At 41.9% G+C, this 72,089-nt stretch overlaps 1 long non-coding RNA gene across 1 annotated transcript; it reads right to left on the bottom strand.

Annotated features, from left to right (window-relative positions):
• Positions 1–38,177: 38,177 nt before the first annotated feature.
• On the bottom strand, positions 38,178–58,680 carry LOC144589558 (uncharacterized). The gene is made up of 2 exons (XR_013545728.1): positions 51,214–58,680; positions 38,178–45,609 (listed from the first exon to the last, which is right to left on the bottom strand). It is a non-coding gene; the product is annotated as an uncharacterized LOC144589558 (long non-coding RNA).
• Between the last annotated feature and the right edge of the window lie 13,409 nt (positions 58,681–72,089).

Genomic DNA, 72,089 nt, shown 5'->3' with positions numbered 1-72,089 from the left:
GACATCACCAAGTCAACAAGTTATTGCCATTTCCACCAGGGACTCATTGTTTGTAAGGCAAATGGGTCTTAAAATGCCAATTCAAAACCAAACCACTCTTTGCATTACAACCATTTATTATTGCTAGGAACAGCCATTCTCCCCACCCTCCATGGAGGATCACAGTTAAGTTCACAGGAAACAGAGATAGTGCTAATCAAAAAGTACCTGCAATTCAATCTTGCAAGCTGTGGCTCTACGGTAACAAGGATTGGTGTGTGTGTGTGTGTGTGTGTGTGTGTGTGTGTGTGTGTGTGTGTGTGTGTGTGTGTGTTTGTGTCGTACGTGTGTGTGCGTGCATGTGTCTCTGTGTGTCTTTCTTCCTTTCCATCTCCCCCTCTCATTCTATCTCCCTCAGAACATTCCAGGCCTGGTGTGCTCCTGTTACCCTTGGAATGTGTGAGAGGGAGGCATTATACCAATATCCCTTCTGACTAAAAGCTAAGATAAAACACCCCAGAATGAAAGGGCGGGCATTAATAAAGCATTTGTCAAACAGGGTTCTGATTGTTTTCTAGTGCATGCCATCCTCTACTACACGTTAGTATTTTGGGGAAACCAAGAAACTGAAATGTGATTATTAAGATAGGGACAATTTTACCAGTAACCTTCCACACAGGAACACTACTAGTAGTTTCCCCTATGGATATTTACACAACCCCTTTCAGTTTTCTCTGTATCACCTCCAGTAAGTGATTAGGAATGTAGCAGCAGAAAGGGGGGGGAGGTGGCAGTATACAACATTAAATTAAAATGTCAGTTGAGTTGCCACAAAAGGCAAACAAGGGGTGTAGATTTTGATATTATCAATTCAAATTTGGAAACAAAATACTGATGTTAAGTAGAAACCTCCTGGTCAACATTTCACCTAGGGTCACAAGGCTTGGTGGGCTGAGTCAGTGAAAGGTACACCTATCACTGGGCACTTGAAGATGTGCTGTACAGATGACAGCATGATTCAGAAATAGTTCACCCTGCTCTAGAATGGTCCGGATGTAAAGGCTATAATGGATTTGAAGGAATGTCTCACTATATTAGCCCCCCTTGTAGATGGGGGATTTAGTTTAAATAGTTAATAAAGTTGTGGACCAAGTTTTAACCCAACAACTTGTGTCTCACCTCTTTATTTCCAGGCTGGGTGGGCAAGTTCTCAGCCTAGTATCACCCAAAACGCCTTCTTCCATGAGTAAGAACAGCAAAGTCCCCCTCCCCCATTCACCCACAATATTTGGACATATGGTACAGAAGAACCCACAATCACTTCTCCTTTTCCTAGCAGTAAAAATGAAACAGTAAGACACTAGATAACAATTTTCTACCCTTTCCTGACCTCTCTGTGCTGCGTGGGGTAGTTTGCTTCTTTTTGTTTAATGGCAAGATCAGCTGATAGTGGAAGAAAACACTGCCAACATTTTGGTATAAATTGGATACCGATGTATCATGTATCATGTATCATGTATCATGTATCATGTATCATTTATTATTATTATTATTATTATTATTATTATTATTATTATTATTATTATTATTATTATTATTATTATTATTATTATTATTATTATTATTATTATTATTATTATTATTATTATCTTCGTTGTTGTTGTTGTTTGTTTGTTTATTTATTTATTTATTTATTTATTTATTTATTTATTTATTTATTTATTTATTTATTTATTTGATTTATACCCCACCTATCTGGACCAATGGACCACTCTAGGTGGCTTATGCACTGGATACCAGTGTATTGGTATCTATATTACAGTGGATCAAGATCTGCACTTGGCTGCTCTTGGTGGTTGATATTCTGACAGATAGACCGCTATAATAACATTTCTTGGCTCCATTACAAAGTCATAGCTCATTGCCCAGACTATTGGTTAGTAATCATCTCTAGTTATGATTAGCCAAACAAATCATGTAAGAAAGAACACGCATCTAATTACAGTGCAAGCACAATTTTAACTTAGGGGTCATCATTTTAGACATGATAATCTTTGGATCTGCAAGGATAAATACTTGGTTATAAAGATGAAAGTTTCAGCTGATGAACATTTACAAAACCCACATGGTATTTTTGAAAGTGGTTATTTTAACACAGAGACACATACACAGAGAGAGACACACTTCCCTTTTTATCAAGGACCTTCACACCTTGTTTTTATGCTCTTCTCCCTCATCTTCTTAATTCCAGTATTCAGCCATATCAGCAGTACATAGAAACAATAGCATTTGCTTTGGCTTGACCAGCTACATATCATGAATAATGTATACCTAATAATGTTTTTTTTTAAAGGACAGTCTGCATTCAAAAGATGGCATGGAAATAGGTTGTCACATTACTTGATGCTTGTAAAGAGTTTTACAGAAATGTTTGAAACTATAAAGTTACAAATGGCTTGTTTATTTCCCGACGGCTGTAGAGAGGAAAAAATATGACTCTCAAGCACATATGATCCAGGATACTTTTGTCACAGAAGAGGAAATAAAGCTCAGTCCATGACCAAGAACTATATTTCCCCTGAATGTCTTGGCAGTATTCAAGTTTTTCTTTTCAATTTTCCATTTAGTCAAAGTTGTCTTTTGACTTCCTGTGAATTTCCCACAATGGTTAGACATAGACTTTCCTTTGTATTTGTGTTGATATGGTGCACGTGCTTTTCTGTGCAGTAGGTATAATGACAAAGTAAGTAGCCTGATTACTATATGATGGCAGTAACAGCTCATAGGTTGTTGTGCAGGAGAACATGATCTAGATTCGCACAAACTTCTGCGTCTTAGAAGCACTCTAAGAGTTATGTAAGCACAGTCCAGTAATAAAATTACAATTCATGTGAATAATAATAATATAATAATATGCTAATATCAGTGATAAGTGTAGTATTATTCTCTTTTAAAAAATGTAGGGCCCTCTCCTCTCTTTCTCATTAGTCCCATTCTATAATGTAATACATACTTTACTGAAGCACAAATATAGAAAATCGCCTGTCTTATAACTTCATTTCTCCTAAACTCCAGAGAACGAAGGCATCAAAATCAGCAGCAGAAATTTTCTAATTAGGAAAACACAAAGCCCTAGCCTCCTAGCATGTAGGGGGAGGGGGGATCTGAATGAGGGTTTATCTGTCTCTCCTGTGTGATCCCGATAGGGCTAATTTCATTGTGACACGGTTTTATGTGGTTATGTAAATGGCACTGCCCTCCCTTTGTCAGCAAGAGAGTAATTTTCCCCAGAGCTTTCTCCTTGTAAAACACCAGCTGGTGGGTTTTCTTTCTTTCTTTTTTCTTTCTTGCATTGTTAACTCTTATTACTGTGAGGAAAGGGGAGGGGAACCCCAATCAGAAATAAAAGGAGTGTAGATTTTATCTGATATTTTATCATAATTCTTCTCCTAGGAGACTAGGAGAGAAAGGGAGCTTAGAAGCCTCTGGCTACTTCAATTTATGTCCTATTAGTATACATTGTCAAGATAAGATTTTGTTAAAGCGATTTATACTGTATAGTAAGTGCTAGTCTCTATGTAATATGGCTGACTTTTCCTAAAACGAATTAGTTTCCATAAAACTTTCACTTAAAGTAACACACTCTCTCTGTGTGTGCATGTATATTATATATCTATTTATCTATATAGATAAATATTATAGATATATAGATACCTATGTATAAATACATATTCATCTGAGGGACATGGTGGCGCTGTGGGTTAAATCGCAAAAAGCCTCTGAGCTGCAAGGTTGAAAGATCAGCAGTTCAAATCCATGTGACGGAGTGAGCTCCTGTTGCTTGTCCCAGCTCCTACCAACCTAGCAGTTTGAAAGCATGTAAAAATGTGAGTAGATAAATAGGTATCACCTCGGTGGGAAGGTAATGGCATTCCGTGTCTAGTTGTGCTGGCCACGTGACCATGGAAACTGTCTACGCATGAACACTGACTCTACGGCTTGGAAACGGGGATGAGCACTGCCCCTTAGAGTCAGACATGACTGGACAAATTGTCAAGGGCAACCTTTACCTACCTACCTACCTACCTACCTACCTACCTACCTACCTACCTACCTACCTACCTACCTACCTACCTACCTACCTACCTACCTACCTACCTATCTATCTATCTATCTATCTATCTATCTATCTATCTATCTATCTATCTATCTATCTATCTATCTATCTATCTACACAAACATATAAAGAGAGAGAGAGAGAGACAGGGGGAGTATGGACAGAACATAAAATAATGAACCTGAAAACCTGGTGCAGAATTTTCCTTTCGGAAATGAATTAAGTTCCCAAACTTTCTTTGGCTTCTTTAGTAACTGAATGGAATATTTTGCTACCTGAGGCAGTGTAGCAAATACCCTCTTCTCATGCTCAAAATCAAGGTGGAAAATATTGTAAGCCTGTCAAGTTATTTTAGCAGATAAGGCAGAAAATATCAAAAAGGAGTTCTTACCCCCTTTTTTGATAGTAAAGATACAATGATAACAATAATTATTTAAACAACTAATGATTTGCTGCCTGAGGCAGCTCCCCTAGTGTGGCTAATAGCACAGTCTGCCGTGCTCCCTGATCATATACAGTACTTAGTTCTACCTTTCTCACTGCAATTTTAACCCCATATAAGGCCATTAGAGTTATACATAAATATTTCACTACATGTGGGTCTGGTGCGCCACCCCCTGTGTCGTTGAAGGGGGAAGTAAATACATTCATCATATTTATCTTTGTTTTTTCTCCCTCCTCCCTGAAGTGTCATCTTCAACACTTATATGTCAAGCAGGTATGACATGGTGTCTTCATGCTATTCAATTTGGGTGGTGTGAATGGGGGAGAATCTTATTTCTTTCTGAAGAATTTCTCAGAATTTTTTATTTGAGATAGACACATGACTTTGGCAGAGAGTGAGCCTGACAGATTTTTCTGCCCACAATTCAACAGATGTTGGTGAGTTTAAAATCTATCGTCCTTCCAAACCTAATGCTAGCCAGTACAAATACTACTATCTCATTTAATTGAATGTGCACCAGGCAGATTTCCCATTCCGAGATACATCCAAATGTTTCTCTCTTTGCATACACAGATCTGCCCACCATGTCAAAAAGAACTCCATGGGCTGACTGGAACAGTCCCTTGTATGAGCAAACAATGGCTTGGGTTGAATGTATTCAGAATTGAGATGTAAAATGGCAAGAGAGCCAAAGGACTAGACAGTAACCAAGATGTTTGCAATTTGTCTTTCCATTATATTTGAATTTCAGCTTTGCCTTCTTTTTAGCTTACAGTGGGGATCGTCAATCCCTCTGAGAAAGGGAAGGATAATTTTTTCCATTTGCTGACATTTGTCTGAGCAACGAGAGGATTAGATGTGACACTGACAGCATACTCAGCTTGAAAAGATTTGTCTCTTTAATTCAGTTGTATTCTTTATTATGTTCCCACATCTCTTCTCCTTAAAAACATTTCAATTTAAGGCATACAATAATGATGGAGATTTCAGAAATGCACTGAACTTAGATAAAAGCAAAGGACAAGTTTTTGGCTTTTTTGGCTTAGTGCTATTTTGCACAAGAAACTTAGCTGGTGGATGCCATTTGAGCTGAGATTTCAAAGAGGGTTAACCTTTCAATTAAAGACTCGTGGTTACAGTGTGAGGTCTGATAGGCTCAATTCACCCTGAAAAATATACACCCTTGTAAAGGTGTCCAAAACACAGCTAGATCATGCTTCGGTCGAGGGAGGAATGTATCTGACCAATTTAAAAGCTGTGCATAGTATTTTTAAAAGTCACAAAAAGGGGTGGGTTTTACTCCATAAAAAGAAGAAACTGATAAAACCAGATATGGATAGGCATGGGCATGAAAAGTCATGGTGGTCTTTGTGGATGTGCATGCCCATCAATTGCAATCAGAACAGAGGGAGAAATTCCATTTTTTAACTGAAGCTCCCCAGATTCTACAGCTCCAATGGCCAATGATCATGCTGGCTGTAGGATCCAGAGAGCTATATTCTAAAATAAGTAACTATCTGTGTCTCTAAATGGCATAACCAAATATAAAGAATAACTGAATTGCAGCCAATATTTTGGGATTATTTCCTATAAAGAAAACTATCAGACCATGAAATTAGTGTGTGCTGGCTGGACAGTGTCACCAAAGCGACCAACATGAATTTGACCCAACTCCGGGAGGCAGTGGAAGACAGGAGGGCCTGGCGTGCTCTGGTCCGTGGGGTCAAGAAGAGTCAGACATGACTTAACGACTAAACAACAACAACAACAATACAATTGATTTGATGGCACATGATTATTATCATTAATAGAGAAATTGCTGGTTGGATAGCTCGGTGGTTTAGGTATATGGCTGCAGAGCAAGAGGTTAGTGCCTCCTATGAATAGAGCCAGCCCGTGTGACTGTGGGCAAGCTGCACAGTCCCAAGGTGCCCCATAAAGAGGGGACTAATAAACTGTTTCTATTCTTTACCTCAAAAACCCTGAAAAGGGTTGTCATAAACCAGAATTGACTTGATGGCACAAGATGATGATGATGATGATGATGATGATGATGATGATGATGATGATGATGATGATGATGATGATGATGATGATGATGATGATGATGATGATGATGTTGGAAAGTACATTGCGGAGTTTTAAAGGGATGTTTTGTTCTATTTTCCTAATATACTACTACATGTTTCTAGTCCAAAATTAAGCCCAGTCAGGATCATTCTCAATTTCAGAAGTTGGTGGGCCTTGGTATGATCAAATGGCTATTCACGACTTTGTTCAACTCATGTAACCCATTCTTTCAGTCAATCTCTATGTTTACTATGGTCAAATGAACTATTCAGATGCAAGTCAAATAATTTACAGGCAATAAAAAGGACACAATATATTATTTTAAAAAGCAGAGAAAAATGATCAGACATCTTCCAATGAGTAGGCCTTTCTTCATATTACAGTGAATAAAACATTAACAACTTGAGCAGTAACATAAGGATTCTAGTCTTACCAACAATACATAACGAACCACTTATCAGAATAGTCTTCAAATTTTTGCAAGAGGAGACAAATTAAACTTACAATGCAGAAGAACATGAAACAAAAGTTCAGGAGCCCCAGTCATGCACAGACAATGTCTCTCTTGACAGGGAATTCCTATAAATCTAATGCTGAAGGTAGAAGGTAGTCCCTTTAATTCTTTTGTAACAGGGTGTTTTCTCCATGGTTACATTAAAACAAGGTGGAAGAGAGAAGAATGATTGATTACACTCAACTGTGGTAATTAGAGGAAAATTGTCACTATCTACCGTGTTTCCCCAAAAATAAGACAGGGTCTTATATTAATTTTTGCTCCAAAATAAGCAGTTGTGCTTATTTTCAGGGGATGTTTTATTTTTTTCATGTACAACAATCTACGTTTATTCAAATACAGTCATGTCATCTTCTGGTTGCTGCACAATGCTGCACAATGGTGGAGGGTGGGCTTTCACTTAACTAGGGCTTTTTTTGGGGGTAGGGCTTATATTACGAGCATCCTGAAAAATCATACTAGGGCTTATTTTCAGGTTAGGTCTTATTTTCAGGGAAACAGGGTATGTGTTCTCCAACCAGAAATCAGAAACCAGCCTCTCAGTTAGGAAGAAACAAGAATTCTGTCGACGACACAGCTCCCTCTAGTTAAAACTGAACATGCATTCACCAGGGTCGTCCTGAGGCAAGGATCCATTTAGGATAGTTTTGCGGAACAGATAGTAAACTTAGCTAGGCATAATTAATCTGGAAATCCTTAGAACATCTGGAGTGAGGAAGAATGTCAAGCAGGGAATCGTTCAAGTTATATCCCATTATATGCAGTAGTGCAAAGTCATTTTTTCCTATCCTTGCACTGAAATTTCCTGCTCGGAAAAATTCTGCTGAGTGATAGCGAGCCTCCAAAGCTAGCAAGTACTCATTAAAAGTCTCCCACTGGGCCAGTAGTTTTGCCTTGCACATTGATAAATAGCAATAAAAGGGTTGTGTTTTTACAAGTGCAGACACAGCTAAAGTGGAAACATCTAGGTAGTGACATCACCTCAAAGTGATAGGAAACAGAGAGCAAACAACGTAGACCAGCTCTACAGTGGCGTCTGTGATGATAGCTGGGATAATTCCTTCTTTCAAAAATGCTAGATGCATGGGTAAACCTCCGACCACGAATAACCTAGAAAAAATAAACAAACAAAATAACTTTTCAAACTTCAGTAGGACGGTGGCATCGATAAGGGATCAGTTCCAAGCCCCCTGTGGATGGTGAAAACTGTGGATAATAGAAAACCCTATATATAGGGTTTTCAATCATGATCTCTGCCATCCTCTAGTGGTCGGTTATGGTACTTACATCATGGAAATATGTATTTATGGGTGTTTTTTTATTTAATATTTTTTAATATTTTCAGACTGGATAAGTGAAGCCATGAATACTAATTCCACAGATATAGAGGTCCTACTGTATTTCATAACTGTATTGAACACAAAAGGACCCTACTTGTCATGAACACCACCTTTGAGCCAGCTTCAGTGAGATTGCAGTCCTATGATAAACTTGCACTGCGTGGTCAGAGATTAAAGAGAGATGAAAGAGTATACATAATATAAGGTATAGTAAAATTCTGGAATTTGTTGACATTAAGGTATGGGAACAGCCATCAACCTGGGTGGTTTTCAGTGGTATTAAACAATTATATGGAAGATAATGTATCAAGGATAAAGCAAAATAATGAAATTCAGCAGTAAGTCACAACTGGAGTAGGCCCATTGAAACAGTGGGGTTTGGTGTAATTGCCATTGATTCAATGGGCCTACTCTAATTACAGGATGCCCAGTATGATATAGTGGATAGAGTAACAGACTAGGACTCTGGAGGCCTGGATTCAAATGTCCACTTAGCCATGGAAGCTGACTAGGGTGGAACTGGTAAAACCACTCCTTAAATCTCTCACATACCTTGAAATCCCTGTTAGGGTTGCTGTAAGTCAGTTCTAACTTGATGGTACATAAGAACAACAAACTCTAGTTACAATTTAAAGTGACAATCATAGTAAAGCAACAAAGTAAGGCAACTGCTCTGAGCATCTATGGGGAAAAGTTTGGCCACTGACAAAAAGGCCCTCTCACTGGTTGCCAGCCACCTTAATTTATGTCATTAGTAGTCCAATAATCTCACTAGACAGGCAGGACAATATGGGACAGTCCTATGGATGGCCAAGGTCTGAAGGCATACAGTGGTGCCTCGCTTAACGATTTTAATTGGTTCCAAAAAATTCATTGCTATGGGAAAACATCGCTAAGCGAAACACAGTTTCCCATAGAAATGCATTGAAAACCGGATAATCCGTTCCAATGGGAACGGATTGCCATCCTTAAGCGAAAATTGCCATAGGAAACATCGTTAAGCGAAACGCGGTTCCCCAATTGAAATGCATTGAAATCTATTCAATGCACCTCAATGGGGAACAAAATTACAACAAATTGAAAAAGAGTTGGAACAAAGTCAAATTAGTTTAAGAACTTAAGATTTCAAGCATTCTAAACATTTTTAAACATTTTAAACATATAAAAACAGCCAACATGAGGCTGTCAAAACCATCGTTAAGCGAAACAGGGGGACCCAAACTGTCATCGCTATGCAAAGCATGGTCCCAAACATCGCTATGTGAAAATCGCCCATAGGGAACATCATTAAACGGAGCGCAGGATCGCTCTGAAAAAGCCATCGCTAAGCGAATTTGTTGTTAAACGAAGCGCTCGTTAAGCGAGGCACCACTGTATATAAAAATAAAGGATTTATGTATTTAACAAATAGGAGATAAAAGCATCTCTGCTTTTTTGATGCCATATTGTCCATGCGAAAGAATCTTCCACTGAATGCATTTTCCAAAATTAAATCCATTCCACAACATTCTTCCCAAATTACTTGAAATGCCCCTGGCAATCTGTAGTGGTATCATCTTGTTCTGGTAGTGAGTAAAATTTCCTTTCTTCACCAATCTCTGTTAAAAGGAGGAGGTTTGACTTATTTGAAAGCAAGATTCTTTTTCTCATTACCACATCTTTGCATCTGTACACACATACATTTTTAACACAGCCAATTGCATGATGTTTACCAATTGCATCATTATCAAGATGAATTTAGACAAAATTTAGGGATAAGGATTACACTTGTATAAACCTAACACTCTTACACTTATTTAAGAAAACAATAGAAATACAGGCATTCTATTTAAAATGGGGGTGATTTTTTTTTTTTAGTAAAATAAGGACAGATGACCTTTTCATAAGCTTTATTGAGAGTTTCGTGGTGCAGTGGTTAAACTGCTGTACTGCAGCCAAAACTGTGCTCACCACCTGGGGTTCAATCCCCAGTAGCCGGCTCAAGGTTGACTCAGCCTTCTATCCTTCCGAGGCCAGTAAAATGAGTACCCAGCTTGCTGGGGGGGGGGAATATGTAGCCTACATAAGGTAAAGGTAATTGACAATTTTTGTCCAGTCGTGTTCGACTCTAGGGGGCGGTGCTCATTCCCGTTTCCAAGCCATAGAGCCAGCGTTTGTCCGAAGACAGTCTTCCGTGGTCACATGGCCAGTGCGACTTAGACACGGAAGGCTGTTACCTTCCCACCGAGGTGGTCCCTATTTACCTACTTGCATTTGCATGCTTTCGAACCGCTAGGTTGGCGGGAGCTGAGACAAGCGACAGGCGCTCACTCCGTTGCGTGGATTCGATCTTACGACTGCTTGGTCTTCTGACCCTGCAGCACAGGCTTCTGCGGTTTAGCCCGCAGCGCCACCACGTCCCATCACCTACATAGTTAACTTGTAAATCACCCAGAGAGTGCTTGAAACACTATGGGACGGTATATAAGCAGCACACTTTGCTTTTATTGAAAGCTTCTCCAGATGATGTTAATAGACCGTTATCTGCCTATATCTTTGTCTCCTTGAATGTTCTCTTGTACACACAAAAATGCATTAGTCTGCTGAATCGGAACTGATTTATAGCATGCTGGGAAGCCATTACTGCATGTAAAGAGCAAACATTTATTCCTACAATTCACTGTCATTTGTAGAATCGTTGCCTCTTAGTAAAAAAAAAAATAATTAAAATATGGTGTGCCAAATCACACTTCCTTTTAAACCATGGATTGAAGACAGTGATGGGCAGAAGATAGAGCAAACTGAATTGTTGAACAATATCAATAAAATGCCCTCCCTACTTTTAAGTTAGGTTGTTTAAATCTCTAGTCTGTATGATACAAATTTGTAATAATATATGGAGGGATGATCGCAGATGATCGCATGGGGACCAGTAGGTACTTGGCTCAGACTCTAATCTTGTGCCAGAAGTCTTCTAGTGTGATGGGTTCCACAGCCCCACCCCTGCCCCTTCTATCTGCAACCTTCTTCAATGGAACAGTGTTTCAGATGGTACAGCTAATTTTATGATGGTGCATAGTTAAGCATATGTATATACCAATTCTCATTTTAAAAAAAAAAATCTTGCAGTGACTTACAAGGAAAGATACAGTCAAAGCAATTGCTAAAAGTAAAGCATTGCCCCCCCCCAGTTAATTCCTGACTCCTCTTTCCTTCTCTTTCCTAGTGTTTTATCCAATTGTTGAAAGTTTTCCTTTTTGTAAATTGGTTTTTATTATTGTTGTTTCCTTTGTTGTGAGCTGCCTAGAGTGGTCAATCGACTAGATAGGCGGGATATAAATAAAATAAATAAATAAATAAAATAAATAGTTCAGTGAGTTAAGTTTCTGACTGTGGAGTCAGTGGTTGAGGCGTTTGATCCTCCACTGTGATTCCTGAGACAAGAACCAGCCTCTATAGCCTTGGGCAACTTGCACAGTCCCAGGAAGCCCCCAGAGGAAGGGAATGGCAAATGACTTCTAAATACTTTAACCTAAAAAACCCTGTAAAAGGTCATCATCATCAGTTAGAATTGATTTGATGGCATGCAGTCATTAGAAATGCATTGGCATTAATTCCAGCCACAAAATTCTGCCACTTAATGAGTTGCTGTTTGTAGTCCTTGTCACACACCAATGTGTGATGCAGAACACAGGTGTTGGCTTGTTAACTAGCTGCAACTCACCACTTTGGGCAATGGAAAAAATACAGCAATCCACTGAGAACAATAGAGGCACCAGATAATGGGGGACAGCAATGGCAGCCTGTCAGATTTTCTCCTGAGCATGCAAGCTGTTCATTTCTATTGTCACACAGAGTAACATGTGCCAAAGAAGCTGGCCTGGGATCCCTGTCCACTCTGGGGTGATGTAGAATGCTATCCCACTGCTGGATTCCCAAGAGGATTCATATGATTCTTCTACAGCGAGGAGGGGCCGACTTCTTACCCTTCATCTTGAGGTGGCAAAATATCTTTGGCTGCCCTAGATAAGTACTTCAGTGCAAAGTGTTCCCATATGATCCACGTCGTTGTCGTTTAGTTGTTTAGTTGTGTCTGACTCTTCGTGACCCCATGGACCAGAGCACGCCAGGCCCTCCTCTCTTCTACTGCCTCCCGGAGTTGGGTCAAATTCATGTTGGTTGCTTCGATGACACTATCCAACCATCTCATCCTCTGTCACCCCCTTCTCCTCTTGCCCTCACACTTTCCTAACATCAAGGTCTTTTCCAAGGAGTCTTCTCATGAGATGGCCAAACTATTAGAGCCTTCGGCGATCAGCCTTCTTTATGGTCTAGCTCTCACTTCCATACATCACTACAGGGAAAACCATAGCTTTGACTATGCGGACTTTTGTTGGCAAGGTGATATCTCTGCTTTTTAAGATGCTGTCAAGGTTTGTCATCACTTTCCTCCCAAGAAGCAGGTGTCGTTTAATTTTGTGGCTGCTGTCTCCATCTGCAGTGATCATGGAGCCCAAGAAAGTAAAATCTGTCACTACGTCCATATCTCTCCCCCCCCCATTTCCCAGGAGGTGATGGGACCAGTGGCCATGATCTTAGTTTTTTTGATGTTGCACTTCAGACCATTTTTTGCACTCTCTTCTTTCACCCTCATTACAAGCTTCCTTGATTCCTCCTCACTTTCTGCCATCAGAGTGGTATCATCTGCATATCGGAGGTTGTTGATATTTCTTCCGGTGATCTTAATTCCGGTTTGGGATTCCTCCAGTTCAGCTTTTCACATGATGTATTCTGCATATAAGTTGAATAAGCTGGGGGACAATATACAGCCTTGTCGTACTCCTTTCCCAGTTTTGAACCAATCAGTTGTTCCATATCCAGTTCTAACTGTTGCTTCCTGTCCCACGTATAGGTTTCTCAGGAGATAGATTAGGTGGTCAGGCACCCCCATTTCTTAAAGAACTTGCCATAGTTTGCTGTGGTCCACACAGTCAAAGGCTGTGATCCACTTTCTTTCTTTCTTTCTTTCTTTCTTTCTTTCTTTCTTTCTTTCTTTCTATTTATTTATTTATTTATTTATTTATTTATTTATTTATTTATTTATTTATAGTACCACCCATCTAGAACGTGTCTACTCTGGGCGGCTTATAGTAAGAACATCACTGAACATAGGGTATTTGTGTCCTGAAGATTTGCAGAATTTTCCTTTTTTTCATGTTCTCAACTTTTTCTTCCACTTCATGTACAGAATTTATGCTAGAAATTAATGGAGACAATAGAGCTGGTAGAGCCATGTCACAAAGAAAGCTTGGAAAGGCCATTATTAAGAGGCCTTTTGGCAAAAGTTGCTAGCCTTGATCTCTTTGGCATTTCAATCCTAGCCTAGTCAGCCAAGAGTATTATTTAGAGTGATTATCCCCTTATACATTTCTTCTTAAACGGCATCAGACAGAAATGTGATGATAACAGAAGGTCTCACCATAGGACAAAAATAGCAGTGGGGGGAGTGGGAAGAAGGAATCAGCATGGCCTTCTTTGTTGTAAAACAGGAATTAGTGTAAGAAATTGTGTAATCCGAAGAAGTCAGTGCAAGGAAGAAAATCCGTAGCTTCTTAATTCTTCTACATACATAAATGTAGCAGCAGTTCTTCTCCCCCCCCCCAATTCCCCTTCAATAGCCACTTGTATTCATTGCAGCAGTAAAGCTAACAGCTCCCTAAAGCCTTCTTTTAAGGAGTTCATTAGGAAGCTGTTAGTGAAGTTTCATGAATCTTTATTGCCACTGCAGTCTAACTGAGGCAAACCATATGCAGAAGCTGAATGCTGGTGAACAAATCTTAAATGTAATACATGGAAACATCTGCACACATCTTCCCTTCACCTCCATCACAGTTCTCCTGCTTTTATATGACACAGATCCTTTACTTTGTCTACTAATAAGCATGGAGTAGTCAGAGAATACAATAATGGAACAGAGGAACAAACCTTCTGATGGAGTATAGGGCAGGTTCTTATGCCTTTCCTGGAAGGGGGCAACACATTGCCAGTTGGCCACAGGGAACCCCCCAGCTCTTTCTGGGACCCTGGAGGAACCTCCACGGAATGCTAGCAATGTTGTAGCTCAAACCCACCATGTTGTACTAAAACCAAGCAGAAGGGGAAAATTATCTTTTTTTTAAAAGGAAGAATTGCAGTCCCAGAAATCTCATTTCCCTTTAAAACAAGAAACATACTCCCCATATATATTTTAGTGCAAATATGTGATTTCTAGAAGTTGGACTCTCCACCCCATGTTCATTTGCTTCCTTGCTATCTTTCCCACCTCTTGCCACCTAATCAGAGATGCCGTTTGCACCCGCAACCTCTGGTCCACCACCATGTATGAATAAGCAGTCCCTACCAAAATCTTGACATGGAGCTTAGGATTTTCAAAAGTTCCAGTTTGATTTTGAATGAGCCATGATTTATTGTGACATCTAAATTCAGCAAAGACCATGGCTATTTGAAAGATATTACAGATGGAAATGAACCAGAAAAATGGCAGGCCATGGTGCTTTGTGGTTCATGGCTACCCAGAAACCACAAACTCTCGGCAGTTTTTTTAAAAAAAGAACCATGGACCAGTTTGTTTTTACAGGGTGCCAGGGGGGAGAGGAAACTAACCTCCCTCCATCTCTGCCTGCCCCCTCCCTACTACCTCCATTGCCTCCCTATCTTGTGCTGCTACCTTCTCCTTTTCCTCCTCCACCCAATGTTCCCCCTAATTTTTCGGAGTGCTGGTGAAAATTAAATTTGGTATAAACAATGAAATTGTAAGAATGTTAATGATGCATTTATGGATAAGAATGCCAAGAAACGGTAAACATTTTAGTGGCTTCACTGTTGTGTTTTTTTTTTTATAAGTGAGCAATGTCTCTTTCTTTAAACACTGCTACATTTTCTTCCTCGATAGTCAATTGTTTATAGCTTGTAAGCATATTTAAACATACAGTGGTGACTCACTTAACAACATTAATTCGTTCCAACAAAATCACTGTAGAGCGAAAACGTTGTAAAGCGAAAATAAAAAACCCATTGAAATGCATTAAAACCCGGTTAATGCATTCCAATGGGCTAAAAAGTCACAGTCCAGCGAAGATCCTTCATACGGTGGCCATTTTCAGTGCCTGTATAGAGAGGAATCCGTCCCTAAGCACAGCGGGGAGCCATTTTGAGCACCTGGTGGCCATTTTGAAAACCCGATGATCAGCTGTTTTGATCGTCGTAATGCAAAGAATTGATTTCCGAAGCAGGGAACCAATCTTCGCAAAGCAAAAAAACCCCATTTAAAACATCGTTTTGCGATCGCAAAAAGATCGTCGTAAAGCGGATTTGTCGTAATGTGGGGCAATCGTTAAGCGGGGCATGACTGTACGTGCTCCAAATATAGACCTAATTGGGAGTGTGATGGCTTCAATGTCTGTTAAGTTGAGCATCCACTGTGGGTTTTCCTCTTTGCAGGAGTTATCCAGCATGCTGAAAATATTGGATAGCTTTCAGCACTTTGGATAGCTCCTGCAACATTCCACCTAAAACTTGGAATAGCTCCAGGGCTCCTTGATTTTGGAGCCACCAACCCCCACTGTGTCTGCTGTGACATAAGCCACATTAAATTGAATGCTGCTTATTTCCACATAAATGTTCACTGTGTGGGCTAAAGGACAGCTCACTCTGTAGCAGCATCTCGCTGTGGAACCAAAGGTCAGAAGTCTAATTCACACTGTGTCTCCTGAGAGAAAAACCAGCCTGTGTGGCCTTGGGCAAGTATGTGGTCTTGGAGCAGTACCAAAAGAAAGGACAGATAAACCACTTCTGAGTATTTTAAACCTAGAAAAACCTGAGAAGGGTCGCTGTAAGTCGGAATCACCTTGATGGCAGACAATTATTTTATTATTATTTTACATAAGATTACAACCTAAGATAGTGGCACTTTGTTAGCACTGAAATCAAAGGGACTTGAGGCTAATGTGCTAATTTTTTGGGACACATTTCTTAAGATTAGGATTTTAAACACATGTACAGTTTATGTAAGTAAGCCTATTTCACTGCTGAGCTGATGTTTCAGAAAAACTCTCAGCTAATTGACCATATATCTTAGGCTGTAAAACAGGCACACATATAACTCTTCTTAAATGATGCCTTCCTATGTCTTCAGGTAAGACACAAATCTAAAGCTATGCTTTGCTTCTCATAAGGTTATTTTTTTTTAGCCACATATATATTCATCTGCTAGTAGCAGGCAAAATGACCCTAAGAAATTAGAGGTACTGTATCTGGCTGTGAAGCCAGAGGTTTGGAATTTGATTTTTCCACTGTGCCTCCCTGACATCGGCTGGACTCAATGATCCATAAGGTCCCTTAATGCTCTGGAATTCTAAGATTCCTCTCACTGATATGCTTTTTGGCCTCTCTCAAGATTTAGGAGAAATAAAAGGTTCATCAAGTTTCTTTCTTGGTGTTGGTGAAATGTCAGTAGCCTATCAAAGTAGGCTTTTGTTTCAGGTGGACTAGGATGGTGTTCAGTCAGTCTTCCTGTTTTATTTTTACAAGAGGATCTGAGATATAATTATTAACCCATTAATTTCAATGTTTCATGGATATTTGAACCCAGGTTTTCTCCCATATCCAATCAATCATGTCATGCTATTGTTTTTGATTTCACTGAAATTTTGGTTGGCCATGAGGCCATGGGAAATTAACATACAATGTAATTCAGGGGTGAACAACCATGTTCCTCCAGATATTGCTGGACTTCAACCTGCACCGTTCCTTAGTGCGCTGGTTAGGGCTGACAGGAGCTGCAGACTAAGAGCTGAGGAAGCTCACAGTTGGTCTCCTCAGTCTACTAGATGTAGCTAATGCTAAGGTATGGCACCTTACTGTTACATACAGCACTGATGTTACCTGTCTGTCATGGGTTTGGAGGGAAAGTTCCATCCTATGGGGAGTGGAAGGCGGGACATCAGGAGGAGGGGCTGTACTGTATATATATGTGGAGTGTGTGAGGAGAAGCTGGAGGAAAAGCTGAGAGAAGAAGCTTGAGTGGGAATCTGTGTGTCAGACAGGGTACTACTGTGTGTCAGTCAGTACCAACCTGATAGGTTCAGGTGTCTGTATGGTTAGCCAGAACTGATAGGTTCAGGGTCTGTGCTTCAAGTTAAGTGTTCTGTGTGAACCAAACTGTGTGTATGTATGATTGAGACTAAGCCACGTTACTGTATCTTATTCACCTGATCATTTTATTTTCCCTGTGTGTTGTTTAAATAAACCTTATTCCTTTATTTGTTAAAAATCCATCCCTGGTCTGTGTGACTTCTTATAGGGAATGGTTGGTGGCAGCTTAGTGAAACTGTGGCATATCCCAGTAGGTCTGGGTTTGTCACATTGATTGGTGTCCAGCGTGTGGGATACGACTGGTCCAGTTGTCCAGTGGTACAGCAAAGCCTTGGCAAGTGTGCCCAGAGCAAGGGGGGTCTAGTCAGGGACAATCTGAGAGCACGTAGGTAATCTTCTAGGTGTACCTCACGGGGAGGTGCGCTAGTAGAAGAACGTGTAACCTCAGATTGGGGACTAGATTAGGGAGCTCTGAGGCAGCCTGTTTTGGCGGGAAAAAAGCTGAGGCAAAACTGTGAAGTAGCAGTGATTTAGCCTGCCTGCTGCGAGGCCTAGCAGAGGGGGGTAGACTCTGGCTCGCAACTGTTGCAAGTTAGTGCTGAAGAACAGCAGTAATCTATAGAAAGCTGGTTCTGAGGCAAAAGAAAAAAAAAAGTGGTTGCTTTATTTTGAGGCTTGACTTTTGAAAGCAGCCTGTTCTGGGGGGGGGGGATCATGCCCTTGACTCGAAGCCAAATGGCAGAAATGGGTGAAGTGAAAGACCCCCAGGTAGACCAAGGTTCTGAGGATGAATTTGGCTCAGTGCAGGGTGACAGCACGGGAGAACAGAACCCAGAACTCAGAAAATTGCTCCTAGCCCAACAGCATGAACTGAGGGTGAGGGAAATGGAGGAAAGATTAGAGAGAGAAAGAATGGAGGAAAGGGAGAAACAAAGACGATTGGAAATGGAAAAGGAAGAGAAACAGGAAAGGGAAAGGGAGAGGCAAAGACAATTTGAAATAGAGAGATTGGAAAGAGAAGAAAGATTAGAGAGAGAGAAAATTGCTCTGGAAAAAGAAAGGATGGCGTATGAGTTGAGAAAATTGGAACTGATGAATCAGAACAATAATAACAATAGGGATTCTGAGGGAGGCCAATTGTCTAAAGCTGACCTGAAGAAATTCCCTGTGTACCACAAGGGAGATTGTCCTGAGGTGTTCTTTTCCCTAGTGGAAAGAGCGTTTGTGGACTTCTCAGTAAGGGAAACTGAGAAGATGACCATTATGCGATCTTTAATCAGTGGCAGCCTGGCAGAAGTCTATGCAGAGATGCCACAGGAACTGATGAAAGATTTTGCAGAGTTTAAAAAACTGGTGTTTGCCAGACATGGGATAAATGCGGAACAGCTGAGGCAAAGATTCAGGTCAATCACCAAGAAACCAGAGCAGACTTTTACCCAAGTGGGGGCCCAATTGGTGAGGCTGCTAGAGAAATGGCTATCTCAGGAGGGGACAGAGACCTTTCAGCAGCTCAAAGACTTGATAGCGCTGGAACAGTTCTATTCAGTCCTGCATGGGGAACTGAAATTCCAGGTGAGGGAAAGGAAACCGAAATCTGTGGCCGAAGCAGCAGAGATCGCAGATTTTATTTATCAAATAAGAAAACCCTTAGGTGCTGAGTGGAAATCTGTAGATAAACCCAGAGAAACCTACAGCAAGTACTCTCAGGGACCAGGGAAAAGCCAACAAGGGGGAGGGACCCATGGTGAAGGGAAGCCCTCAGACATGAAACCAAGACCTCAGATTTTGGAGGGAAAACCAAAACAAGATGAGAAAGACTCAAAATATAGCAGAAAATGTTATTTCTGTCAGGGAAAGGGCCATCTAATCTCAGAGTGTGAGAAATTAAAGCAGCTAAAAGGAATTGTGCCTCAGGATTCGAGTGGAACCAAGCCAAAAGCTGTGTTCTGTGTCCAGAAAGAGCAAAGCCCCTTGTCACTGAGGGAGCCTGTTGCCATGGCTACTCAATCTGGAACAGTTACATCTGCTGATCAGGCTGAGGAAAATGGTCCTCTTGTAGAGGTCAAGCGCTGCTTGCTCGTGAGAACAGATTCACAGTTGTTTGAAACAGCAGGGGTGGACGTAGGAATACTTGACCATCAGTATCGAGGGCTGAGGGACACTTGTTCCCAGGTGACCCTGTGTCATCCAGATATTATTCCTAGGGAATATATAATCCCAAATGAGAGCATGAAGGTGGCAGGGATTGAGGGGCAGGTGATCTCACTGCCAGTAGCGGAGGTACCTGTGAACTTTCAAGGCTGGAGGGGAGTTTGGCGGCTAGCGATTTCATCGACTCTGCCAGCAGCCGTGCTCGTGGGAAATGACCTGGCTGAACATGTGAAACGGGTGCTAGTGATTACACGTTCACAAGCCACCACGGGGACAGTTCAGGGGGGTAATGATGAGCCCAAGACGGAAGCAGAGGGGAGTTCAGAAGCTGTGGTGGAAACCTTAACCACAGACAGCCGATTTGGCCAAGAGCAAAAGGCAGACGCCACTCTCCAAAAGTGTTTTGAACAGGTGACTGACGCCCAGCTAGCACCTGAAACCCCAGTGAGATTTCTAGAGAAAAAGGGGATTTTGTATAGAGAGACCCTGAGGAATATCTCAAAAGGGGGAGATGGGATCCGAAGTCAGCTAGTGGTACCTGAAAAGTATCGCCCCATGATCTTACAAAGGGGGCACTCTGACATGTTTGCTGCGCACTTAGGGGTGAACAAAACACAGCAGAGAATCACACAGAATTTTTACTGGCCTGACATAGGGAAGCAGATCAAAGAGTTCTGTAAACAATGTGATGTGTGTCAAAGGCAGGGGAATAGCCGCGACAGGACCAAAGCAAAGTTGTGCCCTTTGCCTGTGATTGACACTCCGTTCAAATGCATAGGGGTGGATATTGTGGGACCTTTGCCCAAGGCCACAAAGAGGGGGAACAGGTTCATTCTCACCATTGTGGACCATGCCACGAGGTACCCTGAAGCCATACCCTTGACTAACATTGAAACTAACACAGTGGCAGATGCCTTGGTGGGGTATATGTCCAGGATGGGATTTGCCTCAGAAATAATCACAGATTTGGGCGCATCGTTCACATCGAAGCTCATGAAACGCTTATGGCAAATCTGTGGAATTAAGCACAAGGAAACCACTGCCTATCACCCTGAAAGTAATGGGTTAACGGAGGAGTTCAATGGAACGCTGATGCGCATGATTAGGGCTTACTTGGCAGAGAATCCAAACAATTGGGACCAGAAGCTGCAATCCCTTTTGTTTGCTTATCGATCAGTGCCACAAGCCAGTACCGGGTTTAGTCCGTTTGAACTTTTATTTGGGAGAAGGGTGAAAGGGCCCCTTGATTTGATCAAACAAAATTGGGAGCAGATCACCCAGGATGACCCACAGGACGTTGTGACATACATAGACTCTTTAAGGAATGACCTAAAGAGAAACCTAGAGCTAGCAGCAGAGACCCTGCAAGCTCAGAAGGTCAGAAAGAAAACTTGGGATGACCAGGAAGGCAGGGAGAGGCACTTTGACCCAGGAGAGGAAGTGCTTTGGCCCAGGCCCTGCAAAGAGAACAAACTGCAGCTGGGTAGCCCAGAAATAAAATATTTGGGTCACATGGTAGGGGGAGGAGTGATCAAACCCCTAGAGGCCAAGATAGAAGCAGTTCGTGATTGGCCTAGACCCAACACCAAGAAAAAAGTCAAATCATTTCTTGGGTTGGTGGGCTACTACAGAAAGTTCATCCCGAGGTTTAGCGAGATTGCGGCTCCGCTGACCGATCTGACGAGGAAGAAGGCTGATGACTGCATCCCGTGGACCAGCGACTGTGAGGAGGCGTTCCAGAGGTTGAAGCAGGCGCTCATCAACTATCCAGTGCTGCGTGCTCCAGACTTCGACCGGGAGTTCATCATCTACACCGATGCGTCTAACAGCGGGGTAGGAGCAGTTCTTTGCCAGGAGGATGAGAATGGTGACCAGCATCCAGTGTCCTACCTGAGTAGGAAACTCCAGAAAGGTGAGAGACATCTGGCAACCGTGGAAAAGGAGTGCCTGGCCATAGTCTACGCCCGGGGTCCCCAACCCCCGGTCCGCGGCCCAGTACCGGTCCCCGAGCAGACATCATCTGGGCCGCGGAGACACAGGAGCAGCCATTACAAAAAAGAGGGAGGGGGAGTATTCCTCAGACATCCTCTGTGGAGGCTTGTGGAGGCTTCTGTAGGTGGGGGGAGGGGCTTGAGCAGAGGGAGGAGGGATTCCCAGCCCAGCCTCTTCCCTGTCCAGAGTTTCGTTTCTCTGCAGGACTGTGGGCGGCAGGGCATGGGCCAAGGAGGCTGACAGAAGCAGCAAGCTTCCTGCCGAGGTGCTGTGAGGGCTACTTGCTTTGGTTTCTGGTGGGAAAGAGTGGCGCGATGCAGCCCTCCCCTGGCTGAGTCTCCGAGGCTGCCTCCCGGGGGGGGGAGAGGGAGGGGTGGGCTGTCTGTTCTCTTCCGTTTGCAAAGTGAAGGCACCGAGAGGAGAAGCTCCTCTGCAGTGGAGCAAGCCTGCAGAAAAGCTTGTGTGCTGTTTGGTCCCGGAGTGTAAAGGGCGGGGCAGGAGGTAACCTGAGGAGGAGGAGGAGGAGGAGGAGGAGGAGGAGGAAGGCAGGCAGTGGCTGGTCGTGGCCAGGCACCTCTCTTTCCTTCTGCCAGCCCGCGTGGTGCGTCCAAGCGCGTCAAACGTCTCCCCGACCCGTGGGCGCAGCGCCGAGACAGGGCCGGCGGAAGTGAGTGCAGTGTGCGCTCATTTGGGTGGCCGGTGTGTGCAGCGGACGCAGCGGGAAGCATGTGGGCCACCGGGCTTGCACCCTGACAGACCGCGGTGAGGGCGGAGAAGCGATCAGTGGGTTTCGGGGCGGCCAGAGCACCACTGTCCCCTTCTTCCTCCTCCTCCCTTTCTCCTTCCATGCTGTCTTTGGGCGTTTCTGTGGGCTGAAACTGGAGCAGGTACTCCGTGCAAGGCGGACAGAGAGAGAGAGAGAGACAGCCCGCCTTCACCTGCAAGATATCGGTTGGCACCGGGGAGGGGTCGCGTCTGAAGGACCGTAGGCGGAGGCTGTCCGCAGTTTCCTCCGCTGCACACTGCAGTCTCTCTTTGTTTGCAAGGGCTGAGACAAGGAAAGGCATTCTGTGCCAGGGCCCTTCTCTCTCTCGGGTAGCTGTGTGGAAAAATCACCCCTCATGTATATGTTGCTTCCAACAAAAACCGCTGCCTCTGTACCTGGCAGGGTGGATAAAAATCAGTGATTTTTATTTAATCAAATTGATTTAGATCACGAAGGTGCTCAGTCTTGTCTCTTCTTGCACTGGCTTCCACCACCTGGCAGACTGAATAAAAATCAATGATTTTTTAAAAATCAAATTGATTTAAATCATGAAAATGCACCATCTTGTCTCTTTTCTTATACAGCTTCACCTGGTTTCTCTTGTTTTCACCTTAAAATCCTCACAATTGAAAGAGGACCTTCGCGAGGGTGTTTTAGTCCTGCTTTTTAAAACAAACCTAAACCTAAAGTGAAATAATTGGCAATTTTGTAAAGAATAACTTCCCCCACGTCAGTTTTCTTGAATGTAAAAGGACACCTAGCCCCAAAGATAATTGTGTTGACACAGTGAGGGGTGTGTGTGTGCAAAGTCCACTGCTGAATGGGGGGGGGGGTTAACGCCCAGCCAAAGCTTGCCACTTTATGAGTTACCTTGCACACTTTTGTAGTTTTTTTTTTTTTTTTGGTTGGTCCTAAATAAAGGTATTTCCAGCTGTGGATTTCCTCAATATTCACCATCCTTTCTCACCTGTAGGTGCTGGAACTTTATTTTACAAAGGCTCTATGCATAAAAAGTAATAGAATCTGTCAAAGTTGCAAAGGGCAGCATCCTGCAGCATAATTTTGGATGATCCAGTAAATGTTTGGGTTCATTTCATCCATATGTAATAATTTTAGTAACCTAGATTTCTAGACAGATTTTTAAAAAACCAATTCAGCATATGCCTTATTAACAGTAAACCACATTGCAAAGTTCTGCCTGCTGAGTTCACTGGATTGCAACTTTGAGAGCAGCAGGAAACTATATAACACCTAAATATGCACCAAGTAAATGAGAAATTGCCAGAAGATTCTGCTGGCTTTTGGGGATTTACTTTAACTACTGGTTTTATTATTTTTTGCTGCTTTTCTGCCTCTACATGTTTTTATCACCTAGCCTGATCTCTGCCTCTAGGAGTGGTCTACCTACCTACTTCATTTATATTGGATTAGATCTCCCTATCATCCCTAAACTCTCAGAGTTAATTGATGCCTCCTCTCAGTGGTACAAGATACATGACTGAGGAGTCAAGGCTAGTCATTCTATTCCCGTTGCATCTTGGAGAAAAGCTGGCCTGTGTGGTCGTTGGACCAGCTACACAGTTTTAGAATGCTTTCAAGATGAAGGAAATAATAAACTGCTTCTATTTGACACCAAGAAAACCCTGGAAAGAGTCACTATAGGGTGGTATCAACTTGCCAGCATGTAATTAGTAATTATATACCATCACCAATCACAGCAAGTTTTCAGATGTATTGCAGAGGGATGCCATCTTTCATCTATGAACATACAAGGCTGTCAGTAGGAATTTTTCCATATGAGGGCAAACCTTTTTAGAGGTATTTTAGATTAATACACACAGTATGGATCACTACAACCCAGTGTATCTGTATGTGGACCATTATGAACCACTGTGTCAGTATGTATGTGTACACATATACACACACATACAGACCAATTCAGATTTGAGGGTATATCAGTTACATACAGTGGATATAAAAAGTTTACACACCCCAGTTAAAATGTCAAGTGTCTGTGATGTAAAAAAATGAGACAAAGATAAATCGTTTCAGAACTTTTTCCATCTTTAATGAGACCTATGAACTGGACAACTCAGTTGAACAACAAACTGAAATCTTTTAGGTGCAGGGAAGTAAAAATAAAAAACTGAAATAATATGGTTGCATATGTGTGCACACCCTTAAACTAATACTTTGTCGAAGCACCTTTTGATTTTATTACAGGACTAAGCCTTTTTGGATTTGAGTCTATCAGTATGGCACATCTTGATTTGGCAATATTTGCCCACTCTTCTTTGCCAAAATGCTCCAAATCTGTTCGATTGCAAGGGTGCCTCCTGTGCACAGCCCTCTCCAGATCACCCCACAGATAATCAATCGGATTCAGGTCTGGGCTCTGGCTGGGCCATTCCAAAACATTAATCTTCTTCTGGTGAAGGCATTCCTTTGTTGATTTGGATGTCTGCTTTAGGTGGTTGTCATGCTGAAAGATGAAGTTCCTCCTCATGTTAAGATTTCTAACAGAAGCCTGAAGGTTTTGTGCCAATATTGACTGGTATTTGGAACTGTTCATAATTCCCTCTAGCTTGACTAAGGTCCCTGTCCCAGCCGAAGAAAAATAGCCCCAAAGCATGATGCTGCCAGCATCATTCTTCACTGTGGGTATGGTGTTCTTTTGGTGATGTGCAGTGTTGTTTTTGCACCAAACATATCTTTTGGAATTATGGTTGAAAAGTTCAACCTTGGTTTCATCAGACCATCACACTTTTCCCCACATGCTTTTGGGAAACTTCAGATGTGTTATATCAAAATTTAGCCGGGCTTGGATGTTTTTCTCCATAAGAAAAGGCTTCCATCTTGCCACTCTACCCCATAGCCCAGACATATGAAGAATACGGTTGATTGTTGTCACATGTACCACACAGCCAGTACTTGCCAGATATTCCTGCAGCTCCTTTAATGTTGCTGTAGGCCGCCTCCCTGACCAATATTCTTCTAGTCTTTTCATCACTTTTGCAGGGATGTCCAGTTCTTGGTAATGTCACTGTTGTGCCATATTTTCTCCTCTTGATGATGTCTGTCTTCACTGTGTTCCATGGTATATCTAATGCCTTGGAAATTCTTTTGTACCCTTCTCCTGACTGATATCTTTTTAACAATGAGATCCCTCTGATGCTTTGAAAGCTCTCTGCAGACCATGGCTTCTGCTGTAGGATGTGACTAAGAAAATGTCAGGAAAGACCTACTAGCAGAGCTGATCTTTATTTGGGATTCCTCAGAGGCACTTTAAATGATGGCATAACATGCTACTGCATAACAAGTACCCCCACGCATGGACACACCCCCACGCCCCCAATTCACGGACGCTGGTGGCGGCAGCCCTCCCTCCGGTCCTTGGAAGAATGGTCTTCAACAAAACCGGTCCCTGGCATTAAAAAGGTTGGGGACCACTGGTCTACGCGATCCAGAAGGCCAAGCCTTACATCTGGGGAAGACATTTTATTCTGTGCACTGACCATTCACCACTGCAATGGTTAAAGACAATGAAAACCCACAATAGTAAACTTATGAGGTGGGCTTTAAACCTACAAGACTATGACTTTGAAGTGAAGGTGGTCAGAGGGTCAGTGAACTGTGTTGCTGACGCCTTGTCAAGAAGACCTGAAGAATGAAGACGGCGAAAGAAACATGGACTATGTATATATTTTGATGACAAAAAGTCAAATGTGTCTGTTTATTAAACATGTTGGTTTGTATGAATAAAGGTAACTTGATGTATTGTTAATGGTAAATGTTTAAATGCCTAATAGAGTGTAAGTATAAGTAAGTATGGTATTGTATGTTATTATATGACTGTTTTTGTTTGTTTTGGGTCCAGGTTGTTTTTTGGTGAAAAGCACCTTAGCTTTCCCCCTACAAAACAACTTATAAAGAGGGGAGGTGTTACATACAGCACTGATGTTACCTGTCTGTCATGGGTTTGGAGGGAAAGTTCCATCCTATGGGGAGTGGAAGGCGGGACATCAGGAGGAGGGGCTGTACTGTATATATATGTGGAGCGTGTGAGGAGAAGCTGGAGGAAAAGCTGAGAGAAGAAGCTTGAGTGGGAATCTGTGTGTCAGACAGGGTACTACTGTGTGTCAGTCAGTACCAACCTGATAGGTTCAGGTGTCTATATGGTTAGCCAGAACTGATAGGTTCAGGGTCTGTGCTTCAAGTTAAGTGTTCTGTGTGAACCAAACTGTGTGTATGTATGATTGAGACTAAGCCATGTTACTGTATCTTATTCACCTGATCATTTTATTTTCCCTGTGTGTTGTTTAAATAAACCTTATTCCTTTATTTGTTAAAAATCCATCCCTGGTCTGTGTGACTTCTTATAGGGAATGGTTGGTGGCAGCTTAGTGAAACTGTGGCATATCCCAGTAGGTCTGGGTTTGTCACACTTACTATCCCTCTTTTTCTTCCCTGACTGCAGCTTTCTGATCTGTACAGAATTCCTGCAGCCTCTGATCTACACTCCCTTGACTTCATAAATGGCGTGATTTGTCCTCCTGTACTGGATGGGATATTTGCTGTGTAAAGCACATTCATGCACTATTTCATGTAAATCATCTCACCACCTCAGTGAGAGCCATGAACATAGAAAGAAAACCCAGGTAGCTTCTTGAATGTACAAATCTATGGTTCTAAGACTAGTTTATCTTGTCATCAGGGCCCAAAGAACATAAGATCATAAAGTTGTGTCTGGTCCAAATCCTTCAATTTCTTTCCACCAGAGGATCCATTGTCTTTTATATTTTTAGAAGAGACTGAGTGGAACTACCCCACTGAACTGAAAGAATGTCACTTTTCTATACAGAAATGTATTACTCACCACTGGTTTCGTATATTTTTGCCACCAGAATCTGGATAGAGGTCCTTGGAAGTATTCTCACAAAACCCACAATTTGATTAATTCTATGTAAAAGACGCAAAGGGAGTTAAGCATGTGGCATTTGCTTGAAAAAAATCTTTTCCAAAATATACTAGACCAGGAAAGCTTTAGCCAGTCACTTAGTGTCTAATGAGCTCTAGAACTATGCTTTAAAAATGAATAGGTTTAAATTGATTGTCCCTGGATGGCAATATTACTAAGTTTCTGTTAACACTCTTTTATTTACCAGTTCTCCAAATTTCTCTGGCCTTTTAGGTCTTAATAGTTGGGAACCTAACACACTGTCTCACACCTCCAGACAAAACTGAAAAGGAAGAGTTGTTTTGTCATGGCAAAGGGAATATAAAATGTGTGCTCACTGGGTCAAAACTTAAGCAAAATCTCTTGAGAAAAGTCAATAGCCTTTTTCCTTCCCAGACTTTTCGTCTGCACGCTAGGCCTCAGTTTCCAATGGCAGCCAAAAACCCAAGACTGTATTGGCTCTCCAGTGCGAAGGCTACTCAGTTATAAAGGATGTGTTGACATTTGTTCTGTTTAAGCTGGTGATTCATCATTCAAAGTGTTGTGTTCAAACAATGAAAATCAGAGGACTGTAGTAAAACCTTTTAGACACTGTATGATCTCACCCAAATAATTAGGAGGCAAAATCAGAGGGTACTCTCTCACAGCTTTATTCCTCCAAGTTAAGTACAAAGAACCATGGTCACCTCACAAAGAACTATTATGTTGTAGCTCTTTCACTGACCCTTTAGTTTCTTTTATTTTTACTTTCCTTTTCCAATTATCTTAAATACTGTATGTTTAAAAGGTTATAAACTAAATCATGATTGCAGCCACCATTATGAAGTTTATGCCTTTGGATTATCAAGTAGCATATATTTACTTTGTATAGGATAGTTATACCTTACTCAATCACTCCACGTACACTTTTTATTCCAACATGGAGCTCAGAATGAACTCTACTGGGAAGTTCACAAAAAGGGTTAAAATCAAGAATGTGAGAAAGCAGACTAACTCTATTCCTTCTGTTGTCACAGTCCTCACATGGACAGCAGTGTAAAGAGGTTTGTTCTACACACCTACTTGTAATTATAAAAACCCTGAAAATTTTGGGGTTCTTGATTATATGGGGAGGATCCACATGTTGAAGATCCTGTCCTTTTCAGACTGCCAGCTGTTGATAACATAGAAGAGAGGGCTGGAACTAGCACACTCTTCTCTTTGTATGTTGATTCTAAAACTTTTTAATATCTGAATATAGCTGTAGTGTATTATAGTGTATCATACGATACACTCGTATAAGTGAGTACACCCCCTCACATTTCATAAATATTTTAGTATATCTTTTCATATGACAACACTGAAGAAATGACACTTGACTACAATGTAAAGCAGTAAGTATACAGCTTGTATAACAGTGTAAATGTGCTGTCCCCTCAAAATAACGCAACATACAGCCATTAATGTCTAAATCGCTGGCAAGAAAAGTGCGTACACCCCTAAGTGACAATGTCCAAACTGGGCCCAAGTAGCCATTTTCCCTCCCTGGTGTCATGAGATCCATTAGTGTCAAAAGTCTCAGGTGTGAAGGGGGAGCAGGTGTTATCGCTCTCACTCTCTCAGACTGGTCACTGGAAGTTCCACATGGCACCTCATGGAAATGAACTGTCTGAGGATCTGAAAAAATGAATTGTTGCTCTACATAAAGATGGCCTAGGCTATAAGCAGATTGCCAAAACCTGAAACTGAGCTGCAGCACAGTGGCCAAGACCATACAGTGGCTTAACAAGACAGGTTCCACTCAGAACAGGCCTCACTATGGTGGACCAAAGAAGTTGAGTGCCCGTGCTCAGCATCATATCCAGAGGTTGGCTTTGGGAAATAGATGTACTGTATGAGTGCTGACAGCATTTCTGCAGAGGCTGAAGGGGTGGGGCTGGGGTCAGCCTGTCAGTGCTCAGACCATACTCTGCATACTGCATCAAATTGGTCTCCAGGGCTGTTGTCCCAGAAGGAAGCCTCCTCTAAAGATGATGCAGAAGAAAGCCCACATATGGTTTGCTGCGGATAAGCAGACAAAGGGCATGGATTTCTGGAACTATGTCCTGTGGTCCAGTGAGACCAAGATAAATTTATTTGGTTCAGATGGTGTCAAGCATGTGTGGCGGCAACCAGGTGAGGAGTACAAAGACTAATGTATTGTGCCTACAGTCAAGCATGGTGGTGGGAGTGCCATGGTCTGGGGCTGCATGAGTGCTGATGCCATTAGGGAGCTACAGTTCATTGAGGGAACCATGAATGCCAAGATGTACTGTGACATACTGAAGCAGAGCATGATCCCCTCCCTTTGGAGACTGGGCTGCAGAGCAGTATTCTAATATAATAGCAACCCCAAACACACCTCTGAAATGACCATTGCCTTGCTAAAGAAGCTGAGGGTAAAGTGATGGACTGGCCAAGCATGTCTCCAGACCTAAACCCTATTGAACATCTGTGGGGCATCCTGAAATGGAAGGTGGAGTTGTGCAACCAGCCCTGTGATATTGTCATGGTGGAGTGGAAGAGGACTCCAGTGGCAACCTGTGAAGTTCTAATGAACTCTATGCCCAAGAGGGTTAAGGCAGTGTTGGAAAATAATGGTGGCCACACAAAATATTGACATTTTGTGCCAAATTTGGACATTTTTACTTAGGGGTATACTCACTTTTGTTGCCAGCGGTTTAGACATTAACAGCTGTGTGTTGCGTTATTTTGAGGGGGACAGTACATCTACACTATTATACAAGCTGTATATGCACTGCATTACATTGCAACCAAATGTCATCTCTTTACTGTTCTCACATGAAAAGATATACTAAAATATTTATGAAATGTGAAGGGGTGTACTCACTTCTGTGATATACTGTATGTATTGTATGCCACCAAGGCAATTCTGACTTACAGTGATCCTTTCTAGGATTTTCAAGGTAAAGAATATACAGAAGTGATTTACCATACTGGAGCGGAGTTGTAAGGTAACTTCCCATCTGGGGTGTTTTCATAATCTGGCTGGCTTCAGCAAGGTTGTGCCATCAGATTATAGACTTTATGAGTCAACAGGTTGCTTTCCACCAGAGGAAGTCAGTGAGGAAATCAAGCCAGCTGTGGAGAAATCTGCTCACATTTTAATTCTGTGATTAAAATAATGTCTCTAACTAATAGTTCTTGAAATTCTCTCAGAACTACAACACTGAGTATTGGGGGGGGGGGTTTGGGACCTAGACAAAAGGGTTTTTTTGTTTATGTATCAAGTGGCCACACTGGCTGTGAGGTTATAGGAGTTGTAATCCACAAATAGAACAATACCAAGCTCTTCCAAAAGAGTTATTAACTGTTAACTATGACAGTTACCTCAGCCTGAAGTTAATCTGAGTGTCTACATTTTGTTCCCTGTGAAAGTAATGGAGATTCATATATTAAAACACTAGGTTATCTGCACAGTCATTTAATGGAACAGGGAAATTGTACTTAAACGGGTAACAATAGTTTTTGCATAAGCAGGACTTAATGTGTCAAGGTAATGCTGGAGAATGTGCATGATTTCAGAATGTCCATGCAGTCTCCTGTATGTTGTCTATTACAGAACAATGTTCATTTTGGACTTATTACCAGGCCAATATGGGAAACTGCTTGTACAGTGTTTATACAATAAAGAATGTTTATTGCTGACCAATACATGAAACTCATGCAGAATAAAAAAACTGGATCCAAACTCCACTTGCTTAAACTACATTCCTATTGAAATCAATGGAACTTAAGCCGTTCCTCACCCTGCCCTCTGATTTCAGTGGGAACTAAGCTAGATAGATTCAAACATATGAACATTTAGCCAATGCACAAAATGCCAGTAGTCAGTTAATACTGTCCATACTGGTTTGTAATTTATGCATATTTACCAGGCAAATGCATATTAGCCTTTTTGTGATCCCACCAATTAGTATATTCCTTCATGCCTTCATAGGCATTTGCCAGGGATATAAGGAACAAAGTGATCATTTTAACTTACTTGGCCTGTCTCCACATGACAAGAGGCCTTGAATTGTGTTGCAGTGGTTAAACTGCTGTACTGCAATAAACACTCTGTTCATGACCCAAGTTTGATCCTGACAGGTTCAAGGTTGAGACTCAGCCTTCCTTCCTTCTGCGATCAGCAAATTGAGTACACAGCTCACTGGGGATGGGTGGGAATGAGTAGCCTGCATGATTAAATTGTAAACTGCCCAGAGGACTTTAAGCACTATGAGGCGGCAGATAAGCAGCACACTTTGGTTTTTGTTTCCAAGTTTTAGGCATCCTTCAGTCTCAAAAGATGATGGTAATGTGCTCTGTATGGAGGACTTGGAAAAGCGTCTAGTGTGGCTGAGAGTGACAATCCCTTCCACACTGAAAACAAATCCAATCTGTTCCTTGTCCAGCTCCGTGGTTTTGCTGGTTTTGTGACTGCCTCTTTGCCTCGGCCTGCTGGGCAAGGGTCTCTTCAAAATGGGAGAGGCCATGATGCAACGCCTGCCTCCAGGCTGAACACTCAATTGAGAGTAAAACAAAGAGCGTTATTGTTTCTTGTTGAGGCCTTGTTAGTAATTTGCACAAATTGCCTTGATGCAAAATCCTTCTGTAAGAGCTTCAGATTTACTTTAAAAAAAATTAATGAAAGCTTGGATTCCATGCTAGATGGTGGTCCAAACGACAACCCTATCACCAATAGCAAACTTGACATGAGCAAATCTCTCTCTTTGTCAGCTATATTGTAAAAACATTCCCAGTGCAACTCCTAAGACAAGGGGAAAATGTACTATTCAGTAAGATAAAATAACAACAAAAGGAGAGAAATTATACTTACAGAGAGGAAAAACAGCTTAACGCTATGATGCATGAAAAGCCTAGGGAAAGAGGAAGATCTTCACTGAGATTGAACATGGGAATTCCCAGATAAGACAGTCTGTAGAAGGCATTCCACAGCCAGAATGTCATCACTAAAAATTCTCTAGCCCTTAAGATTTGTTCAAGATTTTGTAAAGCAATTTCCATGGATGTTTTCAGGATATTGTTTCTAAGCAAACTTGGGAAGTTTGTTGTCCTACATGTGTTGTTGGACTGCACTACCCATAATCCCTCTTCATTATAGCCAGCAGTGAGGATGATAAGAATTATAGTTCAAAAATGTTTGGAGGTCCACAAATTACATATTCCTTCTCTTTAGTAGAGAAGGAAGAAATGGCGGCAGCATTTTAATTTGTTCTGAGGGCAGAAGCGAGTAGAATCATCATTTTAAAAATTTAGGACATGGAGCAACCACATGATTCCTTCTATGCTTTGATTTTTTTAAATTTTATTATATTTTAGAAAACAGATTGGAAAAACATCTGATAAGGCACCCACTCTCAACCTTTTCTGGGGCCACAGCAACAAACATAATATACAAAACATAAAAACCGAATCAGGATTGTATAAGTCATATAACAAACCTTATAAGGTGGTGTGTGAAGAATTCTTTTCCATCTGTGGCCCCCTTCAAATGTGCCAGGGGCCCCCAAGGGCCATAAGGCTCCAGTCTAAAATGGCCGTAATAAGGGATGCATAAACTATCATATATGTTTACACTATTTCATTAAAACAGAAGACATCATGCATACATATTTCCTACTTGATGAATTTGGCATCGAATTAATAATTGTGCAAGGCTGAAAAACAAATGAACATGACTTAAAGCGCAATGCTTTTCAAGTGAGGTTGTTTCACATGTTGTGTTGCAGCCCAGTCGAGCAATGGCACATATGTGTGAAGCCGCCTGAATTTTATGCTTACACCATTTTTCTTTGTGAGAACAGACCAGTTTCTTTTTGGTCTGTTACGGCTGGATTCAAATAATCTTTCAGCCAATTTGATATGTTCAGGTTCTAATGACTCTTGTTTTTCAAGGAATGTTTTACTTCCCTACAACATAGAGGTACATGCTAAATTAAATTTGTAATAAATTAAAATCCCATAGTATTACAGTTTAATTAGAAATCCTCAATATGCTTTATTCCTTTCCATAACAAAGACAGTTTAATTTTCCACAGATTTGTCTTGTGTCAAAATAATGACACTTCATTTCAAACTTTTTAAGACATGTGGCAACATATGCTTCTGTTTAAGCTCAATTTCAAAGAAAGTAGAGATCAATGACATTTTCAAAAGCAGAAGCAGGTGCAAAGAATTCCCCTTATGCATGGATTATGGATATATAAATATTTGTGATGACGTTATCAGAATTTGGAATGATTTTACTTGGAAACTGGTTGTGGGAAGAATGTTTATGAACTATATGAGTGAATTCCCCCATTTAAATATACCACAGATATGAATATTGTTCAAACACACTGAGATTCATTCAGGGAAAAAAGGTAAACTCTTTAAATACGAGTGAGCAATGGCAGAAAAGAACAGGCCATGATAAAAGATGTCAAAATCAATTTCAGCATTTCTGAATCAATCTTCCAATATAAAGAGATTATGAAGATCAGAGCAGTTATTACTTGTGGCCTTAACTCTAGATACATTGGCATGGTATAAATCCAATGAAATTATTTCACAGATTAGTTGTTGCCTGATATGCAAATCCATATTCCACCTCCTCCCAAACTTTGTCTGCCCCAATCTTTGTGACATCACAAGGGCCAACCTCATGTCCTGGTGCTCTTAATTCTGTTCTCCATTTTTAATTAATAGCTACAAGCAACTCTCCCTAGCTGTGGAGAGCTGTTCACTGAAACAGTTTCCCTGCCTATCTTGCTCAATGCTGAATCAGGGACAATGAAGAAGTTCACTTTAAAATGTCTTGAGGACAAAATGTGCTCTATCTTCATCATAGGTTTGTACATATTTATTCATAGCTAAGTTGCCTGGTGCATCCGTTGAAGGGGGGAAACGCTGGATGCTTTGCATTAACATTCAGTGAACTGTGTTTATTTGGCCTTAACATTTATACAAATGTGAACAAACAGTAATCATAATAACTGCCTCAAGGATTAGTAATTGACATTGTTTTTCTTCCTAAGATCTTCTGAAATAAAGTTTTTTTAAAAGCAAATATAGATTTAATGGAGCAAATATGGAACAAGGGCTAGAGGAACAAGGGTCAGTTTGTAATGTTTAAATCCCATATATTCCCCAAAAGGACCTCTGATTGTCAAACCCAACAGGCACATTAAAGATACATTGTCTGATTTCCTATATTCCAATCAGCATGGAACTCAAGTTTAAATCTATTTATACTACTTATTCATTGTCAAGTTCTTTCAACAAATAAGCGCAGAATATATGGAAAATACATTTTATATAACGGACAGTTTTGGATGCCAGGGATAGACCAGTTAGGTGTAGTGGCTAAAGATGGAATTCTAAGCACATTTTCTTGGGGAAAAGTTCCTTTAGAAGTAACTTCAACACTCAGTAAGTGGTGACGTAAGCTAGCATGTACGATGTGTTCTTTCCAGAACAGGGGTAGTAACCTGGACATTAGTGCTATGGTTATTAAATGTGGGAGTCATCTGTGAGAGTGAAATAGAAGTTAGTGAGGGCAGACCCTTCTGGCTGACAGTGTGGAGCATGTAGAGCTTGGCAGGTGAGTTTTAAATATGACTAAATGTGAGGACTCATGGGAACTATCTGTAACCGATCAGTGGCATTGCTGAGCAGTGAGAAGATGGGCCCCAGATCACCATCTTGCCATTGCTTAGCAATAGGTTGCATTAGCATGTCACTATATTCATTCCTCTTCAAAGTAACTCTCCAAGCAACAGTTGCTTCATTTGAGATTGCTGGGTGAATGGGCTCTTCCCCTTTAGTCTTTAGGAGACCAGCATAAGATTGCATGCATGCCTGTTAAAGACATTAGTGTGTGGACGGGCCTTCTGTCATCTCATCAACAAGGTTTTAGAGGTATATCATGTCAATGTCCAAATATTATGAAAATATTATTGCTATTAATGAATTAATGTCCGTGGCACTCTTGGTGCCCTTAGACGTCAGCTCAGCACTGGCTCTTCAGCCATTATCAAATCTCTCTGTTTGACCCTGCATTGGAGTGAAGCTGTTAATAATAATTATCCAGTTTCCATTGGATGGGATGTACTAGCTGCACCATGCTATCTTCAGACCCCACTAAAAGAGATAAAACCGGCAGGGTAGCTCAGTGAGTTAGATATCTGGCTGTGGACTCAGAGATTCAATTCCCCACTGTGCATCTCCACAAGACGCAGCCTGTGTGACCTTTGGGCAAGTTGTACATAGTCCCAGGGCACTCCCAGAAGAAGGGAACGGTAAGCTGCATCAGAGTATCCTCTACTTAGAAAACCCTGAAAAGGATTGACATAAGTCAGAACGGACTTGACAGCACACAGTGGTTATTAAAGAGATAAAGCATGGTGGCTTCTCTAGGCCAAACACAACAAGAACTCCTGGATGAGAATGGATTTCAGCAATCTAACCACATAGACATAACATCCTTCAGCCCAAACTCACATTAGCTATGACATGTTAATATGACATCAGTAGGGGCATGAACCCAGGACAATGAGAAAGCAAATATAAGAATGCAATTCATTTTACTTTAAAATGCAGGGAAATGTTACTAAGCAGCCAGAAGGAAGATTTCTAGCAAACAATGTACCTTTAGAAGCAGAGCTTCAGACAGATGGAGGAATGGCTGTACTTCCTGTGCTTTTGGCAATCATTTTGAGAAAAACATTATTTAGTTCCCTTTACCACCCAAACTGTCTGGGTAGCTCGCAGTTGTAATGCTTTATTCACAGCCTGTACTTGGCAAGATCAAAACTTGATCACTTGTCAAAATAAGTTCTGAAGTATTGATGGTCGTTATTAAACTGCAGCTGTACACCAAAATAATAGGAACCACAATTAAGCAGCAATCCTTACATGTGCATTGTTGTACACATTGTAATGTATAACATATAGTGTCCAAAATCCTCTTGCATAACGTTATGTTCACACAGTCAGATTACTTTATCAGCTGCAGTCTTTTGTCACTCATTAAAAATTGCCTGGTCCATTCCATCCACCACCCACGCTCTGAGGCTCCCTTGGGATCTCTTCTGATTTGGGAAAGTGTTTGGGAGCCTTGTGATGGGGGGAGGAATGAAGGAGCCTTTCATACCTAAAAATCATCACTGAGGGTCCTGATCCTGGTGGCAGGACAAGTATCAGTGATTTTTGGGAATTATAGGCTCCCTCACATCCAGAAGTTCCCAAAGCCTTCCCCAGGTGAAAGGGATCCTGAGGGAGCCTAAGAACCTGGGATGTGTTTGTGTGAAATAGGACCCTTCTAATGAATGATAAAAGCCTGCGGCTGGTGGCATGACCAGCTTGCTCCAGCATAACTTTACATAAGAGGTTTTTGGCTAATAGGTGTTGTTGAACATTGAAGAACAGGTGGATGCCGGTATTCTTTGGGTATAACTTACTCAGTTTACAGGCTTTCTTGAATATGTGGCTGACAGGAGGTGACAGAGGTTTCAGAGCCCTTGTCCAACTCATAACAACATAATAACAATACTGCACTCCCAAGCCAACTACACCAGAGCAGAGAGTGCTGTCCTCTGAAGATGCCGGCCACAGAGACTGGCAAAATGTTAGGAAGAACAACCTTCAGAACACGGCCAAAGAGCCCGAAAAACCCACAACAACCATAACAACACTCTTGATTCCTGAGCTCAAGACTGTCTTTTACCATCACCAAATCCCCATGTTTGCCCTTCCCCTCAAGGTAAACATGAGTCCCAGAGATGTTACCCAAAATCTGCTGGGTGATCCCAGCTCTGTTTCTGTGTCCCCAACAAGAAATCCCAAGGTAACATTTTATGAGCACAAATGATAACATTTTTCCATTCCTACCTGTATGAAAAAGATGAGATGAATAAGAAAAACATGATTTTTATATATGCATACACTAAAGAGATCTCAGAGAAAGTGAAAACATGCTTGTCCTCAGTTAATCTATGCACCTTTTTTAAAAAAATCACTTTCCAAATGGCTAACATTTGGTGTAACTCTAGTTGCCGACAGTGGGTGAATGGACTGTGCCACCAAGCCCAATTGAATGATATTGGATTATGCGTGATGAAGCCTTAGCTAGCCCTTGGAAAGCCATAGCCCAAGTCTCATGCAACGTATTACAACACTCTAAAAATTTCATTGGTTGCAAAATGTTGGTCTCATTCATCACACAATGGCTAGGAGCTCTTGTCATTTGACAAGCAGTAAGCCCCCAAAGAGCCAAGGAAGTGAACAATGACCAAACATCTCTGATGTACAGAGATGCCTTGTCTCAATCTGTAAACCCACTCTCCTGGAGGTTTGGGGAGGGGGGGTTATGTGGGGGAGATTTTAGCCAGTTTTAAAAGCCTTCCTCAGTGATGCCAAAGCAGCTGAGTTTAGTGCTTTGGAAGTAGAAGCAACCATGCTGATTGGTGTCATGGCTTTTAGTGACCGTATCTTACTGTCCCCTCATCCAGCAATTTTGAGTAGGTATGCATGCTCTTGTGTGCTCCATGTGGCTCCCATTCCTCAGGTAAACACCATATGTAGCCCTTGAGCTGATAAACATTGTGCATTCTTGATTTGGAGGGAGTGCAGACCCACCCAGGACTGGTTAAACATCAGCTCTGTGAATGGGTGAGCTACCTACCAGCAAAATCCCCACCTGGACAATATTGTCTTTCTGTTTTTTGGCTCTCATGCAGCCTATTACAGATTCCAGGCATCAGTTCAGCACTTTCACTGCTGAGGCTAGAATGTGATGAAAAGGAAGGGCTGACTGTACTCAGTGTACTGATGGCATCTCACTCTATATCCTGGAATGACCTCTCCCAGCAGTCTATGCAAATGCTGGAGAGCCTTACGAGACAAAACAGGACCCCGACTACACTGCTGACATAATATTATGAGGACCATGAGGTTAAGAACAACTTGTCCTTATCTCTGATTTTATAAAGCCACAATTAGTTCTTGGATGCCAGATCAAAAAACAGTAACAAGTGTATAGAAATGTCCATGCATATATTGTTGACGCTTGTAGCATTTCTTTAAGAAAATCTGGATTCTATTATTCATCTAATTACCTGGAATTCCTCCAAGATAACTGCAAAAATCCCATTACACCTATCACATATAACATGAACATTTTCTTATTCATATTACACATTTATATCTTATGTGGCCAGGTTATTAGTCTCAATGGCACTAATTTCACAATGAGTCAAATGCAATATAAATCATCAGTGAAACTTTTAGGAGAGTCAAGGGCAAGATGCTCTGATGATTCTGTTACATCTGGGAACGCAAACACCTTGGCAGAAAGTCCCCTGACTTTCAGCCAAGGTACAGTACAGTAGGTTTGTTTTCTAGTGTTGGAGCCACCTCACAAAAGGTACATTGTGATCATAGAAAACACATTAATGAAAGCCACAAAATAACAAAAAAGTAACCCATAGTACTATCTGGAGAGTTCCTCCCACCTGAAGGCATAGGAGAATGGAAACAGTTTCATAGATTGCCATTTGAAAACACACATGCAATGGTTATCAGTCTGCAGTGAGGGTATGGTTCAATTAACTGCCATGCAGACATTTGTACTAATTTGTGTTTGCCTCCTTCTTGCACAACGTGGACAGAATGCAGGTCATAATGCCAAGGCCAAATGTGAAGTTCCTAATTGTGGAGTGGAAAGGAATCGTGGAAGCATTTCCCTGCTCCGGGAGGCTTCCCACTGCAACAACCAGGTGTGTGAGTGATTTCACAACCAGTGCAAGAACAAGCAAGCTCCAGGGAGCCTGCTGGAGCAAGTGGACACTTACATGATTCCCTTTCCACTGCATGTTTAGACTATTTTATTTAGGCCAGTGATTCCTGAACTTTTTTGAGTCACAACTCCTTTTTAATAATAGCCGTGTAACCTGTGATCTCCACCATCACGTTTGCCTAAAAAAAAAACTTAGTCTTTCATGGATCATTGTGGTTCTTACATAATTCTTTATTAGTGCCAATTTGCTGAATGATCTCTCTCCTGAATAACTAGTGACCATCATGATCAAATGAATATCTTCTAAGAGTTACATAAACACTTAGAAAGGTATCAACAAGCCCTTCATTATGGAGTAAAACCACCTGTTGAAACGAGACATGACCTGAGCTTGGTAAAGGCTGCAAACTCCACATTTTTGTCTATGAATGCCTTACTGAAATCAAAGCAAAAGCACTGATCTGTTTCTCAACTTCGGTTCTTATCTCTGCCACCAGGTAGACAGTATAAGTTGACTATGACTTTGAACCTGTCACATGCCGATTGGTATACTACCCTGTGTTTTTTTTAATGGCAACAGACAACTGAACTAAAATGACATTGAAAGTTCCACATCTGGAGTCTTCTCTTGAGGAAAGGACAGCTTCCTCTGAGACTGATGTTGGATTCAAATCATAACATTTGTTTCTCCTCCTTGGCCTGCCTGTAGTTGCAGTTTGTGTTGTAACAGAGGTTCCTGGCATCCAGTTCCAATTCTTATCATAAAGTGATTTCAGAAACATATCCAGAGAATAAATCAGGCCCACCACTTTCTTCGGGTCAACTTCAACTCCTTGAATAGCTTTTTGCATGCTGTTGAACCATTCAAGAATTAAGTTCCAGATCTTGGCCATCAGAGCAATTTCAAGACAGTCCATTTTGTTTGCCAGGGTCTGGGCATCATGTGTTTGTTCCAAGTCACCTTCATTATCTCTGAGGACATTTTGAATGTAGCTGTATCCATCTACTAGGGCTTCAGTAGCCACTATAATATTGATAACAATAGGGGATTTTAATATGGTTATGGATAAAATGAAAGACCAATAAACCCTAGTAAAGCTGAAGGAAATAATAATGATATGCTTTTGAATAGAATGATGACAGAACAGATTTGGCCGAACACAAGCATTAGCATGATGGAATGTCTCCTGCTTTCCTCCCTACAGACATCTGCAATGCGTGAAGCCTGGCCTTGGAGGATTTCCTAGGCACTTGGACTACATTTTGGGGAGTGTGTGGAAGGTCGTGATTACCTCCTCCCAGTTCTGCTAAGGGAAGCCAGAGGAAAACCAGAGCAAAGGGGAGAAGGGGCTTTAGAAGGGGTTTTGGAAGGGGTTTTTATTGTGATTATCAGTTGCCATCAGGTTACGTACATAGAGCCCCACAATGGAACTGAAGGAACAGGAAGGGGGGAGGGCATTGGAGGGGGCAGACATTGAGATGGTGCTGGGTAGGGAAGGAATGGCAGTCGGGCTAGAACATGCCCACGTAGGAGAAGAGAGGTTAGATATCTTACATTTACCCCCTCTTCTAGTCCTACCACCAACCAGATGGTTTCAGGTGACCATATCAGCAAACCCTTGAGCCACATGGTGCTGTTGATGAATGCCAGGTGAGTATAAAATAAGACTGCCCTCATCCATGATGTAATTCGGGATGAGGGTGCTGACCTGGTGTGCATTACTGAGACCTGGGTGGGAGAGGAGGGTGGTGTTCCCCTCTCCCAGCTGTGTCTGCTTGGGTACTCAGTCCAGAACCAATGTCGCTTGGAGGGTCGGGGAGGGGGAGTTGCTATAGTCTATAGGAGTTCTATCTCCTTGACCAGGCTTCCTATCCCTTTGAGAGGAGGTCTCGAGGGCCTGTATTGTGTGTTTGGCTTACAAGACAGATCGGAGATTCTGCTGGTGTACCGCCCACCCTGCTGCGTACCAACAATCTCCCTGCCTGAGCTGACAGAGATAGTCTCAGATCTGGTGTTGAGGACTCTCAGGCTGTTGGTGCTGGGAGACCTCCACCTTGACTGGGGCGGCTCAGGACTTAATGGCCACCATGACAACTGACTGTCTCAATGTGTCATCGGTCCAACACGTGAGAAGGGCCATACCTTGGACATGGTTTTCTCAATGGGACTGGAAGATGATGGTTTGGATGTGGAGGGGGTGGTTGTGACCCTATTGTCATGGTCAGACCACTTCCTAGTCAAGTTTAGTCTTTTAGTTTCTTTCCTCTGCAAGGATGGGAGGTCTATTAAGATGATCTGCCCTCGGTGACTAATGGATCTGGATGGTTTCCTGAACGCTCTGGTGGATTATCCGTCTGATATGGCTGGCACTCCTGTTGAAACTCAGGTCACCCTTTGGAATAGGGAGATGTCTCGGGTGGTTGACATGATTGCACCTAAGCGCCCTCTCCCTGCACGCAGAGCCCAGACAGCTTCTTGCTATATGTCTGAACTGCAGGCGATGAAACAAGAAGGGAGACGGCTGGAGAGCAGGTGGAGGAAATCTCTCTGGGAGTCCAATCGAACACAACTTAGAGCCCATTATCGTGTCTATTTCGTGGCAATACGTCTGGCGAAACAGCAATATTTCTCCATTATGCTTCCTCAGAATGTCATCCAGCGGAGCTGTTTCAGGTGGTCCAGGATCTTCTTCAACCGGGAAATCCAGTGGAGGTCCCGGACTGCTCATCAGCTCTCTGTGATGAGTTTGCCATTCATTTTGAGCGAAAAATTGTTCAGATTCGCAGTGGGTTGGACTCCACCATTACTGCAGAATCAGCAGATGTGTCCAGTGTGCCATGTTTAGGTCAAGTATTAATGGATAAGTTTCAGTTGTTGAGACCTGAGGATGTGGGCAGGGTGCTTGGATCTGTCCGTTCTACCACCACTCTGCGCAACCCTTGCCTATCTTGGCTAATTGGAAGATCTGCCAGGGGGGTTAACACACGGTCCAGGAGGCTGTGAACGCCTCTTTGAGAGAGGGAGTGGTCCCTACCACCTTGAAAGAGGTGGTAATTCTACCACTCCTTAAAAAGCCTAACCTGGACCCAAGGCTGGTGGTCAACTACCGACCAGTGGCAAACCTCCCTTATTTGGGCAAAGTGTTGGAGCGGGTTGTGGCCGGGCAACTCCAGGTGCTGCTGGATGAAGCTGATTTTCTCAATCCATTTCAATCAGGTTTCAGGCCGGGTTTTGGTACAGAGACTGCCTTGGTTGCCCTGTACAATGACCTTTGTTGGGAGAGAGACAGGGGGAGTGTGACCCTGTTGATACTCCTGGACCTCTCACCGACTTTTGACACCATCGACCATGGTGTCCTTCTGGATAGGCTGGCTGGGTTGGGAGTTGGGGGCACAGCTTTAAGGTGGTTCCACTCCTTCCTGGCTGACCATGTCCAGAGGGTGATGCTGGGGGACAGTTGCTCTGTCCCATGGCATTTATGTCATAGAGTTCCTCAGGGCTCAATACTGTCCCCCATGCTGTTTAACATCTACATGGAACCGCTGGGAGAGGTCATCAGGAGGTTTGGGCTGAGGAGTCAGCAATATGCTGACAACACTCAGCTCTACCTCTCATTTTCCACCAATCCAGGTGAGGCGGTTTCTGTGCTGAACTCGTGTCTGGACCTGATAATGGACTGGAAGATGGTTAATAAATTGTAACTCAATCCAGACAAGATGGAAGTGCTTTTAGTGGGTGCTTGACCGGACAGGCTGGAGGGCCATTTCCCTGCACTGAATGGGGTTGCACTCTCCCTAATGGACTGGGTCCACAGCTGGGGGTGCTCCTCGACCCCAGTCTACCTCTGGAAGCCCAGGTGGACTTGGTGGGCAGGGGCACCTTCCTTCAGCTGTGGAAATTATACCAGCTACGGCCCTACCTGGCCGAGCAGAGTCTCATGAGAGTTACATATGCACTGGTAACATCTCGTATAGATTACTGCAATGTGCTGTACATGGGGCTGCCTTTGAAGATGGTCTGGCAACTACAACTAGTCCAGAATTGAGCCGCGTGGCTGGTGAGTGGTGGGGCTGCTAGGGGACATATCAAGCCGATTCTGTTTAAATTACATTGGCTACCAGTTGCTGCCCAGGCCCAATTCAAAGTGCTTGTTTTGACATATAAAGCCCTAAACAGCTTGCACCCTGGATACCTGAAGGACCACCTCCTTCCATATGAACCTACCCAGCAGTTAAGATCTAGCTAGGGGGCCCTTTTGAAAGAGCCGTCCCTCAAGGAGATAAGAAGGATGGCTTGTAGACAAAGGGCCTTTTCAACAGCTGCCCCCAGACTATGGAACACCCTCCCGAGGGAGATTCGTCTGGCGCCGACGGTGATGACATTTAGGTGCCAGGTCAAAACCTTCCTGTTCCAGAAGGCTTTTAATTGAAATCATATCACCTGTGGGTCCTGATGGCAACTTTTAGAGTATATATTTTAATTTAATTTTAATTGTTTTATCTTTTTTTTTACTGTAGTTAAATTGCTGTAAGCCACCCAGAGATCTTTGGGTAGTGTGGGCGGCATAAAAGTTAAATAAAATAAAATAAAATAAAATAAAATAAACACTTTATCAGATACTGTCTCCATTGTACTGACTGCAACTTCCCAGGGCATAAGAAGAGTTGGTATGCAGCAACTGATTTACCTATCTTCTTCTTGACTCCTTAGTCACACAAAAAGGATAGTACTCAGGTGTTCCAGTGTGCTAAGGCAAGGAATCTTCTTGGACCTTTATGACCAAAACATTCTCACAAAATATCTGCTATATTATTGCCACTTCAATGTTCTTTCCATGGTAAGCTTTTTTCTCTGTGTGTATATTGGGAACCATCCTACTGATCAACCAAATCTCTTCAGAAAGAATCTGTTGAGATAGTTGCCAGCAAGAGAACTGAGAGCTGTTCCTGTCTGTATGGCAATTCTTTTGTGTTTGAGTTGTACAGGATTCAGGCAGTGAATTAACACCATGACATGCCTTTAAATATAGCCTCCAGAATCTGTTTCCAGAAACCTTTTCTCATGCATGAATTATTTTTCAGGGCTCTGAGATGAAGCTGTAGATTACCCTGATAATAAGCCTCTTTCATCACCAGCACTTGTGGGAGCCCAGTGGAGCCAAAGCAAGGTTCAAGAGACAATGCATGGGTGGCTGTGCCACAATAATCCCAAATAACATCACTGATGTATCCATTTGTGGATACACACTGCTGCCAAATACTTGGGCTAGCCACAGATATAATTTTGTTCATTCTGTTTTTGAATGAAACCCAGACTGACACCAGCATCCCCACTGAGCATCAACAATCTTCTGTTGCCAGTCCCCAGTTGAGAACTTGGCTTTGGACATTCCAAATGTGTGTTTTCTCTGTGTGTAAGTCAAAGGAGATTAAATTTACAGTTTTAATCAATTTTTTTGACACAGAAATGCTTAGAAAACCAATTAACAATATGTGAGGCATAGAAAGAACATACACAATTAGGAAGGTAAACAGCATCTAGACAACCTCCTCTAGAGAAACATGAAATGTAATTTCCTTGGCACCTGTATTTGGCTCCTTACTGTAGAATGTACTTGGAGATTTTCTTTGAAACAGAAAATCATTGGGCTATAATCTAAATATAGAACACATCTGCTCAATTAAAATCAGCAGTTACACACACACAGTATATAGTATTAGTATAGTATAGTATAGTATAGTACAGTACAGTACAGTACAGTACAGTACAGTACCAAGGAAGCCACAGAGAAGTTTATTTAGATCCTAGAATAAAAATATCAGTCACAGTAGCAGTAACTTGCAGAGATGATAAAAAATGGTGGTCAAATAAAAAAAAAAAACCTAGTATCCCATCCTGAAACGTGATTTGCTAGAAGTCCATCATTACTATAGCTGTGTAAGTCATGCTGTATAAAGTTCAGCTGAAGTAGTTTTAACCTCAATATGTTGCAGAGATTGGAAAAGGTGTTTGTTGACTATGACTTCAGAATCCAGCCTCCTACCACCCAAAATGTTTGTAGGTTCTGTACATGAAGCCTTCAATGCTATCTCATGGCTGAACAAGACAATGCTGGAGTGCTCAATGGTTTAGGTAAGCTGGGAGTTTGATTCTCTACTGTGCTTCCTTGACAGGGGCTGAACGCGATGCTCCATAGGGTCCCCTCCAGCTCGGCATTTCAAAGATAATTTGACCCATTTTTTATTTATAACTGGTCACTTGGAAATAAACACGGGCATCATCAACATGTCTGTTTTCTCATGTTACTCACTTGAAGGATTTGCATGCCTAGAGGGAACACATCATAAAAGCATGAAATGAACATTTCCATTGATGTGTAATTTGTTCCTCAACAAGCCCCAGAATATATGGACCTTGAAAAATAGTGGATTGCAGTCAGTGCTACAAAACAAAATGGGCACTATGAAAAACATCTGTGGGAGAGCACTGTATGCATCTGTGCACATGTGCCTATATGCACAACGCTCATTATCTTTTCTATTCTTTTACCCAGATTGCCCCAAACAATTTCCTAAGATCTAAGAAAATACAAACTGAATATCATTCATTCTCCTTGTCTTTATGTAGGTATGGGATAGCCTTCTGCCTTCACTGAAGTCTGGAACCATGAGGTAGCAGAAGGAAGAGACATTTCTAAGGATAATCTAAAGCAAAAAAGCAAAGTGTGCTGCTTATATACCTCCCCATAGTGCTTCAAGCACTTTCTGGGCGGTTTACAAGTTAATTGTGCAGGCTACACACATTGTTCCCCCCCCCCCCCCCCAGTGAGCTGGGTACTCATTTTACCGACCTTGGAAGGATAGAAGGCTGAGTCAACCTTGAGCCTCCTACCTGGGATTGAACCCCAGGTCGTGAGCACAGTTTTGGCTGCAGTACAGTGGTTTAAACACTGCGCCACAAGGCTCTAAGTAGGCTAATTGAATCAGTAGGATTTGGTGAGTTAACTCCTCCATAGGTTCCACTGATTCAAATCAGCTTGCTCTGGTTGCAGTTTACTGTTTGAGTTTTACAACCTTGCATGCAGCCTGTAATTTGTTTGGCTTGGAGGGACCTTTCTGGACTGGGGTGACTGTCAAGCTCTGCAGCGCTATACAATTGTTCCTTCCCTGCCTCTGAATTCAAAGAGAGCCCCATCTCTCTGCTCAGTGCTTTTTTCTCTCTCTCTAGAGTCTGTTGAAGTTTGTTGCTGAAGGCAATCATGTTTTTAGCCTACTGTTAACTGTTCACTGTCAGTGAATGAAACCTTTTATTCTTTCTTCTCGGAGTGAGTTATTGAGACTGTAAGTGCCATTTAATACGAAAGGGGCAGACCACTCTGGGGTGTGTTTAGTCGTTTAGTCGTGTCCGACTCTTCGTGACCCCATGGACCAGAGCACGCCAGGCCCTCCTGTCTTCTACTGCCTCCCGGAGTTGTGTCAGGTTCATATTGGTTGCTTCGCAGACACTGTCCAGCCATCTCATCCTCGGTCGTCCCCTTCTCCTCTTGCCATCACACCTTCCTAACATCAAGGTTTTTTCCAAGGACTCTTTTCTTCTCATGAGATGGCCAAAGTACTGGAGCCTCAGCTTCAGGATCTGTCCTTCCAGTGAGCACTCAGGGTTGATTTCCTTTAGAATTGATAGGTTTGTTCTCTTTGCAGTCCAGGGGATTCTCAAGAGCCTCCTCCAGCACCACAATTCAAAGGCATCAATTCTTCGGCGGTCTGCTTTCTTTATGGTCCAGCTCTCACTTCCATACATCACGACAGGGAAAACCATAGCTTTGACTATTCGGACTTTTGTTGGCAAGGTGATGTCTCTGCTTTTCAAGATGCTGTCAAGATTTGTCATCGCTTTCCTCCCAAGAAGAAGGCGTCTTTTAATTTCAGGGCTGCTGTCTCCATCTGCAGTGATCATGGAGCCCAGGAAGATAAAATTTGACACTGCCTCCATATCTTCCCCTTCTATTTCCCAGGAGGTGATGGGACCAGTGGCCATGATCTTAGTTTTTTTGATGTTGAGTTTCAGACCGTTTTTTGCACTCTCCTCTTTCACTCTCATTACAAGGTTCTTTAATTCCTCCTCACTTTCTGCCATCAGAGTGGTATCATCTGCATATCGGAGGTTGTTGATATTTCTTCCGGCAATCTTAATTCCGGCTTGGGTTTCTTCCAGTCCAGCCTTCCGCATGATGTATTCTGCATATAAGTTAAATAAGCTGGGGGACAGTATACAGCCTTGCCGTACTCCTTTCCCAATTTTGAACCACTCAGTTGTTCCATGACCAGTTCTAACTGTTGCTTCCTGTCCCACATATAGGTTTCTCAGGAGACAGATAAAGTGGTCAGGCACTCCCATTTCTTTAAGAACTTGCCATAGTTTGTTGTGGTCCACACAGTCAAAGGCTTTCGCATAGTCAATGAAGCAGAAGTAGATATTTTTCTGGAACTCTCTGGCTTTCTCCATAATCCAGCGCAAGTTAGCAATTTGGTCTCGAGTTCCTCTGCCTCTTCGGAATCCAGCTTGTACTTCTGGGAGTTCTCGGTCCACATACTGCTGAAGCCTACCTTGCAGGATTTTGAGCATAACCTTGCTAGCGTGCGAAATGAGTGCAATTGTTCGGTAGTTGGAGCATTCTTTGGCACTGCCTTTCTTTGGGATTGGGATGTAGACTGATCTTTTCCAATCCTCTGGCCACTGTTGGGTTTTCCAAACTTGCTGGCATATTGAATGTAGCACCTTAACAGCATCATCTTTCAAGATTTTAAATAGTTCAACTGGGATGCCATCACCTCCACTGGCCTTGTTGTTAGCCAGGCTTTCTAAGGCCCACTTGACTTCACTCTCCAGGATGTCTGGCTCAAGGTCAGCAACTACATTGTCTGGGTTGTCCGGGATATCCAAATCTTTCTGATATAATTCCTCTGTGTATTCTTGCCACCTCTTCTTGACGTCTTCTGCTTCTGTTAGGTCCCTCCCATTTTTGTCTTTTATCATGTTCATCTTTGCGCAAAATGTTCCTCTAATATCTCCAATTTTCCTGAACAGCTCTCTGGTCTTTCCTTTTCTGTTATCTTCCTCTATTTCTTTGCATTGTTCATTTAAGAAGGCCCTCTTGTCTCTCCTTGCTATTCTTTGGAAGTCTGCATTCAATTTTCTGTAACTTTCCCTATCTCCCTTGCATTTTGTTTCCCTTCTCCTCTCTGCTATTTCTAAGGCCTCGTTGGACAGCCACTTTGCTTTCTTGCATTTCCTTTTCTTTGGGAGGGTTTTCGTTGCTGCCTCCTGGACAATGTTACGAGCCTCTATCCAAAGTTCTTCAGGCACTCTGTCCACCAAATCTAGTTCCTTAAATCTGTTCTTTACTTCCACTGTGTATTCATAAGGGATTTGGTTTAGATTATACCTGAGTGGCCCAGTGGTTTTTCCTACTCTCTTCAGTCTAAGCTTGAATTTTGCTATGAGAAGCTGATGATCAGAACCGCAGTCAGCTCCAGGTCTTGTTTTTGCTGACTGTATAGAGCTTCTCCATCTTTGGCTGCAGAGAATATAATCAATCTGATTTCGATATTGCCCATCTGGTGATTTCCATGTATAGAGTCGCCTCTTGTGTTGTTGGAAAAGAGTGTTTGTGATGACCAGCTTATTCTCTTGACAAAACTCTATTAGCCTTTGTCCTGCTTCGTTCTGAACTCCAAGGCCAAACTTCCCTGTTGTTCCTTTTATCTCTTGGCTCCCTACTTTAGCATTCCAGTCCCCTAGAATGAGAAGAACATCTTTCTTTGGTGTCAGTTCTAGAAGGTGTTGTAAATCTTCATAGAATTGTTCAATTTCAGTCTCCTCAGCAATGCTGGTTGGTGCATAAACTTGGATTATTGTGATGTTGAATGGTCTGCCTTGGATTCGTATTGACATCATTCTATCATTTTTGAGATTGTATCCCATTACAGCTTTTCCCACTCTTTTGTTGACTATGAGGGCTACTCCATTCCTTCTACGGGATTCTTGCCCACAGTAGTAGATATGATAATCATCTGAGCTGAATTCGCCCATTCCTGTCCATTTTAGTTCGCTGATGCCCAGGATGTCGATGTTTATTCTTGCCATCTCCTGTTTGACCACCTCCAGCTTCCCAACGTTCATAGATCTTACATTCCAGGTTCCTATGCAGTATTCTTCTTTGCAGCATTGGATTTTCCTTTCACTTCCAGGCACGTCCACAGCTGAGCGTCCTTTCGGCTTTGGCCCAACCACTTCATTAGCTCTGGAGCTACTTGTACTTGTCCTCCACTCTTCCTCAGTAGCATGTTGGACGCCTTCCGACCTGAGGGGCCCATCTTCCAGCGTCATATCTTTTAGCCTTTTGTTTCTGATCATGGGGTGTTCTTGGCAAAGATACTGGAGTGGCTTGCCATTTCCTACTCCAGGTGGATTGCGTTTAGTCGGAACTCTCCACTATGTCCTGTCCGTCTTGGGTGTCCCTGCACGGCATAGCCCATAGCTTCTCTGAGTTACTCAAGCCCCTTCGCCACGACAAGGCAGCAATCCATGAAGGGGACCACTCTGGGGAACTCGATGTTATTCTACTCTGTGAATCCTTGCACTTCGGCTGTGCAGCTAGAAGTATTTAACAAAAAATGCAGAACTGTGCAACATTTACTATACTATGCTGCAGGATTTCAGCCACTATCTTAAGCATCCTCCTCCATACTCAGGTGGGTCTGAGGTGCTGAGCTTCCTTGTGTTGATATAAGATTTTTAGAAAATGAGGAATGATAGAGCTGACCAAAACAGAATATAAGGAGTGGAGAAGCCTCTGTGCTGCCAGGTCAGAAAACCTGCAGTCACAAGATCAAATCTACGCATCAGAGTGAGCCCCTGTCGCTTGTCCCAGTGGCTCGAAAGCATGCAAAATGCAAAAAATGCGAGTAGATAAATAGGTACCACGGTGGAAAGGTAACGGCGTTTCGTGTCTAGTCGTGCTGGCCACGTGACCACAGAAGATTGTCTTTGGACAAATGCTAGCTCTATGGGTTGGAAACGGAGATGAGCACCGCTTCTAGAGTCAGACACGACTGGACAAATTGTCAAGGGGAACCTTAACCTTTACCTTTACCTTACAAATGTATATCAAAAAAGGACAAAAGTTAGATCTCTGAGAATCTCTGACCCCGCAATACTTTGTCAGATGATGTAAGTTGTGGGACTCATTAAAATTTTGAAGGGGTAATGTTTTCATACAGTCATGAAATAAGCCTTCTTGCAATAACATGGCAAACCATTGCAACAAGGATGGACAAAGTGTAGTCCTCCAGCTGTACTTGGATGTTAACTCTCATTGTTAGTGTTGCCAAGCCTAAAGGATCCCATTCTCTATGATTTCAGGCCCAAAATCTGAGACCAAGGATGGGATCTTGTTAAGCTGGTGGACAGGATGGCACAAGGAGAGTTTTCTGCCACATTTTACACTGCTGCTGCCAGGGCTTGCATACCAAGAAAGTTCATGAGCTGTGATTCTGGTGCTCCACTCCTTGCGTGGTTGCAAATGGCACAATGAGCCCAACGGCAGCATACAAAAAGTCGGGAGCAAGGGGAGGGAACTGAAGAGGGAGCCAGTGATTACTGAAACCATATTAACTACTGCAACTAGAGTATTATCACGTTTTAGCATGCTGGCTAATGTTTTTTAAAGTGAACACCAACGTTGTTCAGAATTAATTCTGCAATGCAAACTCCCCATCTAAAGAACTGAAGGAAATAGCTAACCTGGGAAAACCTCATCTCTTCACTCCACCCACTTAACTAGAGCACCTGCTGTTGCTGATGGGAGACATTAAACTAACCAACCATCCTTTATTCCATAAAAACCCTTCCACTGCCGTTTCTGCTTACCGTTGTTCTTCCAGTGTGGAGAACGGATCTTTCCCTGTTCCCCCTCACTGGGTTCCTCAGCTTCACTTCAAGGGAGAAACACTGCAGAATTCTTCAACACCCAAAGTGTTTGATGTCAAAAACGCTTCCTCTGTGGTGACTGAAACTATTTCTTAAAAGAAACCACTTCAGACTGTCATACATACAGTGTTGTGTTTTGTGTGTGTGTGTGTGTGTGTGTGTGTGTGTTTCAAAAAATATCTCCACAGAAGAAATTCACACCATTTTTCAATCCCGAGAAACATGAACTTCTGTCTTGGAGGCTTTATGAGTTATTTATTTCAGTTAAAGATGATGGCGTGCTGAGACAGCTTTTAACACTATCAAAACTCTAAAATCTGTAACACTTACTGTAACCCTTAACCTGATCCCACCTAATTTTTTCACAATCTGACAGGATTGGGTCAGAGGGCCAATTTTTCCCTATAAATATGAGGCTTTATTCTTGAACATGGAAAGCTCAATTTTAAACAGAATCATTCTTATTACTCATTATGCAATTTCCCCATCACTCTAATTTGTTGCTTGATTTCTCCCTTTACTTCATCAACTATTTTTTTTAATTTTATTTTTAAAAAACACCTTATGATACAGCAGTTAAATTTCTGTACCACAGACAAAGCTCTGCTCAGGACCTTGGATTCAATTCCAGGTAGCCTGCTCAAGGTTCACTCAGCCTTCCATTCTTCTGAGGTCAGTAAAATGAGTAGTCAGCTTGCTGGGACAGGGGGTGCAATTTGTAGCCTGCATAGTTAACTTGTAAACTGGCCAGAGGGTGCTTTAAACACTATGGGGTGGTACATAAGTAGCACATTTGTTCTACTACCTTTTTAAAAACTGAAAAATCCATATTTAAAAGTTATAAAAACTTATCTAAGTCAGGGGAGGGAGTAAGCCTTGCAAACCATTTTTACCACAACAGTAACCCCCAAATTAATAGGCAAATATTATATATGCAAAAAGATATAACATAACCATTGTTACATTCCTTTGCAAAAGGAATGTCATTATTCCCTTATTACCCCTTCCCCAAGATAATGTATAATGTTTTAATTCCTGACTCTGCTTTCAGCATAGATTGCTAACTGGACCTGGTTTGAGGGATCAAATAACTGTCCAGTTACAGTGGCTCCACTAGCTGCTGGTCCATTTCTGGGTACAATTCAATATTCTGGTTTTGACCAATCAAGCCCAAAATGACTTGGATCCAAGCTATCTTGGAGACTGCCCCTCCTGATATAAGTCTGCCTGGTTTTTAAGATCATCAAGGGAGGCTTTCTTCTCAGTCCCACAACCCTCACAGGTACATTTGGTGGGGACACATGAGAGGGCTTTTCCTGTCTCTGCGATGGAACTCTGTCCCACAAGAGGCCCGGCTGGTCCCCTTTTTGCTGCTGTCATACAAGCAGACAAATACTTTTCTCTTCAAGAAGGTCTTCCCTCTGGCTGCTTAAGAAATGTTTGTGTGTGTGTGTGTGTGTGTTTAAAGATTATGTGTTTTTGCTGTTTTTATTGCATTTTTACAATTGTTTTAAATGGGTTTTAATATTGTATCTCTTTAATCATTCTTAATAATTACATATTCTAAAGCCTTTAAGACTGTTTTAGTAGTATAAAGGGATGTGGTGGCGCTGCAGGTTAAAGTGGAGAAGCCTCTGTGTTACAAGGTCAGAAGATCTGCAGTCGTAAGATCGAATTCACACGTCAGAGTGAGCCCCCGTCGCTTATCCCAGCTCCTGCCAACCTAGCGGTTCAAAAGCATGCAAAAAGCAAAATGCAAGTATTTATTTTATTTATTTATTTATTTATTTATTCAATTTTTACCCCGCCCCCCTAGACAACGTCTACTCGGGGCAGCTTACAAAAATTAAAACACATTAAAACAATGTAGAACAATAACTAACATAATGCAATTATTATAGTTAATAGATAAATAGATAAATACCTGCCCATGGTGGGAAGGTAATGACATTCCATGTCTAGTCGCACTGGCCACGTGACCACGGAAGATTGTCTTCAGACAAATGCTAGTTCTATGGGTTGGAAATGGAGATGAGCACCACCCCCAGACTCGGACACGACTGGACAAATTGTCAAGGGGAACCTTTACTTTTACCTTTTACCTAGTACTGTATTATAAACTGCCTTGGGTCATCTTGAGAAGGTGGCACATATGTGTGTTAAATAAATAGTTAAACCAACCACCAATAGATTAACAAAATAAATAAATAAATCAGCAGATACTTGGAGACAAATCCCAGGCTAGATTTGGCCTGAAGGTCATTTAATTCCAACCCAATGTGGATCAGAACTGGGAAAGTTTACAGCCTCCATTCCCTGCTCACAATTTTTCTCACAAACCCACTCCTTTTTCTATTCTGGTTCCAATGTATTTCACAGTGTAGGTGTCTGATGGGTGCCATTAAGACATAGGGGCTGGTGCACAGTTCCTAGGAACCATGAGACATGTAGTCCCCATGGACATTGATATCCCAAGGTGTCATGGTAGTCTTTCATGCTCTTCCCTTAGGGTCTAGTAAAGGTCTCTGATACATTTCCCCCCCTCATTGTCCCTCCAGAGCTCTATTCAGACACTCCTAAAGTGTGTATCCAAAACTTAGGATGATGGGAACATGTCAACCCCACTTCTCTGTTTCTGCTTTCAACGCATGCAGGTGACAGTCTGAAAAGGGAGAGGCTGCTGCATCTGTACAGGTTTTCCATGTGAACCAGAAGTGCAATTTCTCGCCATGTTCTGGCTCCCATAGGGAGTGTGCAACAATGTGGCAGTTTTCCACTCCAGGGATTGCTGCTTTCCAATGTCGAACAAAATGGTAAAAGGGACAGCACACTCCCTTTATGGAAAACACAGGCAAAAATCCAGAAGAGGTTAATGGCAGGTTTGGGTGCAAAGAGAAAGGGGGCTGGGGCAGCAATCCACAGGAATCATTATAGCCTAAAGAGAATCAGGCCCAGATTTTACAGATTTTGGCTCAGCACATAATGATCTCAAGGCTGGTTGGAACTAGGCTGATTTATTTCTGTTCCCTTGATTCTCACCTTTTCCAACATCACAGCTCCTGGAGTCCCGGGTGAGAAAGCAAGGAGGGCTAATGATAAATGACTGAATGGAAAGCATGGAAATTGACTCATTTTATTCCGGTACTGTGAAAAATATGTGGGGGGTATTAAGATCTGTATTTATCCTTTCTTTCAGAGATCTAATTTTGAGAGCTTTAGCTGTTAATGTAATTGCGGGAGAGAAGAAGACAGACAGAGAGAGAGAGGGATTGAGAGATTTAAGCCAGGAGATTTCCCACCCCTCAAGGAGGTTTCACTGACCTAGTTCCACAGCCAGCCAGACATAACATGGGAACCATGTGACCTAGCCTCTCCGTCAAAACAAACCATTAAAAAGCAGCAGCTTGAGACTGATTTAGGACCCTCCGGTCTTTTGGTGGTGTCTGGCATCTTTGATCTGCTAACTGATCACAGGTGGATGAAAGCGGATCCCTACCACAATTAATGGCAAATTCCACAGGTTCCCTGTTACAAAAGAATGTCTGTGTTGGGGGTGGGTAGGGGTAGATATTAAAAACAACAACACCCAGGCAAGATTAAATTATTGCTCAGGAGAAGGTATAAATGAAAAGCAACAGCTGAAAGGCACATCTGACTGAATTTCCGCACAACGGAGAAAATAGTGTCAGCTGGGAGCAGTGATATATGCTGTTCCACTCTGCAGAAACAGGAGATTTAAACAAGGCAAAAATATTCCAATGCAAAGCTAAAACTGGAAAGGGCAGGGGAAGAACTCTGAATATAAACATGCAGGCTGGAATATTTTTTCATAGATAACACATTCCATTTGGTCATTAATTCCATTCTTTGCAGAGAAAACATTCCAAAGTGAACAGGCTAATTGTTTGTTTTCTCCTTTCTGCACATTCTTTCTGCACTTCCCCCAATCAATTGCCTCCTCTATTTTGGACACAATATTTGGGGTTGGAAAGATTCACCCCAATAGAGGTCTCAGAACAGTACCCATAGCAACACTTGAAGCCATTACTAGGATGACAAAACAGCCATTTCTTGCTACCTAGGGTTTTGTCATTAATATTACTCGTTTGGAACGGCAGAAGGTTATGGCCATTCTACCCAGCAGTTATCCAGATAAACAGTTCCCCTGGCACTACATGAGGTTTGGGGGGGGGCAGGGAAGAAAAGAACAGCCTCAAATTAATTTTCTCTTGCTCATGGTGTTTTGTGAAGTTGTCTTCTTATTCAAGTTACTGTTGCTGGGAATAGCACTGTGGCAGCTGAAATCACTTGGCAATAAAAATGTACACACTCACAGCATGCCAAACTACTGAACCAATATGTCTCCTTAAAGGGTCTTTGTATCAGAATCAATAGGTATGGCTGAGTTACTGAGTCTGACTAACTGTGGTGGGTGGAGATTTATTGGCACTCTGTAAATGAGGGCAAAGTAGGACATTATTTTTAAACTCCCAATGAACAGAAAATGTCTGTTCCCATGAGCCAGGTGCCTGGCCCAATGTTATGAATGCAACAAAATGTAGGATATTTATTAACAACACAGACAATAAGCGGCCAATGTAGTCTCCATGGTTCTGTAGCTAAAATTCAACAGAAATTAATGCACTTACAACCTCATTCTGTCCCCGACTAGAGCTGTCACAGCTCATCAGGCATTTGCATTTGTATGATCCTGGGAAAAGAAAGCAGGTCAACCCTTATCCACCCCCAAGTGAAAAGCTGTATGAAACTCTAGAGCACTTGTATATTGTATGTGCGTGTATGTGTCTCCCCTACCACCCCTCTCTTGTTTAGCATTTGTGTGATACTCTCCTTCATGGGCTGGCTCTACAGTGAAGCAATATGAAGTACATACCTTAGGTCAGTGGTCCCCAACCTTGGGCCTCCAGATGTTCTTGGACTTCAACTCCCAGAAATCCTGGCTAGCAGAGGTGGTGATGAAAGCTACCAACTGATGCCTCTTCTTCTCTTCCAGACTAGCAGGCGGCAGCAGCAAGCAGGCCTGCAAGGCAACAGCAAATCTAATCCCAGAAAGTTAAGTCCACAAAATGAAACGAAATAAAACCAAGAACAAATAAGGAAAAAAAATCCCCCCTAAATTATGAGGGGATTTTTAAAAATTCCTTGGTGGCACACTGGCACAAGAAGGCTACATGGCATGATCAAAAGTTATCCAAAGAAAGCATATGTCTGTGTAGAATCCCCACAAAATCAAGAAAAACAGCCAAAAAAAAGGATTCAAGGAGACATGCAGGTGGATGAACAGCAATACAAGATGGCAGTCATAATGAGCTCAGCAAACAGTAGTCTCACCCACAAGGAAAGACTGAAGCAAAGAGCAGTCTTTGCTGGCTTCAATATCATTTGACTGATTCAACATTCCAGCTCCCATGTAATATCCTGATTGGATACTGACAGTTCTTGCCATGATGCCATTGGATGAAAAACATCTCAGACAATTTGACAAAGGGTGAAAGAAAGGTTATATGAAAGAGGGAACATAAAAGAAACCCGACACTTTTATGTACCTCTCTTTCATAAACACAACTTATTCAAGTTTAAGTGGCACTTTTTTGGCAATCAAAGAGAGACACAAATTACACAAGAAAGTGTACTCTCTCTCTCTCTCTCTCTCTCTCTCTCTCGGGTTTTTCATTTAAATACAAAAAGGGCCAATTCTAGCTGAAATCTGTATCAGGCTGTATGTGCATGTTTCTTAAAATCAAAAGAGTGGAGATACTGTATGTTTCATGTGTGCATGTGTGGGTCATTCGTGCTACAAAAGATTTCCTGAACAGAAGGAGGAAAAAGTCTTGAACAAGAGGCAGGGTTGAATCAGCTAACAAATATGACATGGAGTTGCCACTGAAAAAAAGGCATTGACATGCTTATTTCCACCAATCTTCTCCCTGAATTTTAAACATGTAACACTTACCCTATATTACAGCTTCAGTAGTTTGTGCATTTCGCTTCATTTATCTTCACATTGTTGGCTTCTGTTTTTAGGGGCAAGAGAGGATGAAACATGGTAATAAAGTGATGCAGTGGGGATTGTTCCCCCTTTAGACCTAGTGGTCTTACATCTTCACTTCCACATCTTGCCTTTTTCAATGTAAGATTTATTATTTCACTTCAAAATGTGGTATGCCTTTTGGACCCTTCACTATACCTCCTGGACTTTGGCCCTGAAGTCTGTCCGTGGTGACATCACTGATGACATGAATGAATTATCAGCAGTGAGGGGACAGCAATATAAATTAGAAGTGTGCCTCTTCAATTAGCACTGAAGGTAAATGTTGAAGACATGGCAGTGGCAGTTCAGTAGTATATATGACCAGGTTCAGCCCCTTCTTTACCATATCATTCCCAGCAGGAGGAGCCTTCTTCAGAAACCACAGAATTATAGAAGTGTAGAACTGGAATCCCCTTCATGGATTGCTGCCTTGTCATGGCGAAGGGGCCTGAGTAACTCAAAGAAGCTATGGGCTATGCCGTGCAGGGACACCCAAGACGGACAGGTCATAGTGGAGAGTTCCGACTAAACGCAATCCATCTGGAGCAGGAACTGGCAAGCCATTCCAGGATCTTTGCCAAGAAAACTCCATGGACAGAAACAAAAGGCTAAAAGATATGAAACTGGAAGATGAGCCCCTCAGGTTGGAAGGCGTCCAACATGCTACTGAGGAAAAGCAGAGGACAAGAACAAGTAGCTCCAGAGCTAATGAAGTGGTTGGGCCAAAGCTGAAAGGACGCTCAGCTGCGAATGCATCTGGAAGGGAAAGGAAAGTACGATGCTGCAAAGAAAATTGCTGCATAGGAACCTGGAATGTAAGATTTATGAACCTTGGGAAGCTGGAGGTGGTCAAACAGGAGATGGAAAGAATAAACATCGACATCCTTGGTGTCAGTGAACTAAATGAATTGGAATGGGCGAATTTGACAATTATCATATTTACTATTGTGGGCAAGAATGCCATAGAAGAAATGGAGTAGCCCTCATAGTCAACAAAAGAGTGGGAAAAGCTGTATTGGGATACAATCTCAAAAATGAGAGAATGATTTCAATACGAATCCAACTCAGACCTTTCAACATCACAGTAATCCAAGTTTATGCACCAACCACCAATGCTGAAGAGGCTGAAATTGACCAATTCTATGAAGACTTACAACACCTTCTAAAACTGACACCAAAGAAAGATGTTCTTCCCATTATAGGGACTGGAATGCTAAAGCAGGGAGTCAAGAAATAAATAAAAAAAAACAACAGGAAAGTTTGGCCTTGGAGTTCAAAACAAAGCAGGGCAAAGACTAATAGAGTTTTGTCAAGAGAACAAGGTGGTCATCACACTCTTTTCCAACAACACAAGGGGCGACTCTATACATGGAAATCACCAGATGGGCAACACTGAAATCAGATTGATTATGTTTTCTGCAGCCAAAAATGGAGAAGCTCTATACCAGGCTTGTCCAACCTGTGGCCCAAAGGCCGCCTGCAGCCCAGGTCAGCTCGTAATGCGGCCCAGTGCAATTTTTTATTTTTAAAGTAATTCCAAAATTTCAAGTTACACTGCTGGTGCTTGCGGCTGGAATGTGGCCGGGGCATGTCACAACAGTAGAGGGGGAGAGAGGGAAGGAAGGAAGGAGTGGGAGGGGAGGGGACAGGGGGGATGCGTGACTGCATTGCGCCATCCCCATCAATAGGTGGACCCCCTCCCGGCCCCATAAAGCCGCCGGAGTCGAAGCTGGCAGCCTCTGCTGTTTAAGATCGCAGCTGCTGGTAAGCGTACTTAGAGCGGGGCTGTGGAGGAAGTCTAGGGCTGCCCCCCATGCAGCCCAAACCAAATGTATGTGCGTCCCAAACCAAATTTTCATCTTCTAATGTGGCCCAGGGAAGGTGAAAGGTTAGACACCCCTGCTCTATACAGTCAGAAAAAAAAAGACCTGGAGCTGATTGTGGCTCTGATCATCAGCTTCTTATAGCAAAACACAAGCTTAAACTGAAAAAAGTAGGAAAAACCACTGGTCAGGTATAATCTAAACCAAATCCCTTGTGAATACACAGTAGAAGTGAAGAACAGATTTAAGGAACTAGTTTTGGTGGACAGAGTGCCTGAAGAACTATGGATGGAGGCTCATAACGTTGTACAGGAGGCAGCAACAAAAACCATCCCCCCAAAAAAGGAAATGCAAGAAAGCAAAGTGGCTGTCCAGCAAGGCCTTACAAATAGCAGAGAAGAGAAGGGAAACAAAAAGCAAGGGAGATAGGGAAAGTTACAGAAAATTGAATGCAGACTTCCAAAGAATAGCAAGGAGAGACAAGAGGGCCTTCTTAAAAAGAACAGTGCAAAGAAATAGAGGAAAATAAATGGAAAAGGAAAAATCAGAGATCTGTTCAAGAAATTTGGAGATATTAAAGGAACCTTTTGTGAAAAGATGGATCAGATAAAGGACATTTATTATAATAATAATAAAAAAAGTAAAATTAAAAAAAAATATGCCAGCAAGTTTGGAAAACTCAGCAGTGGCCAGAGCATTGGAAAAGATCACTCTACATCCCAACCCCAAAGAAGGGCAGTGCCAAAGAATGCTCCAACTACTGTACAATTGCACTCATTTCACATGCTAGCAAGGTTAGGCTCAAAATCGTACAAGCTAAGATTCAGCAGTAGGTGGACCGAGAACTCCCAGAAGTACAAGCTGGATTTCGAAGGGGCAGAGGAATTAGAGACCAAATTGCTAACATGCGCTGGATTATGGAGGAAGCCAGAGAGTTCCAGAAAAACATCTACTTCTGCTTCATTGACTATGCAAAAGCCTTTGACTGTGTGGACCACAGCAAACTATGGCACATTATTAAAGAAATGGGAGTGCCTGACCACCTATTTACCTCCTGAGAAATCTATATGTGAATTAGATATGGAACAACTAGTTCAAAATTGGGAAAGAAGTACAACAAAGCTGTATATTCTCTCTCTGGTTATTTAACTTATATGCAGAGACATAATCAGTTCCAACTCCATGTTACAACAGGAAACCTATAGCTAAAGAATCCCAGACATATGGCTATCTGATCTCTCTTAAAATATTCTGGTGAAGGACAACCTGCCATGGATGAGAGCTCAAGTCATGAGACTTGCTGTGAAGTCAGACTTAAGCCGGCTATTTGCATGTTCATATGTATCTCTCCGATCTAATTTCCACTGAGGAGTCCTATACAAACTGCCCATGTATGGAAATCTGAACAAAAGACAGAAAAAGACAAAGGAACAGAATTATTCTTGAATCAGAATGCCATTAGGAATTTTCTGTGCCTGAACAAAGAATAATACATATGTTGCTTAGTTTATCGATTTTTTAAACCCTATACAATAGCTAGGGCATATACATATATAAGTGCATACTTTTTTAAACCATCCGTCTAATCCTGCAGGCCTTGTATAATAATAGCCACATTCAATTCAGTGGCAGTGAGCATTTTTGTCATCCAGTACAGTATTCACTTTGGTAAATGGATCTCCATTTATTTATTATTTGCCCAGATTACCTAATAAAGCACAAATGCATTAAAAGTATGTCCTCTTGGCAGTGTCTGTGGCAAAATAACATTCCCCTCAAAGAAGATAAGATTACATATGAAGTAAGAGTAATTAAAATTTGGGCTCCACAGTTTCATGATAGTATCATACAGCTGTTTAATTCTTATAAAAGGCCCTTCAGTTGTTGTTTTTCATTTAGCTTTGCGACTTGAAGAGAGTTCAGTTTGTAGTTCCAAGGAAAATAACTGAGGCGGTCCAGCTTGGTTTCTCTTTGGCAAGTCAGCTTTCTAAAGAAGTGCAAGCTCTTAGTCCAGCATATTAGCTGACTCACTGCAAACCACACTCCTCCATGAAGGTTTTTATCCCCCCCCCCCCCAATATTTCAATGAACAAGCTGAACTGTCTGGGTAAAAATAGCTTTTAGAACTCTACTGTATCTTCAGCCATTTTGACAGGAATGATGCAGTATCAACAAACCATTATATTTAGCCAAAGCAACGTGCAAAAAAAAAAAAAAGGTATCTGATAGAGAGGTTACAACTCAGGTTACATGTTCTCCTAGAATAGCCTTCATTGCTCCTGGCATTTTTGCTTTCTCTTGTCTGATCCTGCCAGGATCTGTATCTATGGCTGTACAAGGGCTGTCCCTCAGAATGCTTTTATGAGGCTTTCTCCAGAACATTGTTCCCAAGACCTGGCCTACAGACAAGTCATGATGCCTGGCTGTCACCCTCTGTAGAAATTTTATCTAATTAATATACACCTTTTGTCCACAAACATTCAGTTGTATTATAAAAGTCCTGGGCATTCTTTAGGCTTATGCCCCTGCCATATGTTTTTAGAAAATGAGATTATTAATAAATATGTAGGGGGAGGTCTCCATCAGTCAAGTAAGTAGAACTCTCCCTTTTTCCAGAAGCAGATCTTCTTGTTGAACGGACAAATACAGATAGTCTAGTCGGTATATTTTTTCCCCTGACTATATCACAAATGGTTGCAATTTTTTTAAAAAAATCTTCCTTGCACTGCTAGGTTTTGGTATTTTTCCTTTTTTGCATTTGTTAATCATTGCAAAATTTTGTGTATTTCATGCAAACAAGCAATTTTGTAGACACACCTGGAATAGTCACTCCCTTAACTGATGTTCATGGCTATTATAGCGCAGCTATTTTTATAGACTCAACATTGAGCTATGTAGTATAAATCTAGTATCCTGCATATGTTTTACCATTTATAAGGCTAGAGGAACATGCAAAACATACAGTATATTTTTAAGAAACAAAATGTGTTAACATAACTTTTCTTAAAAGTTCTTTCTAAACATTAGTTTTCAAGAGCATTGGTCCAAAACGACCACTGAATTTAACATTAACATGTTGAAGTGTTGTTTCCAAGTGCTAACAGTATTTTTTGTTTTTTGTTTTTGTTTTTTGGTGATGTGTAAGTGGTGGCTTTATGAACAGATTAGTCCATATCATTTCAGCATGTTGATACTGATTCAGCTAATTTGTTTTTACCATAAAATGTGCGGTTTTATGGCTATGATTTTTAAAAAAATATTTGTAAATGGCTCTGAACTCAGCCATGTTTAAACAAATGAATGGAGAAGCAAAATTATCTATTGAAATAAAGCTGCCCACTCATGTAATAGAAAGCAATGTGCAACTGTTTCATCCATACCCAATTAAAAGCTCTGTTTCATTTACTGTGCATACTGGGATAAAGAAGACAAAGTCAACTTTTAGTATTGATAAATGGGAAAAACCACCATAAGATAAAATAAATTTTTTACAGAACCCCAAATCATTTTTATCTGTTTTTATTATTGCACAAGCATATTCTTTGAACATCATGCAGGAAACAGTGCTTTGGCATTCCAAATAAAATGTTGAATAAAGCCAACACTTTTTTAAAAAATAACTGATGCCAAGTGTGTGTGAATGTTAACATGTTTAGACCCTGTCTCATTTTGCCTGAGGCAACATTATACTATTAGACACATGCAAGTCCTCATCTGTGGGAGCTTTTATGATTTATATTGTCCTATTTCATGGAGCGCTTGAGGATTATTTCATGATTGGGTCGTGTCATCATCCCCTGTCCCTTGTCTGATTTTCTTTATGTTGCTATAATGAAATGTCAGCGCAGACTGCCCTGTTTTACTGCTTCTAAGCAACAGTGTCAGACACCAATATCTGCCTCTGTTGTTGTAGCCTTTAATTTAGTCTCCTGTCTGGGAAGTGGCCTGTTTCATACCTCCGCCCTTTTAGTTAACTGAGCTGAGCCTGACATTTTTTTTTTAAAAAAGGAAACAGCTGTATTTTGGGAAAGCACCAAAAAAACCCTGGTAATTCTTTTATAAGATTGCTAGATGCAGACTTGCAGGAAAGGCTGAACAGATTATTTTTAATCATTTTAATTCACCTCCCTATGCTTTCCATCAAAAACACATAGTTCCTTCCTTCCTTCAACTCTATATCTAACATCTTTCATGTTTGGAAAAGCTGCTTGGGAGGGCTATTGTTCCCAGAAGTCCCCAGACATCATGGTGGGCGTGCTTTCTATAGGATTCTGGGAGCTATAGTTTAGTAAAGTAACTTTTTAAAGCTGCATCTTCCTCCTGTACTATTGTTTATGCCTGGCTCCTCACACCTTCACTAGCCAGTCTGGCTGGTCTGCATGTCACCAGAAACCCAGCTCAATAGATTCCTGGCTTATCTATGAACCCATGTGCTGGTCCCAGTACCTATTCATTATAGTTCTGTGCCAAGGTGCATCTAAATCAAACATTTTGGCTGAAATCCAGTCCTTAGTCACAACTAGAGTAGGCCCATTGAATCTGTGGAGGTTTGCTGCCTCAGTTTCTCTGTAGGTTCCAATGATTCAATGGGCCTACTCCAATAGTGATGTACCACTGCGTTTCAGCCTTCACATATGCACAATATTTGAGGTGCTACTTTCTATTTATAGGAATATAAACCCTACAGTCCTTCTGTCTCAGACAGAAACTGGAGAGTGGAAATACTTCACAAGTACATTTTGCTATGCAAGATTTTCCCCCTCCCCTGAGCAATCTCACAGGAAATCTCATGGGATTTCTTTCATATTTCTGGTCATTCCCCCCCCTCCTTGGAAGAAATGCCAAGCTACGTGGGTTTATTAGAATTCCTCTACAGAATGGCATCTTTACCGTGCAAGATTCCTCTGAAAAAGTCAGAGGAAACATGAAGCTGGACAGGATTATTACAGTTCCTGCATGGAGTAGCAGCTTTTGTAAGCAGGATTCACTGGGAAGGGTTTTAAGCTGCACAGCATTTGGCCATTTTGGCCACATAAAAATATGCAAAAATAAATTAGAGAGTGGGAGAATGTGAGATTGAGGTTTCATTTTGGCGGGAAGCTGGAAATGTCACTAACGTAAGAAGACATCTCCACAGGGAGTCTGCAATCCTAATTGTAAAGTGCCTTACAATGTTCACTACTTTGATGTGTCACAACATTTTTGCAAGGCAGATTGCTGTGGTTCTCATTTTATAGGTGAGAAACTGAAGCTGAAATGTAGACATAACCAAAGCCATACCATATATGCAGAGTTTTAGAGGAATTAAAAGAATGAGTATCTCAGACTCAAGTTCAAATCAGGCCCCTGGACTAGAGAAATCCATTAAATATATCTTCAGCAAAAGGCAATTCAGAATAATATTCTGAATATCTGATTTCCAGAGATTACGGAATTGCTGGAGGTTTTTTTGGGGGGGGGTTGTTTTATTTTTTAATTGGGAAGCAAATTAAACTTAAGTTAAACTTGATCCTACCTTGATTTTCGGAAAGAAGTACACAAGTACTCAACACTTCCCCAGACATTAATGGAACTTACATATATTCAATTCTGGTTAGAGTATGACATGAATAGGTAAATGCAAAATAACGTTTCTGGCTATTTTTCAAAAATTGGCATGTTATTATATAATCAACCAAATAAACTTCACGTTATGGAGAACAACAAAGTCAACACACCCAGAAGGAAGAGTTCCCCATATATTTGCCCCCCCCCCATTCTTGTAGGCTGAAATTGGGAAGGGATTTTTGCTCAAAAGCTAGAGCCTAACCTCATGTCGGCTTTCTCAAGACAATCAAAAGAATACATCAGGGTGAACATAATAGTTGAAACACAATTGCCTTCCTCCTGGGTGGGCAGAAAAGTTATGTCTGGCAGCTGGAGCTTTAAAGAGCTGACAAGTTACATTTTTATGACCATTTGGAAACAATCTGTTTTGACGTCTCAAGAATTGCCACTGCCACTCCGAAAAGCTAAGCATGCCATCAGAACCCCAACAAGCTCCTGTGCTGAGGTGAAGTTTAATTAAGTTACCTCCTGAGAAAGCAACCACAGGGAAGCTTCTGGAATGAACATTGGAGTTTTCATGTCGGTCAAGGGCATTTGTAGAATACAGATCTTTCAGTGCCTAGAGTATTTGCCTGAACTTCTGTACAACCTTATGAATTATGCAACTTAAAAGTCCCACTAGGAATTGTTCTGGTAGCATTTCAAGAGTCTGGGATGAAGGTATATTCATTTCCCCCCAAAAAAACACATTATTGATGGGGCGGGGAAGATGAATTCAAAAGCAAGCTCCTTTAAGTAGCCCACTGAGTCAGATATACATGTCACGTCACCCTATGTCCTTTTCCCCATCTAAATTAGCCACTCTTATAAGTCCATTTTGAATTTCTCTTCTTTTTTTTTATTACAGTCAACTCTCCTGATTTGTATCTGCTTGCTCTTTGAAGATTTCTTTCATCATAGTTCTGCAAAAATAATTTAGGGCATCAGGATATACATGCCAATTTGTTTACATGTCAGAGAGTGTAGGAAATAGATACTCTCATGAAATCAGAAGGCTGAACATGAGCACCATTCCCTAAGAAACTGCTTTATGTCAACTAGGCTTGTGAGCTGATATGTTAGCCATCATTCGAGAATCTCTTGCTTAAATCGCTGATTTCCCACTTTTAAGCATATGAAGGTAACACTATCCTCATGATGGGGAAAGCAGAGCAAAGGGGTGTGTTAACAACAAAATGCAAAAGGAAGGCAAAATAAGCCTGCAGCTTTAGAACAATGCATAAAGATAAACAAGTGGGTCCTAGAGCAAATCAAGCCTGAACTGTCTCTGGAGGCAAAAATGATGAAACTGAGGCTGTCCTACTTTGGGCACATCATGAGAAGACAAGATTCTCTGGAAAAGAAGCGTTGAAGGCAGCAGGAAAATGTGAAGACTAAATACAAGACGGATTGACTCCTTAAAGGAAAAGAAATGTTGAAACCTGGACATTTTAGAGATCTTTCATTTGGAAGTTGTCAAAAGTTGGAGGCAACTTGATGGCATATAACAACCCCAACAACAGAAAATCATGGAAAAGATTGCCATAAGTTGGAATTAGTTTGACAGCAAATCATAGGCATGACTGACCTCCATAGGAGCCAAATGTTGGATCAAATAGACCTTTCATCTGTTCTATCAAGATTCTTCGATTATTCTCATGTATCATAGAGACCCAGTGTCCTGTAGCACACTGGTTCTTAACCTTGGGTTACTCAGGAGTTTTGGACTGCAACTCCCAGAAGCCTTTACTACCAGCTGTCCTGACTGGGGTTTCTGGGAGTTGCAGTTCAAAAGCATCCGAGTAACAAAGGTTAAGAACCACTGCTGTAGCAGGCAGAGTTTTGGAGTAAGACTCAGCTATTCAGACTCACCAAGAGGTATCAGTGGTGAAACTTGAACCTCCCATATCCCTCAAAATCCAATTAGGACCATTGCGAGTGAGAAGTGGCATATAATACCAAAAAACAAGAGGATACAAATTGGGCATGATGTACACCAGGTAGTAGTAATGTGTGACAAAAAAGAGACCAAGGGGAAAAGTTGTTAGTCGCTTTGCAGCCATAGCTGTAGTGATGAAAGAGACTTTCAGCATCACCATACCGTTCTATAGAATCAAACAATCAGGGCTCAAAGGAGTAATAGCTCCAGTTAACACACTAAAAGTTGGTTGATTTCACTTTGATCCCAAATGTCACAGATGAACCTTACATTAATGCCAGTGCTGGCAGCTTTAAAATCTATTTCCTCTTGAAAGCATGCAGTCAGAAAACAGTTATCTGTGTCTTATGTAAAGCTGGTTTATTCACACACTGCCAGGGTTAAAGGATTTAAAGGCGCCAGTAATACTGCTGGAATCAGATACCAGCTTTAGAGGTGTAAATTATAACCCTTGTGTATAGACTGAAAGCTCTCCAGAATTCACAGGTCCTAAGGGCTCGCTGGAAACAGAGAGAGAGAGAGAGAGAGAGAGAGAGAGAGAGATCTTCATCAGTGGCAAATCATAAGATCAAGAGCTGCTGAAAATTGTGCTCTGAGCCAAAAGATTCCTTGACTAGTGGTGGCTAGACACACTCAAAAGAAAAGGAAGTGCCTCCATGTGTCCTTAAAGCACTGCTCCCCATTGCAAGGACTGGGGCTACCATGGGATTTTGTCTCATTCATTTACCTGAGGATGACCTTCTCCCTGCCATTCTCTCTCCCATTTGTGATCTTTATCCCTGTCTCTGTGAAACAATCCATTTGAGAGTGATCAGAAGTGATTGGTATTCCAGATACAGTGGTGCCCCGCATAGCGATGATAATCCGTGCGGCAAAAATCGTCGCTATACAGATTCGTCGCTATGCGAAAATAAAAAGCCCATAGGAATGCATTAAAACCCGTTTAATGTGTTCCTATGGGCAAAAAACCTCACCTTTATGCGAAAATCCTCCATATGGCTGCCATTTTCGCTGCCCGGTAAGCGAGGAATCCGGGCGAAAACACAGCGGGTGGCCAATTTTTTTACCCGGCGGCCATTTTGGAACCACCGATCAGCTGTTGGGAAAACATCATTATGCGAAAATCGGTAAGCGAAACAGCTTACTGATCATCACAAAGCGATTTTTTCCCATTAGAAACATCGCAATGCGATCGTAAAAATGATCGCAAAAATTCGTCACTATGTGGCTTCGTTGTTAAACGGGGCACCCGTTAAGCAAGGCACCACTGTATTTCATTATATTTACAAATGATGCCTGTGCTTACCTCCCGATGGCCAATAACAAAACAAGGCAAGCTAATTTGCAAACAACGATAGAAAGACCTTCCTGTGGCATTCAGACATTTTCAGTCTTTAAAGGATTTGAAGTTACAGTCTGATCCTGCCTGTCTTGCTTTGTAGTAGTAGAATTATCTTCACATATGAAATAGTTCCACCCAAGTAAAAGAAGCAGCAGCTAAGGTGGCTAGATTGCAAATTTCCTATCTTTCCATTTCTGGGACAATATGACTTAGAATTAAGGTTCACACAGAGGAGAGATACAACAAATGTGTAAACTTCTGCACAGTATGGGGAAAGTGGAGAAGGGAAGATGTGGTGGGGTCTCTTGTTATACTCAAACCTGGGGTCTTGTCTTAAAGCTGAGCAGTGGGAGATTTGAATTGAAAATAAATACTTCTTCATATGGCTTACTTGTGGAATTTTCAGTCAGAAGGTGCAGTGATGACTGTCACCTGAGTCGTTTTAGTAGAAGATTAAATAAATTTATGGGATTTATGACTATCTATTGCTACTGACCAGGTGCCTATACAGATCGCCTCCATTACTAAATGGCAGGTCAACGAAAGCTAAAACAGCTAACATCGACAATTTGACCTTGGAAAAACATGGTCACCCAATTTGCATTGCAGAGATTTGGTTGGATGAAGCCGGGGGAGTTAGTCTTTCTCTGCTTCGCTTACTTGGGTTTTCTGTGCTGCTGCAGCAGACCACACCTGGGGATCAGGGAGGAGGAGTTGCAATGGTCTGTTGAGATGCAATCATCCTTACCAGGTACACTGATTGCTGAGTTTGAGTCTATGTACCTGAGAGTGGACTCCCAAGACATAATATGGATCATGTTGGTGTATCACCCAACCCACTGCACAAGAGTCTCCTTGCTTTAGCTGGTCTCAGGTGTGGTGTTGCCATCCCCTTGGTTTGTGCTGGGAGACTTCAACATCCATGCAGAGCCCAGTTTATCAGGAGCAACTGAAGACTCCATGTCTACTATGACAACCATGAGACCCAGGTCGTATCTGGCCCCATCCATGTTGCAGGGCACGTTTTTGACCTGGTTTTGTGTACTGGACAGGATCGTGATGATCCAGTGATCCAATGAGGAACTCTCAGTAGCCCTGTTGTCTTCCACCAATCACTACTTGATAGGATTTAAGCTTATTGGAGCTCTGAGCCTTTTTAGCAGTGGGTGGGTGAATGGATGGGACAATCAAAAATGGAGTGTCCCCTCTCATAAAGTGCAGCCAGACTAGCTCCTTGGTTTACTAGTGAGCTCTGGATGATGAAAAAGTGTGTGAGAGAAACCAGAGCAATGTTGGTAGAAAGCTCAGAACAGTTCCAATCAAACACAGTCTAAAGCTCATTGGAAAGCCTAATCTAACTGCAAAGAAGCAATTCTCTGCCACCATTGTATCTACACAGAGCTGTCCAGCAGAGCTATTCCAAGTGTTCAAGAACCTATTACACAGATGACCCCAAGGGAAGGATGCTGACCATTTAATGGCTCCGTGCGAAGATTTTGCACAGCACTTTGCAGATAAAGGCCCTCGGATCCATTCTTAGATGCTGTAGTCGATGCAAGTCATGTTGATGTAACTATGGCCCCTGCTTATCCTGTTATAATGGATACATTTCAGTTTGTATTGTCTGTGGATGTGGACAAGATATGAAAGTGGCCAGAGAGATGTCAGATTAGTTATGCCAATGCCTGAACCCTCCCTAAGAGTCCTACAAAATTTCATAGACCTCCAGGTGGGGAAAAATCAGAAGCCTGTGCTCCTCACAGTTGACATTTATCCCAATAAAGGCTTGACTTAGAATAAAACCAAATAATATTTGACAATCTAGTCAATTCATCTGAGTATCAAGGTGTAAGTCATTTAGTTGATGCCACAATTCCAGGCAACTTCAGCTTGTCTAATTCTACAAGCTTTATTTATCTACATTGCTTCTATGTTTCAGATATACAACATACTTCAGAACATAACAAGTCAAAATGTATTAAAAACAGTCTTATAGCTGTGAGAAAAAACTGTAGGCATAGATACTTAAAATATATGAAAACTGAACTTACATTCTGGGCTGGAGTGACACTCAATCACTCCAGCAGTAACCAATTGTTCTTTCACTGCCTCTGATTTTAAAGAGAGCCACTCCTCTATGCTAAAGTGTCTTTCCCCCTTTCTTTTTATTTTGCTGTCTATTAGTATGCAGTATTTTGAAAACTGTTAACTGTCACACAGTTTTACCTGTGGTGAGCCACCATGGGTCTCCTATGGGGGAAAAAGAGCAGAGGTGACTAGTTAGAATTGTCAATGGGCCCTTGCTTGTGGGCTTCCCAATGGCATTTGGTAGGCCATTGAGTGAAGACAGTTCTGGCTTGGCTAGACCTCTGCTCTGATTCAACACAACTCTTAGGCACTCATATCACCATGATTCCACCATCTTGTTGCTTACAGAGCTCTTTCAGTGCCCACCCCCCAATCTCAGTCACCTCCTCCTTTTTCCCCCTTCTTTCTCCTTTTTGTCAAATAGCCACTCCTGAGCTGCAGCGGCCACCATTGCCAGTCCACCCCAGTGTACAGAGCAATTCCATATCAGAGGAAAGAGGCAGAGTCAAGTACACTTGACTCCATTGCATGCCACTGGTTCTCTGCCATAGTCCAAGCAGCAAAATGAAAGTTGGGACAGGTGGAAAACATGGAAGGGGAAAACAAAAAACCTGAGTTAAGTGGGATGGCCATGGAAAGGGATGAGTCTGGAGCTGTAAAAGGAATTGGAAAGTTCAGTGCAACAGACAACCCACTGAAAAGCAAGGGGAAAATGGATTAGATGAAATCATGAGTTTGGTAAGAAGATTGTGTTGGGGAGGAGATTTCAAAAAAGGAAACTGAAGATGTTCACATTTGTCATTTGACGTAGTTTCAGAAAGAAGAGAAATGAGAAGTAGATAAGTTAAGGGAGAAAGGAAGCTTTATGGAGAAAAACTCCCCTCACCCTTTCTTGTAGACATACGAAGTAATGCAAGTTACTTGGACTTAAAGTGATGTAGTTCTCACCTTGAAGCAGGTTTTTAAAAGGTTTTGTTTGTTTGTTTGTTTGTTCATGAGCTTGCTTTTCACCAAGATGGTTTCCACCTGAAAAACAGAGAAGACTGATGCCTTAAAGCACTGACTCCATAACTAAGAACAAGATTAAAATAAGATATGTCACTGGAGTCGGATCATGGTTTAATGCCTCTGCGAGGTGATCATTCCAACATACAGTAGTTGTTGCATATTTCACTGGTAGTACGGATCAGGTGCTGAGGTTTTCAAAGCAGTGTTCAGAAATAAAGCTATGAGTCATGTTAAGTGTTACATAATCAAATGATGTGTATAAATATATACTTACTTTCTGCTTGCTCACACGCACAGCTCTTGAATGCTGGCAGAAAAATGTGTAAAGTGACAACACTGGAAAATATTTTATTGAAGATGATGTCATCAGCAATATAGGGATGATCAAATCTGTCAGTTTTCATTTTAATCCCAGTACATCCACATTGTTATAATTTCAAGTTCTTTCCATTCTGTTAATGAAGGAATTTGACCATTTTAAAAACATCTTACTCCTGCCAACCTAGCAGTTTGAAAGTATGTAAATGTGAGTAGATAAATAAGTATCAATATGGTGGGAAGGTAACGGCATTCTGTGTCTATTCACGCTGGCCACGTGACCACGGAAACTGTCTACAAACAAATGCTGGCTGTGTGGCTTGGAAAAGGGAATGAGCACTGCCCTCTAGAGTTGGACATGACTGGACTAAATGTCAAGGGGAACCTTTATGGTAAAGTGTGCCCCATAGCACTTAAAACTCTCTCTGAGTGGTTTACAGTTTAATTATGCAGGTTAATTATGGAGAGAGACACCAAGGCAGCTCTGTCATAAATCATTGACCACTGAGATTCCTTGCCTCCAGTGTGCTAATGAGTCACTGTCTCTCACTATCTCATTTTCTGTCTCTTTCTTCTGTTTTGGTTCAGGCTTCTGAAATATGAGCAAAATATCTCTACATCAACCGAAAGTCTTTTTCCTTGTCAGAACAAAGCCCACAC

The sequence above is a fragment of the Pogona vitticeps genome, chromosome 5 (genome assembly GCF_051106095.1).
Source record: "Pogona vitticeps strain Pit_001003342236 chromosome 5, PviZW2.1, whole genome shotgun sequence".
NCBI lineage: Eukaryota > Metazoa > Chordata > Lepidosauria > Squamata > Agamidae > Pogona > Pogona vitticeps.
This window is presented reverse-complemented; position numbering and strand designations above follow the sequence as displayed.